Here is a 60,455-nt window from a genome sequence, read left to right as displayed (position 1 = left end):
TAGTAAGGTGGAAGTTAAACTCAGGGGGCAGCTAGGTGGCACAGTGAGTAGAGCACTGTCCCTGGAGTCAGGAGGACCTGAGTTCAACTGGGTCTCAGACACTCGACACACTTACTAGCCGACTTTAGGTAAGTCACTTAACCCCAATTGCCCTGCCTTCCCCTCTCCAAGAAAAAAAAGAAGTTAAACTCAGGTCTTCCTGACTCCAACCCTCTTTCTACTTCACCATCTAGTTGCCTCTCTTTAAATTTCTTACACAGCCATCCCACTTCCTCCATAATGAGAGCCCTTCCCCCACCTCCCTTAGTGTTGGAAATCACTCTCAGAGAAGGAGTAATAATGAGACAAGGCTGGGGCTTCTTCCTCCCCCTCCACTGGTGAGAGTTCCCACTTTTCTTCCTCGTTTACACTCATTCTTCAATCTAATGGCTCAGCAGGATGCAGTGAAGCCTCTAGGTCAGAGACCATCTCGTGGGATGCCAGCTATTGCCTTTCACTCTCCATCTCCATCGGGATAAATCCCTTCATTTTCACTGTTACCAGTTCCATCAGCTGTCCCTTATCCTTCATTGCACAGTGCTTAAAATCAAGAGCTGTGTCTCACTGCTGAACATGCTGGGCCAGTTCACTTTCAGTCTCAGGCTGTCACTGTGGCTTCTGCAAGGTGGTCAACAACCACCAGGGAATGTTGAACTTGGAACTTTCTTTACCCCTTCTAACAGCCCCTTCTAGCACCCATTGAGTGAGTGGAATGCAAATAGTGACTAGGACCACGTGAATAGGACAATACTCCTAGTTCCTTTGAGAGGACTCCCCTTACTTGATTAGATAGACTTTTGCCACCGGGTTCCACCATGCCGTATCTGGCCATCTGATCACCCCAACTTTCATGTTCACAGTGCCCTTCCCCTACTTCAACTACAGTATGACCAATGTGGCCATCTCATATCCCATTTATCAGCTATGGCAAATGTCAGGACCCAATGCCAGCACTTTGTTAGTTCAGATGTTGGGATGAAATAAGTTGCTTGGAGGTCATTAAATAGTTGACAAAAGGAGGTTTATTTAGCCCTAATGTAGAAAAGTATATGCAACATGGATATAGTTGTAGCTCCCCTCATCTAGATATAGAAGCATTTGTGGTTGGCAGGCCAGGGTGTAGTGGTCTTCAGACATCCACCTAGTTGGAAGGACTCCAACACCCATGACCCCCAGGCAATTAGGAAGCTGTGCCAACATAGCCAGAGGCCAGCGGGAAGCTTCTAATTCTAAACCCAGGTAGAGGAGTAGAAGAAGCCTTGGTAGGTCCTATCACACATGATGAATCCCTACCTCCCACCCCAAGAGTAACACCCTCTCAGGGACCATGTTCTTCCTCTGACACTGGTTCCTGGCTTGCATTCACCCAAACTAGAACTTTTAATTGCTAGCTGTTTTCAGGTGTTAGCTATTTAAAGCCTTCTGTTGTATGACCAATTTTTGGCCCTTCACTTTGCTCCTCCTGACTCAGTCAGAGTGTTTATGCTTTGTAAGGACTTTACTGGGTGTTAATACTTTATTACCACATCAACACCTTGATGTCTTTAACTACATTTCATGTCTATATCAACTGAACTGGGGGTGAGGGCAGGAAACAGTTTCTCCTCTGCTTTTATCAACAAATACAACCTCTGCCAAAAGGGTTTAGACATAGGGCAAAGGAGAAGGGGGTGGGAGTGACCGCTGGGGCAGTCCTCTTTTCTCAGCTTCTCTAAGCTCCAAGCAGATTTCGGATTTTATTTGAAGTCTGTACTGCTGTGAGTGCTTTAAACCCTGACTTGGAAGGACCTTCACCTTGAAGGAGACTTGTGAGCAGGTGAGGTGGGAAGCAAAGCCAAGTTTGGAAGATGTAGAGGGGCAGAGACTTTGACCTTGGTAGATGATGGAGAAGGGTGGAAGATGGAGGCTCGTTGGTTGGTTGGTTGGTTGGTTGATTGTTGTCCTTCATTCTCAAAGAGGACCAAAATGATATCACTAAACCATAGAATCAAGTTACAATGTCTCTGACTGTGGCTGATCAGACCAATATGACCTCAGAATGTTCTACCACAGGTCAGGCACAAATAGTCCATGTGAACATTTGGGGTGGATTCTCTAAATTTGTGCATCTTAAGTTTCTTTTGAGCTACTTCAGTTCTGCTTTGCTCACAGAGCACAGCATAGTACCTTCTCTGATGAGGACATGCCATGCTGGACAGTCCTGTGCCAGTGTCTCCCATGTCACATAATCAATTCCAAAGTTCTTCAGAGAGCCCTCGAGAGTGTCCTCGTATCACTTGTTTTGGCCTCCATGTGAGCACTTGCCCTGTGTGTTCATAAAATAGTCTTTTGGGTACTTAGCAAGCTAATATATTCCTAACTTTGTCATCATGGCTTAAGTTGAGCACCATTAAGCACTGATGCAGGAACAAAGCTGTTGGTGAGATTGCTTTGTGCACTTTCCCCTATGTTTTTTTGGGGAACTGAGATTCACTTTCTTGCTGTCATCCCACTTACTATTTTGCTTTACCTGTTCTCTAATGGAAGGCTGGATGAAGAGGAAGCCAGTCACACTTGGGAAAGGGGGCTGCCCACCCCTATTTTTCCTTGTTGCATGTCCAAGTCCATTTGATAGCAATCCAAAAGGTGAACTACAATACAAAGGATAGAAAAAAGAGAATTGTATGGGAAACTATGAACTTTTATTATGCACAGTTTTTAAAAGTATACATTAAATTTAACAGAATGGTAACAAAACTTCCTTGTTTGTCTATATCCTCCACTGAGCTCCCTTCTGCTCTCTTCTGTGCATTTCAAAAAATGTTTCATTGAAGCTCTCTTTTTTCTTTTCTTTTGCATCTGTAACCTGGTTTGTGAGGGACCAATCCCTGCAGACTCAGAAAAGCTTCCAGAGCCCAGTTGCATGGATTTCTGAAAAAATTGTAGCTTAAAGGAAAAGCTCAGCAGGGGCATTTTGGTTTCAGTTTTCTCCATTGAGAAACATATTAGGAACATAATGGCAGATTGTAGATGGAGAGAGAGAGAGAGAGAGAGAGAGAGAGAGAGAGAGAGAGAGAGAGAGAGAGAAAGAGAGAGAGAGAGAGAGAAACAATGCAATCAGGCATTTTTCAATGCTAGTCCAGAACAAAGAGACTAGGTGTTTCAAGCAGTTGACTCCTTCATTGGCTGTTTCCCCAACCCATTCAAACTCCTGAGAAGGGGATATGGTTGGAACGGACTGAAACCTTGAACTGTTATCAAGTCAGGAGTTCTGCAAAAACCTGGGAAGGGTTTTATTCCCCTTTCTCTGTCTGACAGGTATTTATGCCAAGATTTTTCTTTGTTCTTTAAATTGCTCGTTATTCCTGATTTGCATTTCATTTTAAAAGCTAGTTTGCCCTTGATATAAAATTATGGCTGGTTGTAAAAGTCTTGTGTATGTTCTCAACTGTAAATGGGGAAACAGAAAGAGAAAAAGCTAGTGAATCAATTTTAGTATGCAAAGATAAAGAAAAGATGGAGGTTTGAACCTTGGCCTAAATCATTAGGATTCTGCCCAGCAATGGAAGATCTTGAGCTAAAATTTTAAGAGATTCTTATGGTTTTGATTTATTGATTTGTTTTTGACAAACTTCCCTAATAAAGCAAAATTTAAACTGGGGTTTTTCTGTCCTCAGGCAAAAGTGAACTGTGACATTGGCAATCTGATGAGGGGTTAAGGTGGGAGGCTGAAGAAGTTGGTAAAACACAATATCTTCCCCATTATTTTTTCCTCATCTATTCTTTGTGAAACAAGAGTAGTGACTAAAGATTACAACTGGAGGAGAAAAGTGGAGTTTAGGAAAAGCGGCCCTTTATTGTGGTTCATTCCTGTCTGACTCTTTGTGGCCCCATTTGGGGTTTTCTTGGCAAAGATACTAGAGTGGGTTTGCCATTTCCTTCTCCAGTTCATTTTACAGATGAGGACTGAGACAATCACAGTTAAGTGACTTGCCTAGAGTTACACAGCTAATAAGTGTCTGAGCCCAGATTTGAACAGGCCTGGTGCTCTAACCACTGAACAACACTGCTGCCCCTGAAGGTAGCCATAACTACCATCAAACACAGGGGTCAGATTGGAAAGTGAGTGTCTTCTTCTTCTTTTTCATCTCCTTCTCTTCCTCCTCCTCCTCTTCCTCCTCATCCTCCATTTTCTCCTCCTCCTCTTCTTCCTCCTCCTCTTTCTTGTTCTTGTTCTTCCATTGACTTCAAACCTTGCCAGATAGTGCCATCTACTGGTTACTATTACTATTGCTACCTCCTCCTTCCACAAATCTTACCTCACTCAATGCCAATGGAAGCCCTCTCTTGTAATAAAAACTATATAGTCAAGCAAAAAGAAATTCGCACATCACTGCATTTTGAAAATTGTCTCTCATTTTGTACCTTTAGTTCAGGAGTTCTCAACCTGGGGATTGTCAACTAATCTCTCAATGTAATTGGTTTCCTTAGAAATCCTATGTATTTTATTTTATGCATTTGAAAACATTATATCATGGGATCTGTAGACAACACCAGTCTACCAAAGGGGTCCATGATGCAAAAAAGATTAAGGTCTCTTGTTCTAGTCCATTGCTTCTCTGACAAGAGGTGAGAAGAATGCTTATTATCAGTCTTCTGAAGTCATGAATGCTTCATTTGCATTGATTACAGTTCTTAAGTGATTCAAAACTATTTTCCTTTAAAACATGGTAGTCACTGTAGAATTGGTTCTACTGCTCACTTCACTCTGTAGCAGTTCATATATGTCTTTTGAATTCATCATTTTTGCCATTTCTTAAGCAGCAATCACATTCCATTCCACTGATATGTTATAGAGAGGCAGCATGGAGTGGTAAAGAGCCAGCCTTGGAGTCAGGAAGAAGTGGGTTCAAGTCCTACCTCTGGAACACATTGACTGTGTGACTTTGGGCAAGTCACTTAACTTCTCATTGTGCAATGAGAATATTAGTTGAAGCATTGGTGGAGGGAGTTTCCACATCCGAAAGTTCCCTATACTAATGAAATCACAGCTTCAATCCTTATCCCTAATGTGAATTCCCTACGGTTCTTCAGAGTCTAGCAGTTCTTCAATTGGTAGACATTTGCTTTTGTTCCCAGTTCTTTCTCTGCTACAACAAAAGGGCTGTTAGAAATATTTTTGTAGGTATAAATCCTTTCTCACTGACCCCTTTAGTGTGTATGCCTAATAGTGGTATTACTGGGTCAAATGCTATGCGCAATTTGGTAACTTTGGGCGTATGCTTCCTAATTATTTTCCAGAATGGTTGGACCAATTCAAAACCGTATCAACAGTGCCTTCTTTTGTTGTGCTCCCATAGTCCCTTCAATGACGGCATTTTCCTTTTCTGTCACCTTTGTCAATCTCATTGTTGAACCCAGTTCTTATTGCCTTTCCAAAGTCTGTTAAATGTTTATTATAAACATTTACACTTCAAAAATGGGCAAACACTACAAATCAGGGCTTGATTTTATTGATGATCTAGATTTAAGTATATGGTGGAGAAAGTGTTAATAAGATTAAACTTAAGAGTATGTCCTTCATACATTATCTCCACACCCCCCTCCAAGCTGGTTGTTAAATATTTACTGACACACTCCTGTTCCTTCATCATCCTATTTTTAGCTATATTCTTTATTTTCAATCAACTATTCCTTTCTATACCCATATTATAGTCATGGGTTTCACCTCACCAAGTCTCAATGATACAACGAAGGCAAATTTGCTTCTTTGTGTTAGGCTGTCTAGCTTGTTTTGCTTGTGACCCATATTTTGTGCAGACACTTTTTGTGTATTTTTGTAAAGATATTTGAAGCCGTATTTATTTTGGCTCCGTTTTGTGATTTTTGTCTACTTTTGAACATCTCTAATGCTAATTTTCTTTTTACATTGTAACTTGTTTTTATGGTATCTAGCTCGGTGGATATAAATAGGCAGTTTCCTCCCACCCCTGTTCTTTTTTAGCTAAAAGCCCTCTGATTAGATTTGCAAAAGTCTAGGTAAAAACATTCTTACCAGGTCTTGTCAAGTACTCCTCTTTGCCTGGCCAGTGGACAAACTTTCAAAGAAAAGTTGGATGATCTCGAAGGCAGAAACTGTTGCATGGATTTTTTTCTTGGTTTTGTTTTGTTTTGTATCCTCATTGACTAGAATTGTGCTTCGCATATAGTAGATACTTAAGATATTGAACTAAAATTAAATTGCATTAAAAGTTAAATTGAATCAAAACTTTAGAATCAGTTTATAAGTTTGTTTGAAATTATGTTGTCTCTAGTAGAAATTTCTACTGTGTATATTGGGTTTGGTCTAGGTATTTTTCCTTAATTTGACTGGAGTGTTACTTATCCCTTCTTAAATAACACACCTCTAACACGAGGTGTTAGAATTCAGATGTAATGATTCCATTGTTGCTAATGATAAAACTAGATCATTGATGCTACCAGATAGTTTCCATTTATTGAGTGAAAGCATATGGTATAGTAGATAAGGTAGAGGCCTTAGAGTAAGGAAGACCTGAGTTTCAAATTTGAAATCTGATGTTTACTGGTTGTGTGATCACGGGCAAGTCTTTGAAGTTGTATCCCCAGTGACTGGTACGTGGTAGACACTTCACAAATTCTTGTCATTTGATTGGTTTATTGATACAAGCTTTCTGAGCCACAATTTTCTCATCTGTAAAATGGAGATAGCATTTCACAGGGATGCTAGGAGGCTCAAGTAAGATAGTATGTGGGTAGCAGGTTATTGAGAAATTATGAGACACGTCACAGGTAGTAAGGTTATAGGATCTGGAGTCCAACCACATTCACTTGCAGATCATCCAACCTCAATGTGCTACTTGACTCATTGCTATATATTTAATTTCATCCTCCAACTCTATAATACATTATGATAATTTATTCCTCATGAATATGTTTATAATTTTCTTTATTAATTGAATGTAAAAAAAAAACCATTGGTGTAGGACTCTCTGCTTATTGGTGGAGATGAATGTCCTGTGCTATGTAAGTGATGGGGTGGAGTTAAGAAGAACTGAGAGAGAGTTTCAGTTCTCAAGCAGTCCCCTTTGAGTCTCTTTTGGGACAAGTCCTCTTTGGGGACTCATCGAGCTTCAAGTGTTCTTTGGGACTCTTCAAGTGTTGAGTTGCTTTGGAAGCCTCTGGCTTCCAGTTTTGAGAAAAATGATGGAAGAGACAAACTCTACTTCCTGTTGCTGAAGGAAGAGACTCTGGGAAGAATAGCTTGTTGCTATAGAGATTGCAGGGAGTTTCTCATTAGATGACATCAAGGTTACTGTCTTGGTTGAACTGAATTATTTCTTTCTCAATAGGAGAGCTTCTTTATTCTGTATTGCCTGGATGTATTCTCCCGGGTATACTTTCTTTGATTTCTGGTTTGTTACAGTTTGAATAAATGGCTTTCTTTGCTATTTACTATATGCATTCATTGTGGAATTGATATTAAGTGGGAAAGAAATCAAGCCTTGGACACAGAGTTAGGGGTTTCCCTTCCCCCCAAAATTACAGTGATCAGAAGTTACCTTGAACCCAATCATATCCCTTAGACAAACAATATTTAAGGAAGCAGATATATTTATTTTTTGGAGGGGGGAAGGCAGGGCGATTGGGGTTAGGTGACTTGCCTGAGGTCAGACAACTTGTAAGTATATCAAGTGTCTGAGGCCAGATTTGAACTCAGGTCCTCCTGACTCCAGGGCCAGTGCACCACTTAGCTGCCCCAGCAGATATATTTCTAATTTGCTATCTACTCTCTCTGAGCAGAGCCGAGCGGCCTCTGGCCCAACTTCCTGCTTTCCATCTTGGCAGGAATGAAAGTCTCACTTGGATAATGGTGGAGGGAACAAGAGGTTAGAGATATCTACTCTGCCTCTTTTTGAGCCACACACCTGCAGGCCTCACCATATGTGGGCCCCTCTCTACACAGGGGGCTCACTCTCTTTTTTCTCTATAAAATTAGCATGATCACCTCAGTTGATTAAATATTAATTATTTAATAAAATGGAGAAATCTTCTTTCTCAGTAGTAGTTACTCTTGTAGCCTTTATAAATTCTGGGGATTCTTGTCTCTTTCTTGGTGATGTTCTAAAGTGGGCAGAGTTCTTAGGGAGCTCACAGCCTAGTAGGGGTTAAGCAAAAGCTTTTGTGGGAAAAGCTCACTGCATGGTTTGCCAACTATGCTAATTAGGTGGCCCAGGTGATATGAGGGTGGGATTAAGGAGGGGTTTGTTCTTAAAGGAACATACAATTTTTCTCCTTATTGAGCAGGTAGTTTACCCAGAATTCACTATGGGAAGGTGGGGGTGGGGAGAGAGAGAAGGAGGAAAAATGGGGAGAGGGGGGAGGGGTGGGTGACTCACCAGTGTGTTTTTAGGTCTGTAACATCATTAAGTCCACATTGATGGTCATGGCCTTCCTGTTTGTTACCTGTCAATGTCCTGTTTAAACAAGATAGTTTGGGGAGTTGATGTCTGTATCTCGACCTCTGGAATGTATTTGGTAACTGAGGGAGTCAGTATGTGATGGTTCTGTTGGTACAAGATAGTCCTGTTTAAACAAGGGAAATTCTACAGAGGTCAGCTTGTTCTTGTAACAGGGGGAGATAGTTTGCTTCACCGGGGCCCACTCATGGGTTACTGTCAGAGATGTGGTCTCTGGGCTGGGATCCAATCACTCCATCGGAAATTCTGAGTGGCTACAAACATTCCTGCAACTTCAGACTGGGGAACAATTCATCTGGCCCTGCTGCTTCTGTGGTCAGGGATATTGAGGCATTGCAAACAGTATCTGGTGGGCTGGGGATTGGGGCAGCTGCTGCTGAAACTGGGCGCTATTGAAGGTATTCTAAATATTCCTGTTGATGAGGTGCTTGGGTGCTTGTGCTTGGACCCTAATTCTAACAGCCTCTGGTTGGGTGCCTGTGCCTGGACCCCAGTTCTAAAACACATTCCGGCCCTAGAAGTTTCTCTTTAGCTAAAGGGCAGTGTGCCCCAGCAATACACTTATTTCTGCTCCTTCCTCAGTAAGCAACTGTGCCTATCTATAGACTGATTCCCAGATGCTGATAATTGACTGTACACTGAGTCATTACCATATTTGTTACTTATTGACCTTTCTAATATGTATCCTGGACATAGTATTTTGTCTAACAAGATATTAGATGAGAAGGTGCATAGAGACTGCTTGTTAGCTGTGACCGCTAGTTAACTTAGTGATATTTCACAGTCAAAACCACACCCCTAGTAGACCCCCTTGGGCTATTTCCCAGTGAACTCTGGGTAATATACCTGCACAGTAGATACAAAAAGTGCATGTTCCTTTAAGAACTGACCATCCCTTAACGATACCTTAACCACTCTCTAATGATACCCCAAAACACTTAATTGACATGTTTCACCCCTAAATCTCTTACAAAAGCTCTCCCTGCACCCCTCTAAGGTTGCAGGTTCCCTAAGAACTCTTGCCCGTTGGAAAGTGTAATAAAACTTTTGCCAACTTGATTTAGACAATGCTTGAGATCGTGAATTCATTCCAGGTGACCTTGCCCTGGGAACTTTGGTTTGGAATTCCTACATCCCTGGGTTTCTTTTCCCCCTCAGCACTGTGACTGCTCATGAAGCTATTGGAAGTACTCTAGCTAAAGCTGTTTCTTCAGCTGTTGTCCTCTATTCAGGGACTGGAAGGGGTGGTATGTGTGCTCTGGATGCGCCCTACCCACGACTGTGGCTTGAAAGAGGGCAAGGGGCTGAAGTCAGGCTCCTGGGCTCATAGAAGTCTCCTTCAACAGGGCTAAGGCTGTAGTTACTATCCCTGGGAATACAACACTTTTCACAAGGTTCATATTTGTCATCTTAGGTGAGGGAAAGTTGGATCTATTTGGCCAGGCTAACTGAGTATCTGGAGATTTTTCTCTAGACCTGGGCTGGGAGTTGGATTCTGAAGATTTTTTGAACCATGAGCCAAACCTCTGTATTCCTTGGCCTTGGAGCTGCCCAGGGAAATTAAAACCTTTATTTTCTTTCAGTTGTCTTGATTGTTTGGCTCTTTGGTTTTGAAACCAATTCTATATTCTAGATTGAGAAACACTGAAGCAGTTAGCAAGTTCACTTCTGATAGAATAGTTAAAATAGGGATTCTTGTGAAATCTACCAGGAAGAACATTCAGCTGAAATGTGTTAAATATAAATGCATTTCTTCTCTACCCCACCTTTTTTTTTTTAACTGCTCCTGGATGAGTCAGAGGTCAAAGCAGGTTCCAGCTTGGAAGGCTTCAGGGTGGCTGGCTAGCAAGTCTGTCTTGACTTGAAAGGAAGAAAGAGCTTGGGGATATCTTTCTGATACTATTGGCTTGAAGTCTCATTCTGGCATGTTTTCTCCAGTATCATTTACTAATGATTCGTGGGCTAGGATCAGTCAATAAACATTTAACTGTCTACTATGTACTAGGCACTGTGCTAAGCTCTGAGTGATACAAAAAGAGGTAAAATTGACAGTCCCTGCTCTCAAGCTCACAATCTAATGGGGGGGGGAGGGGAAAAGCTAATATGTACAAATAAGCTATATGTGGGATAAATAGGAAATAATTAACAGAGGGAAGGCACAAATTAAGAGGAGTTGGGGAAGGCTCCCTGTGAAAGATGAGATTTTAGTTGGGACTTGAAGGAAGCCAGGGAAGCCAGTAGGCAGAGATGAGGCAGGAGAGCATTTCAGGAATAGGAGACAAATCGGAGAAAACACTCTGAGTTGGGAGATGGAGTCTATCATTTGCAGAACAGCCAGGAGGCCAGTGTCATTGGATCAAAGAATACTAGGTGAGGAGTAAAGTGTAAGAAGACTGGAAAGGTAGGAGAGGGCTAGGTTATAAAAGGCTTCCAGTAGCAGCTGCCCCAACTCCCAGCCCACCAGATACTGTTTGTGATGCCTCAATATCCCTGACCACAGAAGCAGCAGAGCCAGATGAATTGTTCCCCAGTCTGAAGTTGCAGGAATGTTTGCAGCCACTCAGAATTCCTGACGGGGTGATTGGATTTTTTTATTTGATCTTACAGGCGATATAGGGTTAGTGGAGTATATTGAGTAGGGGGATGACGTGGTCAACTGCTTAACATCAATCAGCTTTTACAAAGAGATAGTTAATGGGAAAATATAGATTCTCTTATAAGAAATGTAAACATTTCCCCCTAATAGTCAGGGCACCCTGTACCACCTTGGTCCCTGAGGAGAAGATGCTCAAACCTAATGCAGTTGCTATGAAGTATTTGCCCTGACCAAATTCCCTCCCAGATGCAGCATAGCCAGTGGATGAATTGTTTTCTCTTGGTTGCCTTCAATCCAATACTGTGCTGGGTCAAGTAGATAGCTGAGGACTTCACTCCTTTACCAGGATAGGCTGCCTGCAAACCCTGGCATAGATTCCTGACATTGGAGCTTGGGTAGCTTGCTTTTCTGACCTTTCAAAGCTTACAAGATCCCAGTCTAGTCTAGTCCATCTCTAATACTTCCTCATCTAAGGCAGGAAAGAATATGCATAAGAGGGACCAGTTTCAGATGCCAGAAGTGATCACCATGGTACCCAGGAATTTGAGCCATGGAAACCTTGGAGCCAGAATTGCAAGCAGGGTGTTGTAGCCAGCCAGGCTGCCATGGAAACCCAGAGAAGCCAGGGTGCTTGAGAGTTGAGCCTGAGGGGGGGTTTGGACTTGGAACTGGGATTTTGTTCTAGAGAATTGAATTAAACTGTGAACTTAATCCTTTTCCTCTCCCCAGGAACAGAGGTGTAAGGAGGGAGGAGGATTATGCCTCACATGTGTTGGGGAAGTTGTATAATTATACCTGTTGAAATAAATATTTCAGTGTTATGCATATATGACTAATAGGAATCCTTTTGGCTAGTCCCCTGTTAAATTAGCCCAGAACTGAAAATTTCCTATCCATGGCAAATCAGCCTGGGTACATTTTGAACGAGTTATCTGTATCCTCAATCCAGAATCATTCCAGGGAGGGATCAACATTGTCTTTTTGAGCACTTTTTAAGAGTTCTTTTGTTTCCAGCAGACTGCTGGTTGTTTCTTTTAAAGGTAACCTATTGGTTTACTCCATTTATTAAGCGCCTACTATGTGGCAGGCTAAACTCTGGGAACAAAGAAAGGTAAAAATTAGTCCTTGTTTTTAAGGAACTCATGGTTTAATGGGAGGACAACATATAACAACTATTTAAATTGGAGATAATCCTAGAGGGAAGGCACTGGCATGAAATGGGAACTTGTTGTTAAGTCCTTGTAGTCATATCCAGCTCTTCATGATCCCATTTGGGATTTCCTCGGCAAAGATGCTTGAAGTGGTTTGCCATTTCCTTCTCCAGTTCATTTTACAGACGAGAAAAGTGAGGCAAACAGGGTTAATTGACTTGCCCAGGGTCACACAGTTAGTAAGTGTCTGAGGCTGGATTTAAATTTGGGAAGATGAGTTTTCCTGACTCCAGGCCCACTGTTCTATACACTCTACTACCTAGCTGCCCCAAATAGGAAGTACCAGAGGTCAAAGAAAGATAATCTTAGAAAAATATAAGCTGAGAGAAATCAAATACTCTGAGAAGCTCTACTCCCTTTGAAACATCCCATGCTGTTGCTTGAAAGAATAGCCCTTAGGACAAAGATTCTTAATCTAGGGTGCATGAATTAAAAAAAAATTTATAACCATTTCAAAATAATTGGTTTTCTCTGTAATCCTGTGCATTTTATTTTGTACATTTAAAAACATTCGGAGACTCAGACTACTGAAGGCGTCCATCACACAAAAAGGTTAAGAACTGTTGTCTTAGGGGTGAGAGCAGATGAGAGCTTCCTGCGAGTTCTGAGGCTGGGCATGTCTGCTTGCCATAGTAATGCTAGAAGTGCCTAAAACAGGCGGTTCTGAAGCCGGAGAACTCAGAATTTACTCCAGAGTTCCCCCTGCTGGTTAGACCTGTGTGTTGAGACAAAGCTATAATTTATCCCCCTTGGGACGTTTTCCAAAAGGAACTTGTTTTTGTAAGCTGTTGTTTTCCATGATTGCCTCATTTCTCCTCATGACAGGGAAATCTTGGATTTGCTGACTGAGGCTATTTTCCATTAATTAGACTTCTCTAAGGCACAATGATTATTGATCAATAAATAAATATTTATTAAGCATCTACTATGTGTTAGGTGCTGTGCTAAGTGCTGGGGGATTTAAAAAAAAAAGTAAAAGGCAGTCCCCACCTCAACAGTCTTATTTACAATCTAATGAGGGAGAAAACAAATATATACAAAGCAAGCTGTATGTAGGATAGATAGGAAATAATTAATAGAGGGAAGGCGCTGGAATCAAGAGGGACTGGGGAAAGTTGGAATTTTTAAAAAGCCAGGGAAGTCAGTAGTCTGAACAGGAGGAGGGAGAGCATTCCAAGTCTGGGGGACAACCGGAGAGGAGAGATGGCGTGTCAGGTTTGTGGAACAGCCAGGAGGCCAAGTGTCACTGGATTGAAGGGTGTTTGTGGAAGAGGAAGGTGTAAGAAGCCTGGAAAGGTAGGAGAGTATTAGGTCATGAAAGGCTGCGAATGCCAAACAGAGTGTTTTGTATTCATTTGGAGGCAATAGGAAGCCACTGGGGTTTATTGAGTCTCTACTCACGAGTGAGCCTGTGCTTTAGGAAAGTCACTTTGGTATGTGAATGTTGGATGCATGGATGGATTGGAGCAGAGAGAGACCTGAGGCAGGCAGGCCCACTAGCTGGCTATTGCAATAATTCGGGCAAGAGGTGATGAGGGCCGCTACTAGAGTGGTAGCAGTGCCAGAGGAGCGAAGGGAGGGTATATTTGATACTCCTGTTGACCTTTGCTCTAACTAGTCAATGATGACTACACAGAGGGAGCTGGTTTTGAAATTATTCCCATGTTGGTAATAAATAATTTTCTATTCATTAAGAGAAAGTCAACTTAAACTTCTGTGTTTGATGGTATTCAGCGCTCACCACATCCAACCCTCTCTCCGTATTTTTTTTAAAGAAGCAGGTGCAAGGTTTTTGAATAATCTATAAGCTTTTGGCTGCTTTCATTTCTTAATCCTGAACTACATTTTCTAAAAGACTTTTTCACCATCTTTTTAAGCCCACCTTTGCATCACAATCACTGAGTGTTAAAGTACATATTAATTTGGTTTTAAAGATAAATTCTGCTTCTTAATCCTCTGTGGCAGATTGATGCATAAGATGTAAGCTTCTCCTGTTGTTTAATAGGTGGCTTTCTATTACATTTAGGATGGAATATTATGGGGATATCTAGAAGGTGTAGTGGCTAGAGCACTGGATCTAGAGTCAAGAAGACCTGAGTTCAAATCCAGCCTCATTTCCTTACTAGCTGTGTGACCTTAGATAAATTACTTAACTTTTTTATGCCTCAGTTTCTTTATCTGTAAAATGAGGATAATAATAGTGCCTACCTTCCAGGACTTTTCTTTTACCCCATTTTCAAACTTCTTCAAGTCAAGTTTTTATTTATAACAATTAAAATTATAATTATAATGCTTTACAACAAGCATTTATTAAGTACTTATTATGTGTCAGGCACTGTGTTAAACTTTGGGGACAAAGAAAGGCAAAAACTAGTCTCTGCTCTCAAGGAGTCTAATGGGGAGCCAACATATAATAACAACGTACAAACAAGATATACCGCATTGCGCTGCATAATTGTTGAAGATTTTGTGCCAATTTTTTGCCAAAAAGTGAGGTGCGACCCTTATGTGGAGCTTTAAAAAATTGTGCCGGTATTACTTAAAAATCATTTATCACTGAACTGTCTTTGGTGCAAGATTAGGATGCACGGAATACTTGTGAATATATGTTAAAACTGGAAAGATACCAATCTTAGCATATCATGAGATTCACTGGTGGCAGCTTTGCCTGCCTGCCTGCTCCCCTTTCGCCTTTGGGTCTTCATTGAGTTCAGTGACACTGCAGTTAGTACTGCAGTGCTCTAAACAAACCATGCAAGTTGGCTTTTGTAAATATACTGACAATGTGCGCCTGAGAATTCTGGGCTTGCAGCTTGCAATGGGTGCTCGAGAGAAGTGCATATCCATATGCCACTGGTAAATACGTTGCTGCTCTGGTGTGAGAAACAGAAGTATACCATGCTACAATTATATGACCAATGGTTAGAAACCAATTTTGAACTTAAAAAAAAAACTACACCAAAAAAACAGGGTGTGATGATTATGTGGTAAAATATGGCAGACAGAATAAATTGGAGATAACCTCAGAGGGAAAGCACTGGCATTAAATGGAATGTTGTTGTTGTGGTTTGGTCATTTCAGTCATGTCTCACTCTTAGAAACAGATTGGGGCAGCTAGGTGATGCAGTGAGTAGAGTGCTGATCCTGCTGTGAGGATAAATTGAGATAGGATATATAAAGTGCCTTGCAAATCCTAAAGTCCTATGTAAATGTTAGCTATTATTACTTAAACGCATCTGCTTGCTTTTTAAAGATTTCACAACCTGGTCCTTTCCTGTCTCCCTTGTCCCCTTATATCTTTCATTTCACATACCCTGTGGTCTAGTCATATTGGTCTACTTGGCATTCCTTACACACGACACTATTATCTCCCACCTTCATGCCTTTGCACTGGCTATCCCACATGCCTAGAATGTTGTCTCTCCTCCTTTTAGGATTCTTGGCTTTCTTCAAATGAAAATTCAGTTTGCACAAAGGGGAGGCAAGCCAGCTTAGCTGAAGTAGCAACACAGAAAGAAGAAGGGACAGAGACAGAGACAGAGGCAGAGACAGAGAGAAGAGGCATCATGTGCCAGGCAAGTTAAACCACCACCACTTTAACTACTAGCACCCATCAGACCCTGATGGGGACAGCCCAGCATCTCAGTTGATCCTAAGAGCCTTGGGAATAGCAATATTTCCAGGCCAGTTCCCTCAGCAACCCCCGTGGAGATAGATGTAGCTGGACAACTGCTCCTGCAGGCGCAATAGCCACAGTTACTGAAGACCCAGAAAGAAAAGCTCATGCCACCACTGTCCTTGGCACTGTTAAATAGTTCAACCAACTAGAAACTGATACTCTTATCTTTCTAAATGACATTACAGAAGAGACATTAGCATCTGTTTTTCCACTATAACCTAAGGACCATGAGGTCTTTCTAGCAGACTTACAGTTGAAACCTTCCACATAGGATGGCTCTCCTTCATCAGAATGTAAACCCCTTGAGAGCAGGGACTGTCTTACTCTTCTCTTTATATTCCCAGCACTTAGCACAGTGCTTTGTGTCGAGTAAGCATCCTCCAAATGCCACTTTCTACAGGAGGCCTTTCCTGGTCCTCTGGGCAGTACTGAGCCTTCTCCTCTGAGATTGCCTTCAAATTACTCTGTATGTATTTTGCATGTACCTGTTTATGTATGTGTTTTCTATTAGAATATAAGCTCCTTGAGGGCAGGAGGTTTTTTTTTTTAAGTTTTCTTTGTATCCCCAACTCTTTTTTTAAAATAGTATTTTTTCACCAATTACATGTAAGGAGGATTTTTGGCATTCATTTTTACAAGATCTTGAGTTCCAAATTTTTCTCCTTCCCTCCCTACCTCTCTTCTGAAAATGGTAGGCAGTTTGATATAGGTTATACATGTGCTATCATGTAAAATATATTTCCATGTTAGTCACAGTTGTGAAAGAAGAAACATATTGGGGCAGCTAGGTGGTGCAGTGAATAGAGCGCTGGCCCTGGAGTCAAGAGGACCTGAGTTCAAATGTGGCCTCAGACACTTGACACACTTACTAGCTGTGTGACCTTGGGCAAGTCACTTAACCCCAATTGCCCTGCCTTCTCCCCACAAAAAAGAGAAACAGATCAAAGGGAAAAAAATGAAAAATAATAAAGTAAGTGAAAAAAATGCTTTGATCTGCAGTCAGGGTCCATCAGTCTTTTATCTGGATGTGGATAGCAGAGTCGTTCATAGCTGATTATCACACAGTATTGCTGATACTGTGTACAATGTTTAATTTAATGTAATCAAAATCATCCATTTTGTATTTCATAATGTTCTCTAACTCTTATTTGGGCAGTTTTCCTTGATAATTTCTTGAAAGTTCATATTTAGGCTTTTTTTTTATCGTGGCTTTCAGGTAGTCCAATAATTCTTAAATTATCTCTCCTGGATCTGTTTTTCCAGTTCAGTTGCTTTTCCAATGAGATAGTTCACATTTTCTTCTATTTTTTCATTCTTTTGATTTTGTTTTATTGTTTCTTGATGTCTTATGGAGTCATTAGCTTTCACTTGTCCAATTCTAATTTTTAAGGAATTCTTTTCTTTAGTGATTTTTGTGCTTCCTTTTGCATTTGGCCAATTCTACTAAACAGGGTTTGCACAAACAAAACCAATGCAACCAAGATTAGAAGGGAAGCAGAAAGCTAAGAAACAATTTTTACAGCCAGTGTCTCTGATAAAGGCCTCATTTCTAAAATATAGAGAGAACTGAGTAGAATTTATAAGAATACAAGTCATTCCCCAATTGATAAAGGGTCAAATAATATAAACGGGCAGTTTCCAGACGAAGAAATTAAAGCTATCTATAGTCATATGAAAAAATGCTCTAAATCACAATTGATTAGGGAAATGCAAATCGAAACAACTCTGAGGTACTACATCACACCTATCAGATTGGCTAACATGACCAAAGAGGAAAATGATAAATGCTGGAGAAGATGTGGGAAAATTGGAATGCTAATGCATTGTTGTGTATACCCTATGATCCAGCAATACCACTACTAAGTCTTTTTCCAAAAGAGATCATTAAAAAGGTAAAAGGACCTACTTGTGCAAAAATATTTATAGCAGCCCTCTATCTGGTGGCAAATTATTGGAAGTTGAGGGGATGCCCACAAATGGGGAATGGCTGAACCACACGAATGTAATGGAATACTATTGTGCAGTAGGAAATGATGAATGGGCAAATTTCAGAAAAACCTGGGAAGACTTACATGAACTGATGCTGAGTGAAGTGAGCAGAACTAGGAGAGCATTGTTGGTGGAATTGTGAACTGATCCAACCATTCTGGAGAGCAATTTGGAACTATGCCCAAACATTGTCAGTATATTTACAAAAGCCAACTTGCATGGTTTGTTTAGAGCACTGCAGTACTAACTCCTTAAAAAAGTACTTATTTGGTCATAAATTCTTCACTTTTCCATAAATCTGACAGGTAAACTATTTCTTGCTCTCCTAATTTGCTTATAGTCTCATCCTTTATGTCTAAATCAAGTGCCCATTTTGATCTTATCTTGGTATATGGTGTAAGATGTTGGTCTATGCCTAATTTCTGCCATACTGTTTTCCAATTTTCCCAGCAGTTTTTGTCAAAAAGTGAGTGCTCATCCCAGAAGCTGAAGTCTTTGGGTTTATCAAACAGTAGATTACTATAGTCATTGTCTATGGGGTCTTGTGTACTTAACCCATTCCACTGATTCACTACTCTTTTTCTTAGACATTACCAAGTAGTTTTTAAGGTTGCTGCTTTATAATACAGTTTAAGATCTGATAGGGCTGTGGCACCTTCTCTTGCATTTCTTTTCATTATTTCTCTTGATATTCTGGATCCTTTGTTCTTACAGATGAATTTTGTTATTATTTTTTCTGGCTCCATAAAATAATTTTTTGGTATTTTGATTGGATTTCTCTATATATTTGAGAAATGAGACCTTTATCAGAGAAACTTGCAGTAAATCTTTTTCAGTTATGATTATGATTTTCCTCCATCCTATTTTCCCAGTTTATACTATCCCCCCTCTCCTTTCATGTTGTCCATTCTCAAAAGTGTTTTGTTTCTGACTACCACCTCCCCAAATCTGTCCTCCCTTCTATCATCTCCCTCTCAACCACCTTCTCTTATTCCCTTCCCATGCTACTTTCCTGTAGGGTATGATGGATTTCTATACCCAACAGAGTGTGTATGTTATTCTCTCTTTAATCCAATTCTGATAAGAGTAAGGTTTAAGTGCTCCATCCCCCTCCCCAACTTTCTTCATATTTCTCTCCACTGTAAAAGCTCTTTTGCACCTTTTTTATGTGAGATAATTTACCCTGTTCTACTTCTCCCTTTCCCCTTCTCCCAGTGCATTCCTCTTTCTCATCTCTTAATTTTATTTTTACTGATATCATCTCCTCATTTTTTTATTTTTTATTTTTTGGTTTTTTTTTTTTTGGCAGGGCAATTGGGGTTAAGTGACTTGCCCAAGGTCACACAGCTGGTACATGTGTCAAGTGTCTGAGGCTGGATTTGAACTCAGGTCCTCCTGACTCCAGGGCCAACGGATATCATCTCCTCATATTCAATTACAACTCTGACCTCTATCTATGTATACTCCTAACTTTCCTAATAATGAAAAAGTCTGTAGGAGTTATAAGTATTATCTTCTCATGTAGGAATGTAAATATTTTAACTGTATTGAATCATTTATGATTTCTCTTTCCTGTTTACCTTTTTACACTTCTCTTGAGTCTTGCATTTGACAGTCAAATTTCTATTTGGCTCTAGTCTTTTCATCAGCAATGCTTTAAAGTCTTTTATTTCATTGAAATAATTGCTAATAATTACTAAATAATTGCATTTTTTTCCTCCTGAAGGATTATGCTCAATTTTGCTGGGTAGGTTATTCCTCGTTGTAATCCTAACTCCTTTGCCCTTCAGAATATTATAGTCTAAGCCCTCTAATCCTTTAATATAGAAACTGATAAATCATGTGTGATCCTTACTTTGGCTCCATGATATTTCAGGTTTATTTTTTCTGGCTGCTTGCAATATTTTCTCCTTGACCTGGGAACTCTAGAATTTGAGTATAATATTCTTAGGATTTTTCATTTTGGATCTCTTTCAGGTGGTGATTGGTGGATTCTTTTAATTTTTATTTTACCTTCTGGTTCTAGAATATTAGGGCAGTTTTCCTTGATAATTTCTTGAAAGTTCATATTTAGGCTTTTTTTTTATCGTGGCTTTCAGGTAGTCCAATAATTCTTAAATTATCTCTCCTGGATCTGTTTTTCCAGTTCAGTTGCTTTTCCAATGAGATAGTTCACATTTTCTTCTATTTTTTCATTCTTTTGATTTTGTTTTATTGTTTCTTGATGTCTTATGGAGTCATTAGCTTTCACTTGTCCAATTCTAATTTTTAAGGAATTCTTTTCTTTAGTGATTTTTGTGCTTCCTTTTGCATTTGGCCAATTCTACTTTTTTAAGGAGTTCTTTTCTTCAGTGAATTTTTTTTTTAAATGCAATTTATTTATTTAACATATTTGGTTTTCAGCATTGATTTTCACAACATTTTGAATTACAAATTTTCTCCCCATTTCTACCCTCCCCCCCACTCCAAGATGGCTTATATTCTGGTTGCCCTGCTCCCCAGTCAGCCCTCCCCTCTATCACCCCCCTCCCCTCTCATCCCCTTTTCCCTTCCTTTCTTGTAGGGCAAGATAAATTTCTACCCCCCATTGCCTGTGTATCTTATTTTTTAGTTGCATACAAAAACTTTTTTTGTTTTTGAACATCTGATTTTAAAACTTTGAGTTCCAAATTCTCTTCCCTCTTCCCTTCCCACCCACCCTCCCTAAGAAGTTGAGCAATTCAACCTAGGCCACACATGTATTATTATGTATAACCCTTCCACAATACTCATGTTGTGAAAGGCTAACTACATTTTGCTCCTTCCCAACCCATTCCGCTTTATTGAATTTTCTCCCTTGACCCTGTCCCCTTTCCAAAGTGTTTGTTTTGATTACTTCCACCCCCATCTGCCCTCCCCTCCATCATCCCCCCGCCCTTTTATTTTTTTTTTATCTTCCTCCCTCTTCTTTCCTGTGGGGTAAGATACCCAACTGAGTATGTATGGTATTCCCCCTCAGGCCAAATCTGATGAGAGCAAGGTTCACTCATTCCCCCCTCACCTGCCCTCTCCCCTCCTCCCATAGAACTGCTTCCTCTTGCCACCTTTATGCGAGATAATCCACCCCATTCTATCTCTCCCTATCTCCCTCTCTCAGTATGTTACTCTCTCATCCCTTAATTTCATTTTATTTCTTTTAGATATCTTCCCTTCATCTTCAACTCACCCTGTGTCTGCTCTCTCTCTTTTACATATATATATATAAACACATATATATATACACATACATACACATACATACATATACACATAGATATATACATACATACACATTCACTTATATATATACATAAACATATACACACACACACACATATATATACATATATACATATATATATATATATATATATATATATATATATATATATGCATATTCCCTTCAACTACCCTAATACTGAGGTCTCATGAATCATACTCATCATCTTTCCATGTAGGAATGTAAACAAAACAGTTCAACTTTAGTAAATCCCTTGCAATTTCCGTTTCTTGATTACCTTTTCATGCTTCTCTTGATTCTTGTGTTTGAAAGTCAAATTTTCTATTCAGTTCTGGTCTTTTCACTGAGAAAGCTTGAAAGTCCTCTATTTTATTGAAAATCCATATTTTGCCTTGGAACATGATACTCAGTTTTGCTGGGTAGGTGATTCTAGGTTTTAATCCTAGCTCCATTGACCTCCGGAATATCGCATTCCAAGCCCTTCGATCTCTTAATGTAGAAGCTGCCAGGTCTTGGGTTATTCTGATTGTGTTTCCACAATACTCAAATTGTTTCTTTCTGGCTGCTTGCAGTATTTTCTCCTTGATCTGGGAGCTCTGGAATTTGGCAACAATATTCCTAGGAGATTTCTTTTTGGGATCTATTTGAGGAGGCAATCGATGGATTCTTTCAATTTCTATTTTGCCCTGTGGCTCTAGAATATCAGGGCAGTTCTCCTTGATAATTTCCTGAAAGATGGTATCTAGGCTCTTTTTTTGATCATGGCTTTCAGGTAGTCCAATAATTTTTAAATTATCTCTCCTGGATCTATTTTCCAGGTCAGTGGTTTTTCCAAGGAGATATTTCACATTGTCTTCCATTTTTTCATTCCTCTGGTTCTGTTTTATAATATCCTGATTTCTCATAAAGTCACTAGCTTCCACTTGCTCCAATCTAATTTTTAAAGTAGTATTTTCTTCAGTGGTCTTTTGGACCTCCTTTTCCATTTGGCTAATTCTGCCTTTCAAGGCATTCTTCTTCTCATTGGCTTTTTGGAGCTCTTTTGCCGTTTGAGTTAGTCTGTTTTTTAAGGTGTTGTTTTCTTCAGTGTATTTTTCAGTATTTTTTTGGGTCTCCTTTAGCAAGTCATTGACTTGTTTTTCATGGTTTTCTCGCATCCTTCTCATTTCTCTTCCCAATTTTTCCTCTACTTCTCTAACTTGCTTTTCCAAATCCTTTTTGAGTTCTTCTGTGGCCTGGGGCCAGTTCATGTTTTTCTTGGAGGCTTTTGTTGTAGGCTCTATGACTTTGTTGTCTTCTTTAGGCTGTATGTTTTGGTCTTCTTTGTCACCAAAGAAAGAATCCAAAGTCTGAGACTGAGTCTGGGCGCGTTTTCGCTGCCTGGCCATATTCCCAACCAACTAACTTGACCCTTGAGTTTTTCAGTGGGGTATGACTGCTTGTAGATTACAGAGTTCTATGTTCCACGTTTGGGGGGGAGGTGCCAGCTCTGTCAGAGCCACAATCCTCCTTCCCCAAGGACCCCCAGTCCAGACTGGGCTCAGATCTTCAGCAGGCTGTTGCACTCCTGCTTTGATCCGCCACTTAATTCCTCCCACCAGGTGGGCCTGGAGCCAGAAGTAACAACAGCTGTAGCTGCCCCACCTCCGCTGCCCCCGGGGCTGGAAGCCGAACCGCGAACTCCTTCCACTCCCGCAGCTTTTCCCACTAACCTTCTCCGCTGTTTTTGGTGTTTGTGGGTTGAGAAGTCTCGTAACTGCCGCAGCTCACTGAATCAGGGTGCTAGGGCCCCCTCCGCCCGGCTTCTGGTCTGGATCATCCACGCCGCTCAGGCTGGGCTCTGCTCCACTCCGTTCCCAGCTCCCAGCTCCCAGCTCCGTGTGGAATAGACTTCACCCAGAGACCATCCAGGCTGTCCTGGGCTGGAGCCCTGCTTCCCTCTGCTGTTCTGTGGGTTCTGCCATTCTAGAATTGGTTCAGAGCCATTTTTATAGGTTTTTGGAGGGACTTGGGTACGGAGCTCACTCTAGTCCGTGCTTACCAGCCGCCATCTTGGCTCCACCCCATCTCTTCAGTGAATTTTTGTACCACTTTTTCAATTTCCATTTCCTTTTTAAAGAGTACTTCCCTTCACTGGATTTTTGTGCCACTTTTACCATTTGTCTTACTCTGTTTTTTAAGGTGTTATTTTCTTCATTTTTTTGGTACCTCCTTTACCAAACTGTTAACTCTTTTTTTGTTCTTTTCCAAATTTTTCCTCTACCTTTCTTATTTTATTTTTAAAATCCTTTTTTTTGGGCCTGTGACCAATTCACATTTTTCTTTGAGGCTTTGGATGTAGCACTTTTGACTTTATTGTCTTCTTCTGAGTTTGGGTTTTGAACTACCCTGCCATAATAGTAACTTTCTATGGTCAGGTTCTTTTTTTTTGTTGTATGCTCATTTGCCAGCTTATTCCTTGACTTTTAACTTTATGGTAAAATTGGGCTTCATTCCTGGGATAGAGGGGACACTGTTCCAAGCTTCAGGCTTTTCTTATTGCTGTTCTCAGAGCTAGTTCTCAGTTTTTCCAACATGGTATGATGTAAGGAGAGGTGTAACCACTGCTCTCTTGGCTTGTACTCTGGCCTGTGAGTGGCCACAATTGCTCTTTTCCACCCTGGAATTGTGACCAGAGTCCTCACTCCCCTGTGGCTTCAAGTTCTGGTGTACTAGTTCTCTTGCTCACTCTGGGACTGAAACCCAGGGCTGCAACTTGGATCTGTGTATGAGCAATGCAATATAATCCTTCATCCGGTGCCAGCAAGGAGATCCCTATGATCTTCTAACTAGTCATCCAACCTCCTTGCTGCAGTGGGCTGAGAGCTCAGGAAGCCCCTGCTGTGCTACTGATTCTATTGCGCCAAAGGCCTGTTGCTAATTTGCTTGGACAGAGCCTGAGCTGGATGCACTGGACTGTGTTCCACTCTTACCCTGTTGTGACAGACTTTTCCTGTCAACCTTCTAAGTTGTCTTGGTCTGGAAAATTGTTTCACCCCATCCTTTTGTGGGTTCTGCCACTCTAGAATTCATTTTGAGGTATTATTTAAAGTTGTTGGGAGTGGCATTTGGGAGAGTTCAGATAAGTCCCTGTCTTTTCTCCGTTATCTTGGATCTGCCTCCTGCTTGTATATTTTTTGAGCCATTCTCTTCTTCTGAGTTTGAGTATTGAGCTTCCTTGTTGCCATAGTACTTCCTAATGATGGGCCATTTTTTTGTTTGTTAATTCTTCCAGCCTACTTCTTGACTTTAAACTTCATGTTATTGCTAGGCTTTGGATACTTTTGAGGGTAGTGGGGATACATAGCCTAAGCGTCAGTCCCCTTACCTCCTTCTGCTGCTTTCATAGCTCTATTTGGCATCCTGAAAGCTTTCTGTGCTCCCTGCTGGTGTAATCCACAAGGTGATCTGGTCACTGACCACCTGGTCTGAGTTCTGCAAGTTCCTGACACAGGTTTGGTCTATTGGTTTATTTCTGGTTGGGAATTTCAGTAGCTTGCTGCTGGACTCAACCACTACTGGCATGCTGGGAGGCTCTGAAGGTTCAGTGTGGCTCAATTGAAGGCATTCTTCTTTGGCTTCATTATTCTCCTGGGCTCTGATCCACACAGCTATCATGTGCTTCCCAGAACTTGTTTTAGGCTCAGTCACAGCCAGAACCAATGGTCAATTTTGTTATTCTTCACCCTATATCTGTGGCCCAGCACTATGTGGAGGGTGGCACTCATACCTGCACCCAATACTTGCTCAAGAATTACCTGGGATCTCTTTCTGGTGTTTTATTGGAGACCTCTGTCTGTCCCTGGGCACTGGAATGTTCCCCTCTTCTTCTGCGGCAGCCCTGAGCTCATGGCTAGACCTCCTCCTCAGTGTCCACAGACTTTTGTCCTTATCCTTCAGCTGCCCTGGGCTGGAAAAATGACTCATTGTGACTTCTTGGCTTTCTTGATCAGAATTCAGTATGGTACATTTTATTGAGGAGGTATGGAGAACTGGACTTTAAAGCTTCCTTTTGCTCTGCCATCTTCACTGGACTTCTACTTTTTTCTTTCCTGCTAAACCTCATTATAAACCTACTCTTTCTTTTTTATTATTATTATTTTAAATTTATTTATTTAATTTATTTAATATATTTAGTTTTCAGCATTGATTTTCACAAGAGTTTGAATTTTGAATTTTCTCCCCGTTTCTACCCACCCCCCCACTCCAAGATGGCATATATTCTGGTTGCCCCATTCCCCAGTGAGCCCTCCCTTCTGTCACCCCACCCTCCTCCCATCCCCCTTTCCCTTCCTTTCTCGTAGGGCAAGATAAATTTCTATGCCCCATTGCCTGCGTATCTTGTTTCCTAGTTGCATGCAAAAACTTTTTTTTTTGTTTTTTGAACATCTGTTTTTAAAACTTTGAGTTCCAAATTCTCTCCCCTCTTCCCTCTCTGCCCATCCTCCCTAAGAAGGCAAGCAAACATAGGCTACATGTGTATCATTATGTAAAACCCTTCCACAATACTCCTGCTGTGAAAGACTAACTGTATTTTGCTCCTTCCTAACCTATCCCCCTTTATTCAGTTTTCTCCCTTGACCCTGTCCCTTTTCACACAAAACACAAAAGTGTTTGTTTTTGATTACCTCCTTCCCCTGTCTGCCCTCCCTGCTATCATCCCCCCTTTTTTATCTTCTTCCTCCTTCTTTCCTGTGGGGTATGATACCCAACTGAGTGTGTATGGTATTCCCTCCTCAGGTCAAATCTGATGAGAGCAAGATTCACTCATTCCCCCTCACCTGCCTCCTCTTCTCTTCCTATAGAACTGCTTTTTCATGCCACTTTTATGCGAGATAATTTACCCCATTCTATCTCTCTCTTTCTCCCTCTCTCAATATATTCCTCTCTCATTCCTTAATTTGATTTTATTTCTTTTAGATATCATCCCTTCATATTCAACTCACCCTGTGCCCTCTGTCTTCAGCTACCCTAACACTGAGGTCTCGTGAATCATACACATCATCTTTCCATGTGGGAATGTAAACAAAACAGTTGAACTTTAGTAAGTCCCTTGTGATTTCTTTTTCTTGTTTACCTTTTCATGCTTCTCTTGATTCTTGTGTTTGAAAGTCAAATTTTCTATTCAGCTCTGGTTTTTTCACTGAGAAAGCTTGAAAGTCCTCTATTTTATTGAAAGTCCATATTTTGCCTTGGAGCATGATACTCAGATTTGCTGGGTAGGTGATTCTTGGTTTTAATCCTAGCTCCATTGACCTCTGGAATATCGTATTCCAAGCCCTTCGATCCCTTAATGTAGAAGCTACTAGGTCTTGTATTATTCTGATTGTGTTTCCACAATACTCAAATTGTTTCTTTCTGGCTGCTTGCAGTATTTTCTCCTTGATCTGGGAGCTCTGGAATTTGGCAACAATATTCCTAGGAGATTTCTTTTTGGGATCTATTTGAGGAGGCGATCTGTGGATTCTTTCAATTTCTATTTTACCTCTGGCTCTAGAATATCAGGGTAGTTCTCCTTGATAATTTCTTGAAAGATGATATCTAGGCTCTTTTTTTGATTATGACTTTCAGGTAGTCCAATAATTTTTAAATTATCTCTCCTGGATCTATTTTACAGGTCAGTGGTTTTTCCAATGAGATATTTCTTGTTAATTAATTAATTAATTAATTTTTTATGTTTAATATATTCAGTTCTCAGCACTGATTTTCATAAGAGTTTGAATTACAAATTTTCTTCCCATTTCTACCCTCCTGCCCACTCCAAGATGGCGTATATTCTGGTTGCCCCATTCCCCAGTCAGCCCTCCCTTCTGTCACCCCATTCCTCTCCCATCCCCCTTTCTCTTCTTCTCTTGTAGGGCAAGATAAATTTCTATGCCCCATTGCCTGCGTATCTTGTTTCCTAGTTGCATGCAAAAAAATTTTTTTTTTGTTGTTTTTGAACGTCTGTTTTTAAAACTTTGAGTTCCAAATTCTCTCCCCTCTTCCCTCTCTGCCCATCCTCCCTAAGAAGGCAAGCAATTCAACATAGGCCACATGCGTATCATTATGTAAAACCCTTCCACAGTACTCATGTTGTGAAAGATTAACTATGTTTTGCTCCTTCCTAACCTATCCCCCTTTATTGAATTTTCCCCTTGACCCTGTCCCTTTTCGAAAGTGTTTGTTTTTGATTACCTCCTCCCCCTGTCTGCCCTCCCTTCTATCATCCCCCCCTTTTTTATCTTCTTCCTCCTTCTTTACTGTGGGGTAAGATACCCAATTGAGTGTGTATCATATTTCCTTCTCAGGTCAAATCTGATGAGAGCAAGATTTACTCACTCCTCCTCACCTGCCCCCTCTTCCCTTCCTAGAGAACTGCTTTTTCTTGCCACTTTTATGTGAGATAATTTACCCCATTCTATCTCTCCCTTTCTCCCTCTCTCAATATATTCCTCTCTTATCCTTTAATTTGATTTTATTTTTTTAGATATCATCCCTTCATATTCAACTCACCCTGTGCCCTCTGTCCATATATATATATATATATATATATATATATATATATATATATATATATATATATGTATGTATACACATGCACATACATATATATAATATACACCTACATATATACATACACAGACACATACATATGTATATATATATATATATATATATATATATATATATATATATATATATATACATACACACAGGTGTTGTTTTCTTCAGTATTCTTTTCTGTATTTTTTTGGGTCTCCTTTAGCAAGTCATTGACTTGTTTTTCATGGTTTTCTCTCATCCTTCTCATTTCTCTTCCCAATTTTTCCTCTACTTCTCTAACTTGCTTTTCCAACTCCTTTTTGAGCTCTTCCATGGCCTAAGACTAGTTCATGTTTTTCTTGGAGGCTTTCGATGTAGGCTCTTTGACTTTGTTGACTTCTTCTGGCTGTATGTTTTGGTCTCCTTTGTCACCAAGGAAAGATTCCAAAGTCTGAGACTGAATCTGAGTCCGTTTTTGCTGCCTGGCCATATTCCTAGCCAACTTACTTGACCCTTGAGTTTTTCAGCAGGGTATGACTGCTTGTAGACTAAAGAGTACTTTGTTCCAAGCTTGAGGGGATGCGCTGTTGTTTTCAGAGCTATTTCTATACAGCCAGCTCTGCGACACCAGCACTCCTCCTTCCCCAAGAACTGCTAACCCGGACTGGACTCAGATCTTAAGCAGGCTCTGCACTCCTGCTCTGATCTGCCACTTAATTCCTCCCACCAGGTGGGCCTGGGGCCAGAAGCAACTGCAGCTATACCTCTGTAGCTGCACCACCTCTGCTGCCCCAGGGCAGTGGCCTAACCCCAAACTCCTTTTACTCCCTGCACCTTTTCCTACTAACCTTCTCTGTTGTCTTAGGTGTTTGTGGGTTGAGAAGTCTGGTAACTGCCACAGCTCACTGATTCAGGGCACTAGGGCCTGTTCTGTCTGGCTCCTGGTCTGGTTGGCCCGCGTGGCCCACGCTGTGCTCCGCTCCCCTTCTGCTCCCAGCTCTGTGCATGTTACACCTCACCCAGCGACCATCCAGGTTGTCCTGGGCTGGATCCCTGCTTCCCTCTGCTATTTTGTGGGTTCCGCAGTTCTATAATTTGTTCACAGCCATTTTTTATAGGTTTTTGGAGGGACTTGGCAGGGAGCTCACGCCAGTCCCTGCTTTCCAGCTGCCATCTTGGCTCTGCCCCCCAACCCCACTCTTTCTGTCAGTGACACTATTCATCTAGCTACTCTCTCATGTGCCAAACCTTAAGGTTTTCTTTGTCTTGGTTCTCTCTCTCCTCCCCCTTTCTAGCTACTAATTTCTGTCAATATTACATACAGAATGTTTCTTGCACTCATGCCCTCACTTTTTTTTCCACTACCATCCTTGCCACCTTCCTGGATTATTACAAAATCCTCATACGTCTTTCGTCTTTTATGTGTTTATTCTCTTCCCTCTCCAAGCCATCCTCTTCACAATTTTATCTTCCTTATGCATAGTGAGGCAACGTTTTTGCACTTGCTAGAAAATAGTATAAAAGTAATGTTTGTGAATGCGTGTGTGTGTGTGTGTGTGCGTGCGTGTGCACGCATGTGTGAGTGAGTGCAAGAAAGGCAGAAATATTTCCCAACCTCATTTGCATGCAAATCAAATAAGATCATGGGATACTAGATGTTATTGCCCTAACCTCTATATAATTCCTGCAGCAATTTTTTAAAATTAACATTACTGAAATAGGAAAAGAAGATTCCAATCAGGGATTTAACAAGGGTTAAAAGGAATTTAATCTTAAATCAGAATGTTGTATGGGACCAGAGACTTGGAATCTACACCTGACACAAAAGAATAAAAAGAATGAACAGCCTTAGTTTCAAGTCATTCTGTAGGCCTTTTTTAGTTCTCTTTAGATAAGTGTGGTGGCTTGTAGGCTTATGTTCTAGTTTAAATTTAATCTAATCTGCTGAAAATGCAGCATTAAGAACCAAAATATTCAAATCAAGCAGTTTTTTTTTTAAATTGAAGTACACCAATACACAATAAACATGGCCCCTCTTGGGCTTCATCATCTACAAAGGTACGCTGAGTAAGTCTGGATGGAGGTGGACTGTATGGTTCTTCAATCAGCGCTGAGTGGCTCCTGAGTAGCAGATAGGGCAATTCCTGTACTCTTTTCAAGATAGTCACACATCTGAGGTCCCGAGGTCGCACCCCATTAACTGCTGCCTATCACACAAATGTACAAGGAATTACTGCCTACTCTAATTGGGGCAGTTTGGTTGTGCAGTGGATAGAGAGCCTGCCCTGAAGTCAAGATGACCTGGGTTCAAATCTAGCCTCAGACATTTACTAGCTGTGCAACCCTCACTGAACTGTTTGCCTCAGTTTCCTCATCTGTAAAACAAGCTGGAGAAGGAAATTGCAAACCACTCCACTATCTTTGTCAAGAAAACCCCAAATGGGGTCAAAAAGAGTTGGACTGAAAAATGACTGAACAACCCCCTCCCCCAGCATATTTTAATTAAGAGATTTGTAAATCTGTTTTTGTGAAATAGTGACCTAGACACTGCATCTTAGTAATTGGGAACATAAAGCCCAATAGGTGGCTCTGAAGGGCTGAAGCTCAATTAATATTAGAGGACAGGAGATTGGTAATCACAGAATCAGCAGAGACATTAAGTTTTATGAAATCACTGGATCACCTTAGGAGCTGTGAGCATTTGAAGATATGAATTGCCCCAGTGACGTATTCCATATATATGTATATTTACATACACACATATGTATCTATATACATCTATATATATGCACATACATACATATTCTCCATGCATGTTTTCTTGGTTACGTGTTTTCTGTATGTATCCCTTTTGCTCACTGGTAGTATGGTAACTTGTCGGAGTATGCATTTCATGTATTCATATGGGAATCTTTCCTTTGTCTTGTTATTTGCTATACCATTTCACTAAATGTCATTTTGTTTGGACTGTGTTCTTCCTGGTCGGCTTACAAGTAAAAACACTGATGAGGACTCAAGAACTATGGTTTGGAGAGGATACTCATCCTTAGAGTGCCTGGAGCTTGGGGTATCTTTTCTGGATGTCCACACATGAAAGGACCCCAGGTGTTAACATACAGACTTTGTTATATCACTCCTCTGCTCAAAATCCTTCATTGTCTATTGCCTATTAAGGAGATGCCAAATACTTGAAGTTTAAACTTTAAATTAAATGTCATTCAAGATTTTCTATGGTTTGGCATCATTATAACTTTCCAGATCTATGCAATACTATTCCTTGATGCTTCCTTAAAAAGGCCCTGGCTTTTCCACTTTTATGCCTTCACTCATATTGTTGCCTCATACTGGAATGGTCTCCCTCATTGTCTTTGCCCACTGAGTTCCCAATTCTCTTCCTCCCTCCCTCTCCTATCCTTTAGACTTGCTTTAGAGGATCATAGATTTAGAGCTGAAAGGAACCTTAGAGGTTCTTGGTCTAAACCTTCCTTTTACAAATGAGAAAACTGAAGGCCAGAGAGATTATTTATTTGCCTGAGGATATATAGCTAATCAGCAACTGAACAATAATTTGAATCCTAGTCTTCTGACTCCAAATCTGGTGTTCTTTTATTATGTGACACTTCCTCGAAGTTCCATTAATTGTTCTCTGATGCTCCAATTAGTAGGAATCTTTCTTGTCAGATCTCATAGCATTTTTTTTTCACTTCTATTATGCATATGACAAGCCACATTGTATTAACTCTCCTAGGGCAGGGACTATGCTTTACTTAAATTTTATAATGATCTCAGAGATTTACACAGTGTTTTGATGGATGCTTAATAAGTGCATTTTGGGTGAATTTTTCTTGCTTTCTCCATTTTTCATTCAGTTACCAAATATTGGTTTAGTTTTATTGTGTACCCCAATGTGTTTGTCCTTCTTTCTCAAAGAGGACCATGACATCGGGGAAATGATGACATGACTTGCAGTTGACTTTGATTTGAGTGAGGGAAGGCTGTGCAAGGTCACCAGCCTCACTTTCTCCTCCAGAGCCATTTGGGTCCAGGCGCCTGATATTCACCAGGATGACTGGAGATGGCCCAGGATGCATTAGGAGACCCTGGCCCTTTCAGGCTAAGGTCTTTTCAGGTTCTCACTTTGAGTGAGGTAATGTCCATTCAGTGAATAGGCCTCTTTAAGGAGTGAACTTTTAGGAGGCAATCGGGGTTACACAGCTAGTAAGTGTCAAGTATCTGAGGTCAAATTTGAACTCAGGTCCTCCTGACTCCAGGGCCAGTGCTCTATCCAGTGCGTACCCAGAACTCTGTTAGAGACTGTTGGAGCTACATAAAGAAGTATAAGACATGGTCCCTACTCACATGGAGCTTGCAATCTCCTTTGCCTTGTTCTGTGTTCTGTTGCTATTTATCTCAAAATGTTTACTCATTTCTCCCACCTCTCCCTTACCTTTGCTTCAAGTGCTGAATCTCTTTCAGTCTCCTGCCCTGTGTATGTGTCATAGAACATCAGAACCGGAAGGCAACATTTGAACCCAGGCTTTCTGACTCCAAATCTGGTAATTGTTACATTAGGCGAGGTCCCGTCCATCCATCCCTGTGCTACCTGTTCCTATATGCATCTATTCTTATACTTTTCTGTCTTTTCCTCTGGCATCTCTCCTTTCCAATCTGCTTTTTTTGATCTCTTCTTTAAATTCTCACTTCACTTCCTTCACTTCTACAATCGCCACCCCTCATACCCCATTCCCCTATTCTACTCCCAGGCTCAGTGTCCTTCAGACCAACCTGGCTTCTGTTTGTATGTATCCATCTCTCTTTCCTGTACGGGCTTTAAGCCCTAGTCTCTAGTCTTTTTTCCCAATCCCTCAGCCTAATTTTCTTCTCTGGCTTGAGCCTGGTTTCTCTCTGTGTTATTCCCTGTTTTCGAATATTTCCCCCCTATTTTTCGGCTTTTGACTCACAAGTCGGTTTCTCTCTGCCTCCCTCTCCCCACCTCTCAATTCCATCACGGTGGGCGGTCCAGGGCGAGGCCGGGATCCGGGGCGGTACCCGGGGCTCCGGTTGTGGGCGGCGCCCTCTCCCCTGTCCCCCTCCCTGTCCTCCGTTCCACCCTCCCTCTTCCCTCCGCCCGGAGGTTCCCGGGTCCCCGGCGCCGCCTACTCTCTTCCCGGCTCCGGGCTCCCGCTACAGCCGCTGCCCGGGGGAAGGAAAGACTGGGGGTTGGGCAGAAGAGAGGGAGAGGAGGGAAAAGACCCCTGCTCGGCCCAGCGCTGTGTACTGGAGGCAGGAGGGAAAAGAGGAGGAGGAGAAAGAGAAGGGAGTGGGGGGGAGGGAGGAGCGGCCCGGCCTGGGGCCCTGAGGCCCGGGGAGAGGCGGGGAGCTGGGCCAGGGAAAGAGCCGGGTGAGCTGGGCCAAAGCGCCGAGGTAAGAGAGCCAAGGGCCTGGAGGGAGGAGGGCAGGGAAGAGAGACGGAAAAGAGGAAAGGACATGGGAGGAGATGGAGGAAGAAAGGAAATAGGAAAAGAGGAATGGGGAAGGGGAGCAGGGATGGAAGGAAATACGGAAAGGCTGGGGGGGAATAGGGTAGGAAGTGGGTAATAAGAGGCTAGAAGGAAGGTGAAAAATGAGGTAGGGGACAAATGGTGCGGAGGAGAAAGATGGAAAAGGGGAGGTGGGAGATGCCGTATAGCAGATTAGAGTGGGAAATGGGCTCCCGAGGAGGGGGACAAGGGGGTACGGGGGTGATGGTGGTAAGGTAGAGTCCCAAAAGGACGTGGGGTACCTAGGAAAGAAGGAAGAGGGAGGGGACATAATCTCTCTTCTCCTCCCCCTCATCCCGACTTGGCGCGGTGCTCCGCCTCTGCCTCCTCCACGGGGCGCTGTCCACACGTCCCGATGCTGAATCGAGCAGCAGCCTGGGAAACATTGTAGGACCTAGGAGGGAAATGAAAGACAGAGCCGCACCCCGTCCGGTCCGCTTCCAGTGAGGCTCAATTCTGTCCTAACCCGGTGTCTCTTATCCAGATGCTGCTGCTGCTACTGCATCTCCTTCTTCCCTTGGGTTCTGATGGGGCCCAGAACTCCAACACAACCTCGGAAGGTGCACCTTTTTCTAAAATCTCTCCAGATACCTGACCACTCCCACTTGCATTTCCCCGTTTCCATGCTCTCACACTCACTATCTCAACCCAGCCCATTTCTCCCTTCATTTCAACTTAGCTCGGACAACCCATTTTATCCTTTCCTTCTTACTCTACTCCATTTCCTTTCCCCACCCTACTTGAACAACTCCCAATTCTTTCCCTGATCCTATTGGCTTCTTGTTATCCTCTCGAATCATAGTCTGAGTCTTTCTGTTCCTATCTTCCCTCCGGTCCCTCTTTTTAACCTTTAACACCACTCCCATCCCTCCCTCTGTTCCCTCGTGACATTTCCCATTGATCCTTGCTCTCTAGCATCACGTTTCTTTAAAACTGACTGCCTTTTCCCTTTCCCCTACACTTCTGACAGGCTGCCAAATCATACACCCACCATGGGAAGGGGGGATCCGCTACAGGGGCCTGACCCGAGATCAGGTTCGGGCAATCAACTTCCTGCCCGTTGACTATGAGATTGAGTATGTGTGCCGGGGGGATCGTGAGGTTGTGGGTCCCAAGGTTCGAAAATGTCTCTCCAATGGTTCTTGGACAGATATGGACATGCCAAGCCGGTGTGGTGAGTAAACTTGTAATGGCTCCTTTTGCCCTTCCTTTTCCTTAAGGAATTCTTCTCCTTCCCCCTCTCACTCTACTCCCCCCAAACTCCTTGGCATTGCAATCTTGCAAGTAAGGACTTTAAATAATATAAAAATAAATATTTATAGAGCTGTGATATGTACTTTTAGGGATATAATAAAGTCATCAGCCTATAGCATTCTTTCCATACTCTCCACATAGTCCATTGTGACTATGGCTAATTGAATTTTTGTTATTTCATTTTGATTATTATTGGGGCCACCTTACAAAAATAAATTCACAAATCCATGATTTATCCACACCACCCCATCACAGTTTTGGCTGCTCTCATCTCCCAATGTAGCCACATATGTTTACTGCATCATGATGCAGTAGAAAGAGTCCTAGAGTAGGAGTTAGAGGACTTGAGTTCAAATCCTGACTCTGCCACTTGCTGGTTGTGTTACAGGGCAATTCTCCAAAGCTGATTAGCCAGTTTCCTTATCTGTAAAATGAGGGCATTGGATATGATCTCTAAGGTTCCTTCCTGCTCTAAAGCTATGATCCTATGAACTTGATTTTAATATTAGATTAAATAACATTTGGGAGAGATGCATCTACTACTTATAGAAAAGGGAAATTATTATTACATTATCTAGAATTTAATAAGTATATACAACTGAGTTTAAACTGTTATAATCAACTAAACTTCTTGAGAGTAAGAACATGCCTTATTTTTCCTGTTATCATCAGGACCTGGTATAGTTTACTACACACAATAGCTACTTAAATGCTCATTTAATAAATGAATATTTAGAAAGGGCCTCTCTCTGGTGTGCCTACAGATCTTGGGTTCTTTCTCTCTTGGACTCTTGTCCTTTTCTTCCCCCACTCATTTGGAAAGCATTCTGTCCATGCATCCATATCTCCAATCCAGCTTCTTTCCTGCTCATTGAGCTGAAAGAGCTTTCTTCTTTGGTACATATATCAAAGGAGATACATGTGATTATGTGTATCAAAAAGACAAAACTCACTATATATGTGTGTGTATATATGTATATTGTGTATACTTGCGTCTCTCTTTTTTTCTCTCCCCATTTCTTTACAGTACGTACCTGTTCCAAGTCTTATCTGACACTGGACAATGGCACAGCTTTCCTCAGGGGAGGGAACCGTCCAGCCCTGGATGGTGCCTGGGTGGATTTCAGATGTGACCCTGGTTTCCATCTAGTGGGCAGTTCCCGAAGCATCTGTGCCCGGGGACAGTGGGACACCCCGAAGCCCTCCTGCCAGGGTGAGGGGAACACGCACTTGGGTGTATTTAATGACAACAATTTTTAGGGGATAGGTCCTAAGTAGGGTTGGGTGGGGATGGATAGGGAAGAGGATATAGATGTTAGGAAGAATGAATGGGCAGGGGGGAGGAGGCTGAAATAATATTCTATCCCCTCTTCCTATAACCCAGCCTTTGCTTCTCTTACTTTGTCCACCTCTGAACTTTACTCTTTTCCTTTTTCTTTACTCCTTATCTTTGACCCTTAACTTTTCTCTCTTTCTCAGTTTGTCTCACCTCACTCTTATAAATACACCATTGTTTTCTCCATAATCTTAACTGTTTCTCTATGAGTTTCTCTTTATACTTTAAGGCTCTTTCCCTCTGCTCCCTGGACCCCATCTTCTTATTTTTGCCACCAAATTTCCTATACCCCTCCCTAAAATACTTAGGTTCTACTTAAAGAAAATGATTCCAAAATTTAGAACGGAGAGTTTGGGCTGGGAGGGGAGTTGGGAAAAGGGAATATAACATTTGGGAGCCAACCTAGGAAGATAAGGATTTTATAGTAAACTTATTTTGCCCACTCAGGCTTTTCAGTTCTTAGGTCTCCTCCCTTAGCCTCTTTCTTAAAGAGATTCTGGTGTTTGGTCCTCCATCATTTGTCCCCTCCATTCCCACCCCATACACATTTTTTTTTCCATTGTATCAAACCTTTACTCCACCCTAGGGAAGCTTGTTCCTAAGTCTTTGGTTCACAGTACCGAGGCAAACTGTTTCTTTGTCCCAGATTCCCTAACCTTATAGACTGCTTCCCCCCCCCCCCCCCTTCAAGATCCTGGTCTTACCCTTCAACTCCTGACTCTCCTCATTGGACCCTAAGTCTCCATGATGCCCATTATTCCTTGATAGCAATCTCAACCTTAGCTTTTGGCTCTCCTCCCCCAAACTCTGCTCTACTACTGAGAAGATACAAATTCTGACTTCCAGTCCCAACTTGCTCTTATCCCCAGCACCCTCCCCTCCCAGAAACTCAGGCGTTCTGCTCTCCCAAGTGCTCGACTTGGACAGGTGTGGGGGGGTGATGGGGATCGGGCCGGGGAGAGCTGGGCATCAGTGATAACTCTTCTCTGCATCCTCGTCTTTCCTGCTGCCAGTGAAGAGAACCACATACACAGGTGAGACCAGAAAACCCATACTCCATTTAACGCACCACCTTCCCTTTCTCTGCCCTAGACTGTGAGGTCCCTTCTGCTCTTAGCTCCCTCTTGCTCTACCTGATTCCTGTTGCCTCTACCAGTTCTTCCTTTGGGCTGTGGTGTCCACTCCCATTCCACTCTCCCAACCCCTACTTCCAGATTCCCTGCCTCCCCTTAACTTCTCCTCCCTGATCCTATTCAGCTGAATGTCAGGATACCAGCAAAAGGACAGGGTGTTATATCTTTCATCCCTCCATTTTCTTAACGAGAACCTCTTCCTTTTACCCAAACTTTGCCCCTACCCTCACTGAAGGGCTCTCCTAACCTAAATGACCCCGGCCTCCTTCTTCCTCAACCCGGTCTTTATCAATCTATTCCACTAATCCTAAATGCTACTGCCAAAGATCCCATATGGCCTGTCCATCACTTTCCTTCAACTGTTCCTTTCCCCATGCCCCATTTCTTTGCCCCCCCAAACACCCCCATCACTTCTTAACCCTCCAACTGCTCCAATAACCTTTCCCTAACTCCCTTCTCTATTCCAAATTGTCCTTTCCGTTCATTAATCTCCCCCTAAATCCTTCCCCATTCTGTGTTCCTGGCCTCCCACTCCATTCTCCTCCTCTATCTCTCTCTTCCCTTTCTCATCCTTTTCAACTCTTCACCCATCCCCCCTTCCTCTTCGTCACCCCCACCCCGCAGTCCATCCACCTTCCCTCCCCCACTTCTAGCGCCCCACACGTCCCTTCCTCACCTTCTCTCACGTGCTCCCCTCCCTCACTTCTCTCCCCGCCTTCGCTCGCCCCTCTCCCCTCTCAGCAAGCTGCAGCTCCTAGCTTCCTTCTGGATCAGAGAGCTCTTCTTTCCTTTCCCGCCCCGCATCCTCCCTTTCAATCGCCGCCCCTTGCGCCCCCTGCGGCCGCGCCGCCGCCCGTGACGTCAGAGCCCGCCCCCTCCCCGCCTCTTGCCCCCTCCTCCCCCCTCCCCATAGCTTCCTCCTCCTTCCCTCTCTCAGTCAGTCGGCTATAGGAGAGTTCGCGGCAACGGCAACGGGTGCGGCGGGGGCTTAGGGAGACCAGACCCCGAGTCCCCTCTCCCCCCACCTTTCTCCCAAATTCGGGATGGAGGCGTCTCCTCAGTCCCGATCCCCACTCCGCAGCCCCCCCTGAAGTGTCTGCCCTGAGGCTCCCCACTCCTTCCCCCAAACAGCCCCCTCCTCTGGCCATGGGCCCGGGGTCTCCCTCCCTTAGGGTGGGTTGGCCGCTGCTGGTGGGGATGGTGCTGGTGGTGGGGGTGCCCCCGGTGTGGGCCCCTCACTCTCCTCCGCGGCCCGGGCTCCCGCACCCTCACCCGCACCCCCGGGCCCCCTCAGCCCCCTCCTCAGGCCGGCGCGCCGTCTATATCGGGGCGCTGTTCCCCATGAGCGGGGGCTGGCCCGGGGGCCAGGCCTGCCAGCCGGCGGTGGAGATGGCGCTGGAGGACGTGAACAGCCGCAGGGACATCCTGCCCGACTACGAGCTCAAGCTCATCCACCACGACAGCAAGGTAGCCCCCCGGGATGTGGGCGTTTGGGCTGGGGGCACTGCTCGGGCCAGGGAGATGTCTATACCTGGGATTTCAGCTGAGCCTCTGGAATCACGAGGCAGAGCCCAGCCCCCTCTTCCATGTGGGGGTATGGAGTTTCGGAGGACCGGAGGGTGGAGAGACACTTAAGATCATCTTGAGAGGCTGGGGGTCCAAGGTAATCTGCCTAACAAAATCATCTGGATTTTCTCATGCAGGGAGTGTGGGGGCATGGGAGGAAATGGTATATGAAGGAGGGGGAGGGGAGGAGACACTTGGAGAGGCAAAGAGTTTCGGGGTGCAAACTGAGCTTACACAATATCAAGGTAATTGTTATGATGTAGGAACCTGAGGTGGGGGTTGGGGTGATTCAGGCTATGAGAAGAAATAAGGTACAAGGGAGAATGAGGACTAGAACCATTCAGACCAGGATTGGGGTGGGGGATATCCAGGGACATCCTGAGCTAGAAACTCAGTGACAGCAAGATAGACCCGCGGTCTGGGGGAGGAAATGTGGAGGGACGGGTGAGAAGATGATGGGTGTGGGGATGGGGCAGGAATGGAAGTAGTTGCAGAGCAGGATCTAGGCTCAAACTCATTATCCCATATGTAAGTGGCTCAAGAGAGTGGTGGGGGGCAGGGCACAGGAATGAGAAGAAACCTTGGTCGTTATGAGGGACTAGACATCATGACTATTTTTCTTAGCAGTAAGGTAGTGGTCGAGAGAGAAATGGTGTTTGAAGAGAGCTAGGGACAGGGGCATGAGTTTATCCTCCAAGAAGAGAAACAATCTCCCATTCCCCGGCAATGTGGAGCATGTGATATTGAGAATAAAGATTTGGGGAGAAATTCAGGGACATTCTAATTGACTAGACATAGTCCATGACAGGTAAGCCCAGATACAAAGGAGAGTGTTGGAGACGTATGGAAAAAGTACGGGGCAGAGGAGTGTAATGGTGTGCAAGGGGTGGAATTAGCTTAGTGATATCCTATGTGACTCTGACCCTATGCCGATTCTTTAGGGCAGCAAAGTAAACACAGAGGTATGAGTCTTCAGGGAAACTTGAGTGAGGTGAAGTGCCAAAGTAGGGGCAGTGGAAGCATGGTGGAAACCAACTATGACCCTTGACACCCCCGAGAAGATCAGATAATCCCCACAATACATGGGAAGAGCAAGTTAATAAAAGAGATGTAAAAAAGTACAGGGAGAGTTGGAGGATAGGTAAAAAAAGGGGGGGGTGGTTCATTTAAGAGGTCATGCTAAATATGAGATGCAAAACAATCTTGTTTGGAAGAGAAAGGGAGATAACTGGAAACAGGAAAGAATCATGGTGAGGGATGGAATCCAAGATCCCTTCTGAGACAAGATCACAGGGAAATAAGGGAGACCTGACTATGAGCTCACATTCATCCATCACCACCAGGTGATTCCCTGGAGGTATAGGGGGAGCAGATGGGGGGACATGGGAGCTGGAGCTGCAGGAAAAAATAGAAGTGGAAGATAGGGGGAAGTGGAGAAAGAAAAATGTTTTCCCTGACTACAATCCAGATTCACTGCAATAGAGAGGAGAGGTAGGTTATGGGGGAGGGGAGCAGTGGTAATATATGAATCTCTTAGCCCATAACGAGCCAAATATATACTCCCCTGACAAATAGGTGAGGAAGAGAGAAACAAAGTGTAGGAAAAGATGAAGAGAAAGATGAAAAGTGAGTGAGTGAGAGAGAGAAAGAGAAAGAGTAGCGCCCCACTCACAGGGAACAGTAATGATATATAATGCTTTATTTTAAAAAAAGGACTTTCATATGTACTGTTTCATTGAAATATGGCTTATTGTTCATGACAACTTTTACCTTGGGCAAAAAATTAGAGGAATATTGAGGGGATTCAGAAATTGGCACTGGGGACAGGCAAGGAAAGGAATTGGGTGATGGATATCTGGGAGAAGGGAGCACCTAAGAGTGAAAAATAGTCTGGAAGAAGATTCTAGAAAATGAGAGAATGAGGGAAAAAACCCCATCAGAATATTGTTGAGGACCGATCTTCATAGGGCGTGGGGGTGGCGTGTCAAGTTTCAGTTGAATATTGTTTCTTCACTTTGTGCTAACCTCCCTCTAGTTCCCCCTGATTTCCTACAGTGGTCCAAATGTCAAACCTTAGTGGGGAAGGAGGTATCTCCAGGGGGCCACTTTTATTTCCTTTCTACCTGCCCCTGTGTTTCACCATCTCCGGGCCCCTTGTGTTTCCTGCCTATCTCCCTTATGCCCCTGCTCCCCTATTGGGTTTCTGCCGCTTTTCAAAGGTCAGGCTTCAGTGTGAAGAGAAAATGTTCTGAGACCTGTGGTTCATACTTGCTCCCTTTAACCCCCCTTCTTTCTCTTTATTTGCCTTCCTCCCTTTATCTCCTCCTCTCTTCTATCCCCTATACTCTACTGTCAATTTCCTCTCCCAGACTTCAAGGTATCTTTCCATTCTCTTGTGTATTCCCTTCTTATTTCTTGTCCTCTTGTTCCTTTTTAGGCCCCTGATTCTCCCCCATCCCTCAATTGTTTCTCTTTTCTAAAGTACCACTCAAAATGTCAGGACACAGTAGGGAGGGATGGATAGCTGAGATTCCCATGGTGTCCCTCCTCCTGTCCTTTTCTCTTATCTCTTACCAGTCCTGAAGAGAGATAAGGGAAAAATATGGAGTGAGGAAGAGGAAATTTAAAGTGGGGTAGGGGATTATGGGGGTTTTATTTATATTCTTATTCATCCCTTTCTATTCATAGAGAAACCTTGAGACATCAAGGTCTGAGGAAGGGGGAGGGAGAATCTGGGGATCAGCAGAAAGGGACAAAAGGGAAAATAATGTCATGATTAAAGGGAGGAGAAAAATGACATGAGAGGATGCTATTTGATAGAATAGGGAGGAAAATGGATGATAGGCAAGTACATCTGGAGAAAGAAGAGGGACAGAAGGGTAATGAAGGAAGGAATCTCAGAGCAGGAATAGGGGATGATGGTGTCTTAAATTGAAAGAGAATGGTAATGAAGAAGAGAGGAGTCTGAAGTAAGATTGCTCCTTGATTTCCTACCCTTGCTACGCAGTGTGATCCCGGACAAGCCACCAAGTACCTATATGAGCTGCTCTACAACGATCCCATCAAGATCATCCTCTTGCCAGGCTGCAGCTCTGTCTCCACCCTTGTAGCAGAGGCTGCCAGGATGTGGAACCTCATTGTGGTGAGCTGGGGTGTGGGTATTTATCTAGGGAATTCAACCTACGGGGGTGGTTTGGTTGGGAGGTAGGGGCCATATTCTTCGACTATGGGAACAAATGCTTGGGATCTTGCTATTTTTGAAACAATGTGGGGAAGATGGTCCCAGGTTCAGAGACTACTGAAGACCAAATCTACAAATCTCCCACTCTGACTGGTATCCCAGGAATGTTCAGACAGTTATAGTTGCTTGAAATATGACAATTTGGGGGCTCAGCTAGTTTCTCTACCAAGATGATTTAGTTAGATCTAGGGAAAAACTTCCAAATTTTGAGGTGAATATGAAACCTTTGTAGGACTAACTGAGGGAGTTAATGGTATCTCTTTCCATAGGACTGTCTTGGTGCAGAAGAAACCCTATGTCTATATGAGTAGTGAGAAGATAAAAAAGGAGAGAGATCAATTGAATTCCAATAACCCTTACTAGCCTGGACTCCATGTTGAATAAGTCTTATTGTACCACTCTCATCTCTTTCAGCTTTCTTATGGTTCGAGCTCACCAGCCCTCTCAAACCGGCAGCGTTTTCCCACTTTCTTTCGAACGCATCCATCAGCTACCCTCCATAATCCTACCCGGGTGAAGCTCTTTGAAAAGTGGGGTTGGAAGAAGATTGCCACCATTCAGCAGACGACTGAGGTCTTCACTTCGGTGAGGGAGGTGGAGACTAGGTTTTGGGTGGGGTTTGAAGCTATCTAAACCACAGTGGAGAGGAATATAATGGGGGTCATTTCCCTATTGTAAATGAAGAATGGACAAGCATTTTTAAAGCACTTCCTATGTGCCAAGCACTGTATTAAATTCATAAAAAGTGAAATCATTTCTAAGGTGCAATAGCTGAACCTTCCAATCCAAGGGTTCTGTCATTCTTCTCTTGATGCTCTCACCTTGTATATCAGAAGATGAAAAATTGTTCAAATCTTTTGGAGGTTCATCTCACACTCAAAGATAGGAGAACAACACAGAAACAAAAGTGCAAATAGAGTCAGAAAGGAGAGGCAGGTGTGTGTGTGATTGTGAAATAAAGAGGAGAGGAGGAAAGAAAAGGAGACAGACAAAGATACACAGATGATCATACACATTGGGGGAAATAGACATGTAGAGAAGGGCAGTAACAGTGGAAATGTTGAGAGAATCAATTGAAGGAGAGAGGTTGGAGGGGGAGTGGAGAAAGAAATACATAGCTCTATACCTGAGGAAGTGAGACATCATCAGTCTGTATTTATTTATCTCTCTGACATTCTTCTTTTGGACCCGTGTCTACTCTCCTACTTAGCATTGCTTGCTTTCTGTTACCCTGGATACAACTCTGATTTTCTTGTCCATCTTTACACTTGTTTCTCCCTGTTGACTAGTCACATCCTATAATGGAAACCCTACATGGGTCTCCACTAATCTTTATGGCCTTCCCAATGACCTCTAGGCAGTGGAGGTCCTGTTCTACACTCTACTGATTTAAAAATCTGATCAGTTTTGTCCTAAAGGTTCCACGGGCAATCCCTAATTTTATTGACCCCCTCAGTCCTTTCTGCCACATAAGGCTGCCCCTAGATTCAGAATCTCATTTTCTTCACAGTTCTCTCATTCTCATTCTTAAGCATAATTAGTTTAGGAAGGTTTATTTACCTTCTTAAAGGGTAGCAGAAAGACTTACAGATTGTACAAAGGGCACAAGATACTATGGTACCACTATAACTTTGTAGTTAGCTGACCAGTGGGATTATTGACCAGTTCTAAACTAATTTCCTCCTCAAACCTCATCTAGAATTTGAGCCTGGTACTAAGGCCTCGTGGCTTTTGCCATGAATAATCTAGGAAACAAATCCATTCTTTCTTTGAATTGTGTGTGTGTGTGTGTGTGTGTGTGTGTGTGTGTGTGTGTGTGTGTGTTGAAGTTGTTCTTCTGCCTGCTTTCCCTTCTTTGCACTATTTTTCATCAAGAATATAACTGAAGAGGGGAGTAGGTGAGTGGGGAAACTGCCCTGAACACAACCGTGTACATAAATACTGTAAGCCTGTGAAAGCCATTCCTTCCTATTCACAATCTCTTTTTCCTTTCCTACCTACTCTTGTGGGGGGACAGTGTACAAAGTGCTATTCTAAGAACATGTGTTGGGTATGCAAGTTAATACTTTTTGTCCTTATTCAAAGTATACTCCATATTTTCCCCAATTGTGTTGCCCTTCTTATCAGACTTTGGATGATCTGGAGGAACGTGTGAAGGAAGCAGGAATTGAGATTACTTTTCGTCAGAGCTTCTTTTCTGATCCAGCTGTGCCGGTCAAGAATCTTAAGGTAAGATAGAAGAATAAATAAAGGTCTGGGACAGCCTGAACCCTACGGGTTGGTGAAGATGATGAAAGTTGGTTTGGGTTTAGTAAGGAAAGTCGGCCTGGGCAGCAAGAAACCTAGGTCCTGGTACTGAAAGGGAATGGTTCATCTCCCTAGTTCAGTTAATATTAATCAGACGCTTACTACATGTGGATTACCGTGTTAGGGACTTTGGGACACTCGCAGACCTCTTTCAGGATCTCTGCCTCTCTTCCTTCTGCAGCGCCAGGATGCTCGCATCATCGTGGGACTTTTCTATGAAACTGAAGCTCGTAAAGTTTTCTGTGAGGTGGAGCTGAACTCTGAAGAGGGAGGGTGGGCAGGGAGGACGCATGAAGCTTTGGTTTCCCATGTTATCATTTTTGTACTCTTCTGTGCAAGCATTGTTATGGTAACATGCCTTTGTACCTGGTGATCACATCTAGTTTTTCTACCATTACTTTCTTCAAATAGCATTGTATTCCATCTCAGTTTCCTCTGGGATCCTGTAAATTAGTAGAAGGCATTAAGGAGGGACCTCTGAGGGGAAATTTATGGGCGTTCCCTGTTCTTTCTACCCCTGAAACTAGTACATATCGTGTTTTGCGTCTTTTCTCTCTTACTCTCAAGAGGATGGTCTGGGGTTAGAGCCAATCTTAGCCGTCCCTCTCCTCTATACTCAGGTTTACAAGGAACGTCTCTTTGGAAAGAAGTATGTCTGGTTCCTCATTGGCTGGTATGCCGATAACTGGTTCAGAACCCCGGACCCAGCCATCAACTGCACTGAGCAGGAGATGGCAGAAGCAGTAGAGGGACACGTCACCACAGAGATTGTTATGCTAAACCCGGAGAATACTCGTGGTATCTCTAACATGGTAAGAAGTGTTTGGGGTTATGGTTAGTAGGTATATAAAGTGGGCCAGGGGTTATAACTGAGAGAACGTTGGTGTAACTAGAACTCAGGAGTCAGGGTCAAGGAATGTGGCCACTTTCCAGTTCTGAATATGCTTGAATGGTACTTATGGCAGGGTCTGCCTCTGTTGTGGTTGCTCTGGAGATGGGTGGGGGTAGGGAATCAAGTTCTCAGTATGCTCAGTGTGCTAGTGAAGGTGGGGGGTGACTGTCACCATGGAGATGAAGAGAAGTTGCAAACATGTAAAGGGAGGGCATTGGAGTTAATAACTTAGTTCCTTGGATGTGTAACTGTACCTTGCTTGGTGGTCATTCTGTTCCTGAAAAGCTGGGTATAAATCAGATTTTATTTTCCCAGGGATTTATATTATTTAGATGTTTTATCCTTCTTTCTGATTGATACTCAGTCTGGTTTCTAATGCTTTCTTTAAATTTTTATGTTAAGTAGTTAATGGTTTGTAAATAAATACTTAAAAGAACTAAGGGAGTTAGTTGGTGAATGGGTTTTTTTTGTTTTTGGTTTTTTTTGGAAAGCAAAAACCATCTAATTTATCTGTTTTGTATATTCTTATGTAAACATTTACTGAGAGATTAGAAGGCAGGAGCCTTTCCCTTTAGGGATAAATAGTCAATTTGGGAAAACACAATGAACTGCATAAAACATTTCTGGTGACAATTCATGGCGATATAAAAGTGCCAATAGGAGTGGTACAGCTGAAGCTATGGGAGTCCAGAGGAGGGGGAGAATTGATGTGGGCTGAAGAAGCTGGAGAAGGCTTCAGTGAGGTAAAAAGATTGGTCTAGGCCTTGAAGGATGATATTTAGAGGAGGGGATGAGAGTTCATATATTTTCAACATCCACTTTTACAAGATTTTGAGACCTAAATTTTGCCCCCCTCCCCAAGACAACACCCAATCTGATATAGGCTGTACGTGTACAATCATATTAAACATATTTCCACATTAGTCATGTTGTAAAAGAAGAATCTGAACAAAAGGGAAAAACCAGGAGAAAGAAAAAAAAAGAGAAAATAACATTCTTCTATCTGCATTTAGACTCCATAGTTCTTTCTCTGGATGTGGATAGCTTTTTCCATTGTGAGTCTTTTGGAATTGTCTTAGGTCAGTGCATTGCTAGTCCTTTTGTTTTACAGTGAGGGACCCTTGAGATCTTGAGAGATGAAGCGACTTGTTCAAGGTCACATAGGTAGCAAGTGACTGAGGCAAGGTTTGAACCCAGGTCTTCTGACTCCACAAGTCACCCTGAGAGATAGTCAGTTAGTTACAGAAAACAATTCCATCAAGAAAGGCATGAACATACACAGCTGTCCCCAAGTCTTTCTCTTTCCCCTCTTACCCTGAGAGTAATGCTTGAATTTGGAAAGCTCCTAATCCTCAGATGGAGAGACCTGAAAAATGAATCACCAGAGGGAGTCTGGGGAAAGTGGATAGAACCAGGCAACTGAGCCAGGAAAGGCTTTTTCACTCACTGAGTTCAGGACCTGCCAACTACAAGTATTCTTAGATAGGAAAGAGAAATTTAAGAGGCCTCTCAAAGAGGTTGCTCAGGCTTCAAAATAAGAAATGACAGGGAATTTGTTTTTGGTTGTTTGAGGGAACTGGTATCATTTAGATAGGTTCTAGAGAAAGATGACATTCACCATCAAGGCTGCAATGCTAGTCATAAGACTAGGCTTGGTTGCTTGCTTAGAATAAGAACTAAGGTTATTTAGCTTTATCAAAGGTTAGACTTGGCCTTAACTGCCTAGTGAGTAGGCTTTAGGCATACTGAATAGGACAGAAAAATAGGGGCAAGTCAGTGTAAGATGGCTTGAATCCTAGGGGGAAAAATCTTCCAAGTAATGTGGGAAAAGGCCTTTTGGCAGGGACCCAGAGTGACTATACTGTGAAATGTAAGGAACACCAGGGCCAGAGGGGCTTACATTCAGAAATAAGGCTAGGAAGCAGATTCTGGGAGAAACTGAGAATTCTCTTGGATCTTGAAGCAGGTTCTGGGAGGGACTGTGAATTCTACCAGGCCTAGTTGCTGGTTTTATGGGATTGTGAATCCCACCAGCTTTAGCAGCAGTGCCAAGCCAAGTCGATCTTGAGCCAGAAATTTCTGTATTTTGGTCTAGCATCCGTTCTCACACATCTAACCCAGACAAGGATGAGGTGAAGAAAAGGGAAGAAAAAGCTGGCTTCCTGTGAGCTGTGCCAGTAAGCTGATCTCTGGCTAGGCAGTAGGAACAGAAATCTGTACTCTATGGACTTGTTCGTTTTTATACACTTTGTTTTGTTTATTGCTTTCTATTAGCTCCTCAGCAAAAGTTTCTTTTGAAAACTATGTCCTTGTCTTGGCAAAAGGAACGTTTCTACAAGTATTAAAAGGCTAGGTAAATTAGGCTAGACAGAAGTGGCAGGGTTTATCCCAACTCAAAAATCAGTAGAACTGAGGCAGGTTTAAGGGGAAAAGACATTGAGAGATCAAAGGGGTTGGGTATTGCGGTAGGGTCATCACTTGAGGATGCTGATGCCTTCCTCCCAAGGCAATCTCAAATAGTTTCAGACAGATCGTAATGGGGAGAGAACGGAAAGAGGGAAACCATTTCAGAGGTGTATATCATTGCTCAGGCCTGGAATAGGAGAACAAATCTGAGTGAGATTTTAAAGGGAGAACTGACAGGATTTGATCATTGGTTATAGAGAACAAAGAGGTGATACTGAGTCCAAGGTTTCCAAGCCATTGTGATTGGAAAAATGGTGGAAATAGAGAAATTGTAAGGGAGAGCTAGTTTTTTGGGGAAAGCTTAGTTCAATTTTGGTCATAATGAGTTTGAAGTGATGGAACATTCAAGTAGAGACATTCTATAGGTAGTTGGTAATTAAGAAACTAGACCTGAGGTGAGGTGCGCATAGGACTTAAAAGCTGGAAAGGACCTTAGAAGTCATAGAAGAACAATCCCTTCATTTTATAAAGGAGTAAGCAGGCCCATGGAAATAAATTATTTTCCTGAGGTAAGTAGCAAAACAGGAATTCAAACTCACATCCTCTGACTCTAAATACAATTTTCCTTTCGCTTTCTTTCTAGGCCTTAAACCAATGAGTTCTGAGGGAAGTTTGTATATCAGTATAGAGGGAACCCTCTTAAACTTTTGCCTGTCCCTCTCCCATATCCGTTTTTCACACTTCAATTATCTTCAATAATCCAAAGTCTTTATGAATCAATCTGCTTATATGTGGTTCTGTGCTAGGAGCTAATCAAACTAAATTAAAAGGACTCAGTGCCCTCGTTCTATGTATTTGCCTTATAAGCCATGACAGATACATGGATACAGGCCAAAACAGATGGATAACAGAAAGGAAGCGTGGTGTGATGCAAAGAGTAAGGGCTCTGGGGTCAGAGGACCTGGGTGCAAATCTCCCCTTTGTCACTACCTGTGTGACCATGAGTGACCTTAATCTCCCTGAACCTCAGTTTCCTCATCCGTAAAATGATGGGGTTTAGACCACACGGCTTCTGAGACTCTTTCCAGCTCTAGACCTCTGAGCCTCATTCACACATCACATGAATAAGTACAGGAGTTAAATGGGGAATGAAGCTGGAATCATGGGAACCCGGCATATTAACTCCTTCTCTCCTCCTTCCCTCATCAGACATCCCAGGAGTTTGTGCAAAAGCTGACCCAGCGGCTGGGGAGCAAGAAAGCTGAGGAGACTGGTGGCTTTCAGGAGGCGCCGCTGGCTTATGATGCCATCTGGGCTTTGGCTTTGGCATTGAACAAGACGTCAGGGGGCGGCGGGGTACATTCGAGTGGTGGCGTGCGACTGGAGGACTTCAACTATAACAACCAGACCATTACAGACCAGATCTACCGCGCGATGAACTCTTCCTCCTTTGAAGGAGTCTCTGTGAGTCTTGTCCCATGCTTTGCTTTCCGCTAGGCTCTTTTCTCATTCAAAGACTTTTACCCTTTAAAATAGCTTTCCTTCTCCAGACCCACAGTATACTTTTATTCAGAATAGATTTTTTTTTAATTTCCTTAGATTGATGGACATAACCTTTCTTTGTTCCCAATCTCATTTTTGGCACTTGTCTGTTCCCCATCCCCTTAGAAAGTTACAGAAATAGCCAATATAAAGGCAACTAGCTGGTGCAGTGGATAGAATGCTGGACCTGGACTCAGGAAGACCTGAATTAAAATGTTGCCTCAAAGACTTACTAGCAATGGGACCTTGGATAAAAGTTGTGAGGATAAAATGAAAAATGTATTTATAAAGCCTTCATCAAAGCCTTAAAACTCTTTGTAAATGTTATTGTTATAAAAGAGAATTATTATTATTTTAAGAGAGAAAGTATTCAGTTTCCTTTAGACCTGTTATCAGATTGCCACCCGATTTTCATGAGTTTCTTTAATACCGTAGAATTTTTATCACTGGAAGAGAATCTAGAGAGCATCTCCACAAACATGGTCATTTTATAGGTGAGGAAATTGAGGCCCATAGAGGTTTATGATTTGCCCAGGGTCATACAGCTATGAAGGTAAAGGTAGAACTAGACCATAGATCTCTTAACTCAGTCTAGGGCTCTTTATAATTTGAAGTTGATTTGCTGTCACAGATGCTTAGCTTCTTCTCTTTAGGGGAACGATGTTTTAAAATCTAGGGTACTGACAACTGGGGTGTGTCCTATATGTAGGAAAATACCATAAATAGCATTTATTGAAAACACGAGAAATGAAAGTGTCCCTGATTTGCTTTTTTTTTTCTGCCCTCCTTTGTTCATCCCTCCTCACTTCCCTCCTCCCATCCCCATTTCCTCCCTTTAGGGCCATGTGGTATTTGATGCTAGTGGTTCTAGGATGGCTCGGACTCTCATTGAACAGCTGCAGGGTGAGGGCAAGGTTTGTGGGGAGGAGATTTGGGATGTGGGAGGGATCCTAAGTGGAGAGGGAGACACCAAATGGGGAGAGCTGTCGAGTGGAACACTGAGAAAAATTACAAGGTCATTTCATTTACTTTTCCCCTGTGCCCTGGCTTATCTTCTCCATTCTTCAGGTTGAAGAAAGCGACAACCCTAAAAGTTCCATCTATTTGTCTTTCTTCCATCCATCCATCCATCCATCCATCCATCCATCCATCCACCTATCTATCTGTCTGTGTGGCTATCTATAATAAATTGGATTAAATCCTATTTCCCCAATGACTTATATGACCATTTCAGAGATCCTTTAACCTCATTTCTGATAGACCTTAAAATGCCAAGTTTCTTATATTAAATTTTCACCACTCTAACTTTCATCCTCTCTCTTCCAATCAAGGAGTTTTAATCTGTTTCTGTGTTATTCTGTTTGTGTTAAACTGTTAATGTGCTTTAAATTTACAAAGGGTTCTAATTATTTCAAACAACACTGCCATTTAAATGAACTTCATCAGTTTTTTTGTAATGTCAACCACCGCCCTGCTTTTTAAGTTTGGCATTTCTGTAAACTGACGAATCATTATTGAATTGGGTTTTCTTAATGGGAGCATTCCTGTGTGGCCAATAAGCTTCTCTGAATTAATTTACCATCTCTAGTCCTTGGTAAAGATTTCTTGGGTCTCTTTGAAAATCTCCTTTTTTTCTACCCCATTCCCTTCTTTTTGTATCCAGGATGAGAAAAAAAGAAAGATATTTAACTACCATGGAAGGGATATAAGGTAGGTGCTTGCAGAAGCTGCCTAGAACAGAGAATGGCAGGGAGGAGTGTGACACATTGCAATGGATAACTGAGAAAGGTTGTGGAGCAGCCCTTCTCTAGAGAGTTTTAAAGCTAGGAATGATTCTTGTCTGTCTGAGTTGGCTTAGGTATGCTGTACTACTTTCATGGAGACAAATGAAATGAACACTACCAAAATCCTTTTGATTCTGAACTTGACATCCCTAGGGTCAGATAGAAGAGAAGTCAAAGACAGTGGCAGTGTGGCTTTTCAGGAAATGGGGAAAGAAGGAAATTCAGATTATTTTCTAAATTCGTCTTATGCCTTCTCTCTTCCTTTCTTCCTCCTAGGTGGAAAATATATGCAGATTGGCTACTATGACAGCACCAAGGATGACCTCCACTGGCTGGGTGCTGACAAGTGGATTGGTAAGTGACATCTATTGTCTTTTCTGTGACTTTATTTCCTATATCCCTCGTCCTTCTGAGAAGGGAACAAACAAACAGGCCATTAATGTTGGTGGAGGTGGGGGAGGGCTGTGGCTAGAAGGTGGCAGCTATAGCACGAGACCCAGGATCAGGAAATTGGAAGGGGAGATTCTTATCTTGGTGAAGAACTATTGGAGTAGTTCATGGAGTAGTAAGAGAGTCACAGATTTTAGCAGTAGGTATATTGAAGTTTAGGGTTGGGGCCCACCACCATAGATATGTGGTGGTTGAAGGAAGGAAATGGTTTTCACATTGAGAGTTTCTGTTGTAGTGGAAAGACCATGAGCATAAGAGAATCTGTGTTTTCTTCCATTAGCTAGCTATGTGACCTTAGGCAAAATAGTTAACTTTTCTGTGGTTCATTTTTCATATTTGTAAAATAAGATGATTGATCTAGACAATATCTAAAACTCTTTATAGGTCTAATATTTTATTATTTTTTTACAATTCTATATTCTGGTGTTATCATGGCAATATTCCAAACAATCTAAACTCCTGACGACTTGAGATGAAAATTCAGGAAGCAAACTGGGGTGTTTATCCTGTAGAAGACAGGTTAGGAATGACCAAATTTTTATCTGCAAGCACATAAAGAGTTTTAAAGGAGAAGAATGCTACACAGTACTCTTTTTTTATGTGGAAATTAGTTTAAATTAAAACAGATAACAATCAGTTAAAAAGAAAGGTGTCAAAGAGGAACAACTTGGAGCTGGGTAACCAAGGGTAAATGTATAGTCTCCATCCTGAAGATGTTTAAGAAAAAGATAAGAAGCTAGCCAAGCGTCTGTCCCTTATGGCTTATATTATGGATACCCCACATTTTTCTTTGTGCTGTTTCAGCACCTTGTTGCTTTATTTAAATATAGCCTTCTCCTTTTCTAACTATTGTATGCATATAATATGTATGTATTTATAAATATACACTTTTTATATATGTGTGTGTATATATGTACACACACACATACACACACACACACACACATTTTATTTAAAGTGAAGGTAATTATTTTGGAGAACTTTGGGAGGATTTTGTGATATCCCTTAAGGAATTTGTAGATACTCTGAGGTATTGTGGTTTAGATATTCTCTCTAAAAGCAGACACTGGACTAGATAATGTGTTCAAGATTTTTTTCCAGCTCTGTGATTCTATAGGTCTCTTACTTGATGACTTTTTGATTCAAGCCTAGAAGAAACCTCTTTTAGTCCACCCTTTTGCCTGATCATGACTGTGCTCTATTCCTTTCACTGTACTGTATCTCCCTTTGCTTAAGAAATGGAAACTTTACAACCTACTTTGGTGATGAAACTCAGCATCTCTTCCAATTCTCTCTGTTAGGGATACTTGTTCCCATAGTGTAACGTCTAGATCTTCTGTAGCCTCCCTCCTTTCCTTAGTTGGATTAGGATTTCATATTTAGGATTTCATATATATACATATGTATATGTATATACATATATATACACACACACATATACATACACACATGCACATATACATATACATACATACATACATACATACATATATATATAGATATATATATAGATATATATATATACAGATATATATATGTATTCAGAGACATTTGTTTCAGATCCCTCACCCTTTAAGGTTCTCTCTTTTTTTTCTTTTTCTGTTTCATTTCCTTCCCCAATCTAGGAGGGTCCCCCCCAGCTGACCAAACCGTGGTCATCATGACATTCCGGTATCTATCCCAGAAGCTCTTTATCTCAGTCTCAGTACTGTCCAGTTTGGGCATCGTGCTGGCCATCGTTTGTCTGTCCTTTAACATCTACAACTCTCATGTCCGGTCAGTTCCTACTACACCTTTCTCTGGTTTTTTTTTTTTTTTTGGTCTTTGGCTCTCAAATGACTACTATGGCCTCTACCCATCGGTCTACCCATAAGTGGATATCATGGTAGAAATAAAGCTTTGGCTCATCACAAAGCCAAACCCCAAGGGTGTCCGCCCGGTGTTGGCTCACTGACTTCTCAGTTAGCACTTGAATTAAAGGTAGGAATATAGATATAAATTCCTTCCTATCCTTTGGGGAAAATGGCCCCTCAGGATCACATTAAGGCACTGATGGGTCCTAAGCAAAATGTAAACCCAAGGACACTTGTGACACTGATAGACCCTCTGTAGCCCTACCTTTTGCCGAGTTATGAACATGGTCTTTTCCCCTCTTCCTTCCTAAAGAGAGAGATTTTTATCTATATCCAAAGACTAATCTGCCCTTAACATGATTTCTAAGCCTTTTAAGGCCTACTTTCTTGTGGTCCCATAGTCTCCATGCCTGGGCTTAGACCTGTGGTGTTGAGTGGGAAAGGTTGAGTTTATCCACAGAGGGGTAATTGGTCTTCCCATTCCCCCCTCTATTCTAGGTATATCCAGAACTCACAGCCAAACTTGAACAATCTGACTGCTGTGGGCTGCTCCTTGGCTCTAGCTGCTGTTTTCCCACTTGGGCTGGATGGCTACCACATTAGGCAAGGCCACTTCCCCTTTGTTTGTCAGGTAAGGAACTTTGATCCTGGAACTTGTGTCCTACTACCATCTTGCTTAAGACATCTCTCATGTTTTATTTTCTCTTCTTTTTCCCTTTCCCCTTACAACTTTGCCCTCCATATTCCTTTCCTCCACCTAGTGATACCCCATGCTTGTCTCTGCCTGACTATTCAAGTCCTTCCCAGCCTTTTTCATTTTGTAATAAATTCCAGGGAATGGCATAGTGAACAAAGAAATGGCCTTGGAATCAGGATGTTTTGGTTTCGAGTCCTGCTTCTGGCTGTGTGATCCTGGGGCAGGTCCATTACCCTCAGTACCCCAGGCAACTGTGCAACTATAAGTTGCAAAGCAGTTGCCAATCCACATTGCTTCAGGTAGTAACCAGAGCGGGAGCTCCCTACATGGATGACATTTTGTAAAAAAAAAAAAAAAAATGGAAAGGATTCCAAAATCACTATTAGACACCTTGTGGGTAGAAGATGAAGTGGTGGGAAAGCAAAAACATGCACGGATAAGAAATCCACTAAGGTAACATCCCTGTGGTGTGGTAGGAGTTCAGGATAAGAACTGAAGACTGGCAAGAGGGAGCCCCGCATTGGGTTGGGGAGCACTTTATCATAACTACCCCATGCCCATTTTCTTGGCACTCTTCACCCTCCCCCATCTCCTTTTCTCCATATTTCTTCTTTTCTGAATCCTCATATCTTGTGTCTGCTCTCTCTCAACCTTCTTCCTCCTCTATCTGCTCCACCATCTTCAACTCCTCTGTTCAAGTCTCTCCCTTGTTTCCTACTTTCTTCCCTCCACTTTCCACAATGCATATACGTATTATTTTTCTTTCCTTAGGCCCGACTCTGGCTTTTAGGCCTGGGTTTCAGTCTGGGGTATGGCTCCATGTTCACTAAGATCTGGTGGGTCCACACAGTATTCACAAAGAAGGAAGAAAAAAAGGAAAGAAGGAAGGTGAGCTGACCTGGCCTCTCCCCTAACCCTCTGCCAAGCCTAGCCTCCCCTACTTCAATATCCTGATCCTTTTCAGGAATCATTGATAGATCTTTGGTGGTATTGAAGGTGGGGAGTGGCTGGATCCTGGAGGGTGGGGCACTCTCTATTAATAATTGCCATATCCTCTTTGGCTCAGACTCTAGAATCCTGGAAACTTTATGCTACAGTGGGGCTGCTGGTGGGACTGGATGTTTTCACGTTGATTATTTGGCAGATTGTGGATCCTTTACATCGAACTATTGAGGTACACTTAAAAATCTATGGAACTGGAACTGAAGGGGCTGAGGACAATTCATAAAGGCATTGATCTTGTTAGAAATTAGTTCAGAAGACCTCAGCAGAGATAACTCTCTGGCTCCTGTTAGGCGTCAGAGAGACTCTTCTCATAGAAAGAACTCTATCAAAGGCTTATTTAGTATACAGTTTGGGGGTGGGGGGGGAGGAAGCAGAAGACTTAAGGTATTATGTACATAATAATCAGGCAGGCATAAGGTATTGAAGCTCTCAAAAGTGGGGAGCTGGGGTTTGGGTGTGAGGATGGGGAAGGGAAGCTCACAGACACAGAATGGGAACTGGGGATGTTATTGAGTGGGAGGTACTGGTATTGAGGATAACTTATTCAGGGAAAGGGGAAAAATTGGAGACCATATCCTAGACAGAAAATAGAGTATGAGAAGTGGCAGTCTTTGTACCTATGGTCCCATTTTTCCCTATAGTCTTTCACCAAGGAGGAGCCAAAGCAAGATATTGATATCTCCATTCTACCCCAGCTGGAGCACTGCAGCTCCAAGAAGATGAATACTTGGCTCGGTGGGTGGGGCATGGGGAACTTGGAGATGAAAGTGGTCATGAAAACAGAAGGGAGGAGGACAGGAACAGTAAAGGGGGTTGGAGGAAATGGGTAGGAATCACCTGGGGCAAGATTGACAAAGTTTTAACATTTTTAACTACTTGGATTGCATATCTCCCTTGCAAAAGTATTTCATATAATAAAGGCCTTTCCAAGAATGGAAGAAAATTTGTCTCTGCAAGGACTGAAACTCTAAGATAGAGATATGAGTCACACTTCTGTAGTGGCAGAGGAATAAGCTGGGACTACCTTATCGACAAGTATATACCATCTGTGACTGGCAAGTCATAGGCTTCATTCTCTTTTGGTTCAGTTGGTGTTGCTGTGTTCTGTAGCCACAGACTATATCCTTAAACCTGGAAAGTCCTGTTATGCATATCCCATGTTTGTTGTTGGCTGCCAGAATAGGTGATCTGGAAAGCCAGTATGTTCAGTATAGTCCATCACGATTACTAAGAAAAGAACTTGGAGCACATGCCTTGCTGAAAAGAGGCCAGCAGTATTCAAGCAGTATTCAAGGGATAGCACCTTATAGGGAAAAAGGAATGAGGTTTAGGGAAGCCGAGTGGGAGGTGGAGTCAGTATGGGAGGGAGGGAAGAAGGGATTGGTGGTGCTACTGGATAAAGGAGTCTAGAAAGGTCACCCATCACTTTGCTTTAATGACAAATTATGGAGCTGTTATAAAAGATGGCAGCTGGTGAAGGATTAGGGTAGTTGGGGGGAATGGGGAAAGGAACAGGTGTTGGTAGGGAATGAAGATCAATGTTTTCCATGTGACCTTTTTAATCCCTAGGTATCTTCTATGGGTATAAGGGACTGTTGCTGCTGCTTGGGATTTTCCTTGCCTATGAGACCAAGAGCGTCTCCACTGAGAAAATCAATGACCACCGTGCTGTTGGCATGGCAATCTACAATGTGGCGGTGAGCCACTTTGATGTGATCTCTGAATCAATGGCCTATGACTACGTGTGGGCAGATCCTCCCAGAGCTCAGAAATGGAGTTCTGATAGCATTAGGGTTGTGGAACCTAAGATCAGAGCCTTAACCAAGAATTGTGATGCTAGAGCAAATTCACCAGGGCTGGGTAGGGAGGTGGGGAAAGGGGAGAGTGGAATTGGGTGGAGGTGGCGCAGTTTTCCCTGGGTGCAGTCATACTGGAAAAGGAGTTGACTCGTTCCCCAGGGAGCCTGGCTCATGCCACCATGGCTTAGAAAACAGTCCCTGACCTTTCCACAGCCCCCTACTTTAGGAAGAGTTACAGAGGAAAGATGACAGTAGAGTGACACCACCTTTAGGAGACTGGGGTAGGTGGCTGTGGACTGGGAGGTGGATTGAACTGGGAGATACAGCCTGGAAACATACCTCCCATTGTTAGCAGCTTGGGTGGAGGCACCCTTATTATGGCTTCGGCTAAGGTTCACATTAAGTCTAAAAGAAGTGGATTCTACTCTGCCTCTTCACGGTGCTTTGTTCACAGTATCATTTAATAAGTGGTTATTGAATGGAATTAAATGTTTTTCCATTTCTGAGGCAGATGGGGAATATCAAGTGTGTGTAGGCTAATTCTATGCCTACCTATTGACTATACTCATATCTCTGAGGAAGCAGAAGAGAGAAGGGGATTGGTCAGGACTGGGGAAATGATAGGTGGGATAAGTTTCTTTGGAATTCATCTCCAAATCAGTGGTTATCATGATCCCTGATAGAGGTCATTTCTAATGAGATAGCCAATACCAACATGCTTTCCTCAGTGGCTCCCCAAACTGGCATTGTGGTAAGAATTAGGGAGGGAGGAAATTTGTCCCACGTCTTCTTGGACTCTAAAATTCCTAGTGTCTTTAATCTCTTATTTTTCAGGTCCTGTGTCTCATCACTGCCCCAGTCACTATGATCCTGTCCAGTCAACAGGATGCTGCTTTTGCCTTTGCTTCTCTTGCCATTGTATTTTCCTCCTACATTACCCTAGTCGTGCTTTTTGTGCCCAAGGTGAGGCTTTGGGATAGGAGGAAGCTGTTTTTCTTAACAAATTCTCCTTCCTTAATCTGGATTTGTCCATGTTTTCTAATTCTTCCTGACTCTATCTCTGTCCTTTTGTCTTTTATTTCTCTTTTCCTTAACCCTCTTTGTTATTGCTCTTGTAGTCTATCCCTTCCCATAACCCAGGACTTCCCTCTCCCCCTCCACATACTTTCTAGGCTATTTGAGTTTACCCTTCCCCCTCCCCACCTTAGCCGTTAGACTCAGATGAGTGTTTTGTTCTTCTTTTCTGTACCAATTCCCCTCAGATGCGGAGGCTGATCACCAGAGGAGAGTGGCAGTCTGAGGCCCAAGACACCATGAAGACAGGTTCATCTACTAATAACAATGAGGAAGAGAAATCACGACTCCTAGAGAAAGAGAATCGGGAGCTAGAGAAGATTATTGCTGAGGTGGGTGGAGGAGTCTAAGGGAAGGTCAGCTTGTGACTCTGAGGGATGGGTAGTTTTGGGAAGAAGGGTTTGTGGGGTTTATATTTTATTTTGTCATATTTATATATGTTGAAAGCTTTCACTTCTTACCTTTTCCCCTTTCATCCATTTCCTTCTAACTCCTTTCATCTCTTGCCATTCTCCTGGTATCCCTTTCCTTCCCCCTTCCTCAATTCCTTCCTCCTTTTTTCCTACATCTTTCCCTCTCCTTCTTCAACATCCCCTCCCTATTCCCCATCATCTCTTTCCCTTCTGCTCTTGTTTTTCTGCCACTAGAAAGAGGAACGTGTCTCTGAACTTCGCCATCAGCTCCAGTCTCGGCAGCAGCTCCGTTCACGGCGTCATCCCCCAACGCCCCCAGACCCTTCAGGGGGCCTTCCTTGTGGTACCTCTGAGCCACCTGACCGGCTCAGCTGTGATGGGAGCCGAGTCCATTTGCTCTATAAGTGAGGGAATGGAAATGATGGGAAGGGAAGTAGATAAGGGCTTTTTTTTGGGGAAGGGAGAGGAGTGGGGAAAGGGAAGCAGGTGGGGTGGGGGGGAGTGGGGAAAGATTTGCAGAACTTTGGGGAGAAATAGGGAGAAGCCCTCATGCTCCAGGGGACAGGAATGGGCTTTCTAATCCCACTGCTGTCAGTCTGTCTCTCCTAGGGTGGCTTGGGTTTCCAGTACTCTGGGAAACAAGCCTCTTTCCTCACACCCACACATCTTCATGTCCTGCTTTATTACCTCAGCTCTATTTGCTCTTGGTCATCTCTTGACGTGTATGTCCTCATCACTGCCATCTCCTGTCTTCTTGTGACTCACACCTAACTCCATCTCCCATCCACTTAACTCATCTAGTTCATACTTGTTGTATCCTCTGGACCCCTCCTCCCACATGCTTGTACCTTTTTATACTCTCATACACTCATAGTCCTCCCTACTTTATAAATGTGTCTTTTCCTTCCTTCTCTCCAGTGTTGGGCCATCCCTAGGCTAAACTTAGCACCTTTGTGCTTTCCCTCTCTTCTCCCTGCTCCCTCCTCACACTTTCAGGCTCTCCCATTTACCCTTCTTACTTTGCCCACGTTCTCCTTTTCCTTGCCCAGGCTTATTTGCACTTTTGCCTTGGGCTTGTTCTTGCCCTCGCTCACCGTTGCATATAGGCTCTTCCCGTACATCTTTGCTCACAAACATACTTGGTTTGCATTCAATTTAACACATGTATTTTAAGGATTTAATGTGTGCTAGGCACAGGAAAGATGAAAAACCACCTAGTCCCTGTCCTTGTGGAGCTTACAGTCTAGTAGAGATTAGATATGTTAACATTCAGTTTTAATACAAGTTAGAGTATTATAAACACATAGGAAAGGCCAGGGTGACATGAGCAATTGAACGATCATTTGTGGTTAGAGATGTCCAGCAAATTGGAGAAGCAGTGTGAGCTGATCTTGAAGACCCAGGTTCAAGTCCTGACTCTGACATGTACTAGCTGTGTGATACTGGTGAGTAACTTAAGCTCTCAGTGCTCTCGCCAACCCTCTAAGACCATAAGTCTCAGAGAAGGTGCCAACCTGCATTGATAGCTTCCTCACTTGAGAGTCCCCTATACCACTAAAATCACAGGTTCATTTCTATCATATGTGCTTTTCCATATGCCCCTATCTGCAAGTGCTGTAACGAATGCTTTCCCTACACATGCTCAGTCACCTCTGTATTCTTTGCACTTCTATAGCCACATGTTCACTTTTCCTATATATTCTCATTCATAAACCCATGTGCCCCTCCTACACATTCCTTGTTTATGTTGATGGATTTCCTCTCCTTCTTTGCTTACTTGCTTCCTCTTGCCCATACCCATACCCATGCCCATGCTATAACCACAATTTTTCTCCCCTTATGTGATACTCACCTTCCTATAGTCACAACCGCTTAGCACTCTATCCATATTCATGCCTGTCCTCCCTGTGATCCTTCCCTTCTGATACAACTCCTTTGGGCTTAGGTTTTGGGGAGAATTGATGAAGAAGGCATAGGGGGCATAATTGAATTACTTCTAATGGCTAGCTGGCAAGCAGTATTGACCTGAAGGAGGGATGCCTTCAACCACTAGGACAAACAGACGGACATACTGGGCATGGATATTTCCTCATATTGTGGTATCTTCTGGGGAAGATTCTCCTAGGCCTTCAATAAACCAGAGATCAATGTGGCATATGGCATCTCTTCCTTCCTCTATTGTTGAGAAAGGAGCAAACACCTCTTTATCTTGGAGAAGAGTGAAGAAATTACTTAAATTTTAAGTCAACGAGGAGATGTTGAGGAGGTGTTTGTTTTTTTTTTTTGTTTGTTTTGGGGGAGAGGGTGATAGTCAGCTGCTATTTAGAATCAGTGAGAGGAGGAAGGACT

General features: G+C 42.6%; 1 protein-coding gene across 4 annotated transcripts; it reads left to right on the top strand.

The window, feature by feature from the left end:
• Positions 1-1,736: 1,736 nt before the first annotated feature.
• GABBR1 (gamma-aminobutyric acid type B receptor subunit 1) lies at positions 1,737-58,578 on the top strand. Of its 4 annotated transcripts, XM_036769039.1 has the most exons (24): positions 1,737-1,855; positions 32,291-32,370; positions 33,839-33,914; positions 34,325-34,528; positions 35,636-35,821; positions 36,958-36,978; positions 38,372-38,544; positions 41,651-41,785; positions 42,299-42,469; positions 44,012-44,113; positions 44,373-44,438; positions 44,812-45,003; positions 48,699-48,953; positions 49,871-49,934; positions 51,092-51,169; positions 52,891-53,041; positions 53,617-53,749; positions 54,587-54,703; positions 54,882-54,989; positions 55,462-55,555; positions 56,390-56,517; positions 57,454-57,582; positions 57,882-58,025; positions 58,341-58,578. In XM_036769039.1, exons 3-24 carry the CDS (start codon positions 33,839-33,841, stop codon positions 58,512-58,514), a joined length of 2,901 nt encoding a protein of 966 aa, XP_036624934.1. In that variant the 5' UTR covers positions 1,737-1,855; positions 32,291-32,370; the 3' UTR covers positions 58,515-58,578. The 4 variants fall into 4 exon arrangements, with proteins under 4 accessions (XP_036624934.1, XP_036624933.1, XP_036624936.1 ...); XM_036769038.1 differs by lacking the exon at positions 32,291-32,370; XM_036769040.1 differs by lacking the exons at positions 1,737-1,855; positions 32,291-32,370 and adding an exon at positions 26,315-26,333.
• Positions 58,579-60,455: the final 1,877 nt, after the last annotated feature.

The sequence above is a fragment of the Trichosurus vulpecula genome, chromosome 7 (assembly GCF_011100635.1).
Source record: "Trichosurus vulpecula isolate mTriVul1 chromosome 7, mTriVul1.pri, whole genome shotgun sequence".
In the NCBI taxonomy this organism is placed as follows: Eukaryota; Metazoa; Chordata; class Mammalia; order Diprotodontia; family Phalangeridae; genus Trichosurus; species Trichosurus vulpecula.
This window is presented reverse-complemented; position numbering and strand designations above follow the sequence as displayed.

Bases quoted from the DNA above. Each gene is read 5' to 3' on its own strand.
- GABBR1 (XM_036769038.1), top strand. From the start codon at position 33,839: ATGCTGCTGCTGCTACTGCATCTCCTTCTTCCCTTGGGTTCTGATGGG. The intron at 34,529-35,635 runs GTGAGTAAACTT...ATTTCTTTACAG, and splicing joins GGACATGCCAAGCCGGTGTG to TACGTACCTGTTCCAAGTCT. The intron at 54,990-55,461 runs GTACACTTAAAA...TTTTCCCTATAG, and splicing joins CTTTACATCGAACTATTGAG to TCTTTCACCAAGGAGGAGCC.